The sequence below is a fragment of the Plectropomus leopardus genome, chromosome 7, assembly GCF_008729295.1.
Source record: "Plectropomus leopardus isolate mb chromosome 7, YSFRI_Pleo_2.0, whole genome shotgun sequence".
NCBI lineage: Eukaryota > Metazoa > Chordata > Actinopteri > Perciformes > Serranidae > Plectropomus > Plectropomus leopardus.
The window spans coordinates 31849187-31920783 of NC_056469.1; the positions used below are offsets into that span (position 1 = coordinate 31849187).

Below are 71597 nucleotides of genomic sequence, written 5' to 3' on the forward strand. Positions count from 1 at the left end.
AGAAGTCTGTAGAAGTCTACAGAAGTCACTTTCCACCTCTGCAAATTGGGCTGTTTCAAACACTTTGTTGCTCTGAGGAGAAGCTGCGCGACTCGGTACTCGGTACACATGACTCGGTTGTCAAACACTGAGCTTTATTTTAGAGTCACATTCGTTCACTGCATTTGGTTCACTGCAGCGTTATACTTATTATCATTGGCTGTTCATATTTTCTGTAAAAACATGGCTGGAGTGCGTTCTATCGACATTCTATTCACTACATCTCATATTTCAATCGAGGAAAACTTATATGGCGGTTGATATCGTTATTGTTTTATCGCCCAGCCCTACCTATAACCAACACCTCTTTGGGTCCCGGACTCCTTATATTATGCGGTTACCGGCTGTGTTATTGCCTGATACTGATGCCATGTTCTCGGGTGATGCCACCTGTGTACATTGCACGCGGATGTGCCCTAGCGCCTTCTGGCTGTCCGCCAGCATACAATAACAACGACATGGGTTCTGTCTGAGCGTGTTCTCATCTGACGCTGTCCAGCCGCGTTCAAGTTGAATGCGGAAGGTGGCTTTTTGCAACATGCTGGTACACCGAAAGCACTAACAGAGCGGCGCTATTTGACGAGTTCAGAGTGGGAACAGGCTGGCCAAACATGACTAACAATCACTCAGCCAGCTCTGCATCAATGCCATGTCCTATTCTGTCCCCGTCCTGTCCTCTCTTGATCCCTTATCAAACTGTAATTTGGTAAAATAAAAGGTGATCAAGCAGATTAGTGTACCTGCAGACTGTCACTTCTCATTTGCCACACTAACACCAAAAAAGCCTCTCAGACAGAATAAAAACACCTTTATTCAACATGACTAGTGACTGTAAACCATGTTTTTTCTTTATTTTGTGCATCTTAAATCACGACTTGTTTCCCATTTATTTTGCATTCAGCATACGACACAACTGTCTTTCAAAGTCAGTCTTGGGCCAAAATATCTGCAGGGCTTTTACCACTACTGTGTGATAATAAAGACCAAGTTTTAAATATGTAACCTCAAAGATTTTGTTTATAAAGTTTATTTTCCAATAATAACAAAGCAGAAGGAAGAAGAAATTGCTTTCATGAATTGGCATTACTCTGAATAATTATTTAGCTTTATCAACTAATGACAGACAGCAGAAAACAGACGTTTGTTGCTGTTTTTTTTAAGTTTATCTATTGTATCCCATTTGTTGATGGCATGGTTTGCCAAGACATCTGTCTCCTTACTTTGCCAAGGACAGTACATGGCATCCAAATTCCCTCTACTCCCATGGGTATTATGTCAGCAAGAAATTAACTTCCTTGCATGCCATAAATTCAGCTCGATTTCTAAAACAGCTCAAACTTTTGGGTGCTCATTATGAGCTTCTCCATAACCAAAGTTCATAGTGTAAATAGAAAAATTGGAGTTTAAGTTACAACATTCAGATCCTTCCAGTGGTAAGTGCAGCTGCCGATGCTCCAGAGCAAGATTAATGCGATGTACTCCGGATGATTGCCGAGGTAATTGACCTTGACCCGTGTGTAAGCCCAATTAGACCACCAGTCTACAAACCACTGAGAATCTAAGAAGACAGGAAAGTAATCTGACAGCTTCCAAATGCCCCCCAAAAACAGCTTAAAGTCAGTAAAAAATTTCTAAAACGTTTCCATGACTTTTTAAGGATCCATAAAAATATTTTCATGACCATTCTCAGCGTATATCACGAACAGAACTGCATTATTTACTCTACCCCAGGTGTTAATATATATGTTTAAGCGGGCCAAGGACATGGAACATAGAGCTCCCAGGTTTCTCATGACCATAGGAACCCCGAACATTAAATTATGGCTAGTGCACCATCAAGTCACTCTAGCTGCTAATTCACTGAGTTTCCCACACATTCATTGATTTATGACGATCCACCACGATCAAAAAATCTGCCGCACAATTTCTGGAGCTAGACTGTTCATTAGGAGCGCTGTTGAGATACACCATTCGGTTATGCATTGCACCTGTCGGACCACAGAAGGCACTCTGGGCACAGACTGAGCAGCAGAATGTCAGGCGCACTGAAAGTGAAACTTAATCATTAAGTCAGCAGCAACTTCTCTTTCATCGATCTGATCCAGCCACACGTACACTCTCATTCTTTGGGAAACACTGCATTATAATAAATCACTCTGTAATTTCTTACACTACATCATTCCACTATTAGTTTAGCCATACATCCTGACTACAGTTTTATCTTGCAGACATGAAAATATACTTGGAAACTTCATCCGTCTTCCCCGTCTTCTTCTATTATCTAACCCCTCTTTGTAAAACCCTCTGATATTATTTTTTATTTGCCAGAGTGTTCTCTTTTTTAAATAGAGCATCAGATTGGATTCCAGCTGGAGTTAATCAGAAATGCTGCATGGTGCTCAAAGATGACATGCTTTATAAGCAGGGCGGAAAATAACCATCAGCCTCTAGACAAAATGCTGGCGAATTTTAACAGAATCTGGTTCGTGCATCTACCAGCCACTTTGGCAGGCACCCAACCATTATGTGATACCATTTTTTATTATAAAAATCTCAGACAGTGAAAGTGTTGCAGCCAGTTTTACAAAAAAGATGAGTTGAGAAGTTATCTGCTTCTTGCCTATGACCTGCAAGTCACAATGTGGCCCTACCACAAAATCTGCAGTTAATACCAAGCCCAGCGGTGGGTGTAAGGAGGATGCATGTGTGTGATCTTTGCCAGAGTCGGACAGATGTGAACACCACCGGCTGAGCTGACCAGAGTTGAATCACGGGTCAGCTACACGAGACAACAACAACCAAAGGATACTGTAAACTGCCCGAGCATGGTGAATCTGCTTGGAATTATTTGACAGACTCCCTGCTGGGGTCCATCCGGTCCCTAAAGTGTCACAGCACTGCCAGAGATGAGTGTTGGTGAATTGCCTGGAAGCATACAGTAGCCCTGCTGGATCCCTTCCCCTATGATTCGTTTTTGCTGCATCTACCATACACTGTGGGTTTTCCTCCAGTCTCATGATAAAGAAAAGAGTCAGGGAAATTAGGAAACAATGACTGCTCTTGCTATAAAAGGGAAAATGAATTCCTAATTACTGATTTTTGTGTCTAGACAAAAAAGGATTTCTTCCGTTTCATGATACACAATCCCAAAACAACAAAAGCAAAAGCATCAACTGTGGCACGCTGCAGCAAGCTGAAGGCGGCAAATGTCTGTTTAAATGGAATCTCATGCAAAAAAATGTACTTTCAAGTTTTCAAATTAGCCCTGTACCCATTTCTTCACAGACGCAAACAGTCAATGTGCTCGTATTTGATGTCAATGGAAAATAAGCTGTGAAATTCCTCAAAACTCAAAAACCGAAGCCGTCCTTATCACGATTTCTGCTAATTTCATTCACTCAACAGCAAACACCCCATTATTTGCAAATTTTAAGGATTCATTTCGTTCTACATATTTAGCAGAATCATACATTATGTACGTGCATGGACAAATTTTTTGATCCTTTTCTCAACGCTTGCTTCTTTTTCTCCCTGGGTGTTAAATGTGTGGTGAGTCCTGTGCAAAGTAAATCCTTCCACTGCTGGGTCAGACCATGATGAATCGCTGTTAAGTTTTCTTCAATATGCTGTTTTTCCATGCTGCAGCTTTTCTTATGTGGTCTCTATTGACTGTGTGGCATTCTTACTGAGAATCCATTTCAGACCGGTAAGGTTTTGTGTTGGGTAATCCCACTTTATGATAATTGTCGGGATGATTCCTCTCTGGCTGCGTGCTTGAACCCAGACAAACACCCACAATGAATGAATGATATTTAAGCTGTCACTGACATACTGACTACCTTTACATGCACACTAATATTCCACTATTGTTCTGAATATAACAATATCCTGAATCTAATACAGGTCATGTAAACCGCATATTGTGAATTAGTTTGGTTTTTTTTCCAAATTAAGCGTTGTCTGATTAAGACGTGGGTTATGCCAGTATTATTTGGGTTTTGGCAGCATTCCTTGGACATTTTTACAGTGCATTCAGAATATTTGCTTAATTGTGGTTCTCTCGTCTGTTTATGGTTGGCTCTGTACATTTTCATGGATACTTTGTACACAAAACCAACTCGCCAACAGTAAGGCTGTGTGGTAGAGATGCAGGTCCAAATGAAAAGCCCATATTTCTGGTTGGAAGGAGAAACACACCTACTTTTAAGTATTATCAAAGAGTTGAATATCCACAGGTTTTTGGATATGTGCAAATATTGCAAAATCGACCTTTTCAAAAAGGTGGTTAAAGGAATGAAAGAGAGAGGCTTGGACAAACAAGTCAGCTACCTGTGAAAAAATGATGCAAGAGGCAAAGTGGCACAAACAACTCCAGCTGTTCCAATTTCCTATTTATTAACGGAATAAACAACATGTTATGGCCAAGCAGCAACCTCCGGAGCTGAAAAATGAAGCCAACACTATAGTACCAAAAACTGCAATTCCTCTAATGGCTACTTGAGCATAAGCATATTAGAGCTACGTTATGTAAACCATTAACTTACAGAAAATAAATTTCCTGTTGTGTTACATTACTTGGAATTTATCTCCCAAAGATTATTGTAGCATTCAATTTCATTATACACAGCAAAATTCCATGATTTTTCCAAAACCTTCACTGATTTTTACTAATTCCTTGACTTTTCCAGGTTTTCCATGACTGTGGGAACCCTGTGGAATATTCGTTTTCATTATCCACGTAAACAGCTCAGAGGGAATACTGTCTTTGTTGGAATAAGGACAAAAATCAGAATATTTTGCATATGTAAATGTGGTCACTGATTCTTATTTACTTATTTAAGATAATTATTATTTCATCAGCTCAGTGAATCAATCAGACTAGACTGACCATGTTATTACTGAGCAATTAAGAACAAGTAAATTGCAAATAGACTTACGAGGTTGAGTTGAAGAGGTTGAGTCACTGCTTATTTTCTGTCAGTTTATCAGCCTTCAAACAGCTTATGACTGAGACTGATAGGTGTGCGCCTCTCAACGATGCTCTGTAATTTCCCATTAAATGGAACAGCTTGGCACTATATGCTATCATATCTTTGATCATGCCTAATAACTCAAGTGGCCTTACACTGCAATGCAGTAAATTGCCGTAATACACCACAAGAGGCCTGTCAATTAAAAAATAAAGTGCATGCTTTCACTGAGCCACACTGTAGGAAGAAAACAGAAAGCTTTCAGGAGCAGAAATCCAGTGAGTCACCACTCTGAGGATTCATTTTTCTTTTTTTTTTCTTTTAGGTTAAAAACAAGTTGACACCGGACTTCAAATACTACAAACTCGGAATATCCTCCACTTCACCTCTGCAATATGGAGTTTTACACATTCCCTCTGAAGCCCTGCTTCTGGTTTGAAGTGCTGACACCTGAAGTAGGCTGACGTGTCCTCACCGCTCACTCCCTCTTATCGGGGACACACAGGCAGCTTCCTCACACAGCAGACCGGACCAGAGCTGCCACTTCTAACCTGCCTCCTCAGACTAGTGCTGAGGTGTTTTTATATGCCTCACGGTGATTCAAAATGAATTAGTCCTCTCTGTGTACTACACGGACTGCATTGGTGCTGTGATGTGCAGTGACGGTGAGGATTCTGAGATTAGGGAGGACGGACTATCCACAGCCCGCATTAGGTTTACAATGAGCATGTTGACAGCACATTCCCTGCCAAGGTTAGATTGTTTGGAAGATCAAATCTCCTCACAGTGATGCAAACCACACCAATAGGACTCATAAGGGACTGTTCTTTATGTTGCAAAGCAGGGGGGTGGCTGGGGTGTGATTTCATTTTTTTTGTGGTTGTTTAATTTAACCCTCCCCAAAACTATTTTTTTTTTCCTTGAGTTTAGTTGTTAGATTTTGAAAACTTTGATGTTTGAAAGTGAAAAGTTGAAGACGAAATCCTGGAGTTGTTTTTTCACTCCTTTCGTGCATGCTGTGCAAACTGTTTATTTTTGGCAAAAGGTTAAATGAAACGTGTAGAATAAAGTGATTTTGATGAAATATAATTATTCTGATCTTAGCCTTGGTTCTGATGGAAGCGTTCATCCTGCCCGTTCTCGTACCGAAGTCGTCAAGTACAGCCGCTTTGTCAGTGATTCTGGTGTAAGATACCAATGCCAAAAGCAACTTTTTGTGGCAGTATGATACACCGCCATGTGGTGGTACTTTGTAATGTAACCAGATGGCAGTTTCTGCCGTGTTATGACATACTGCCAGATGTCCAAATGGATTGTACCTAGCACAAAAGTATGATTCCCATTTGGGCGGCATCAGTTGATAATGCTGCCGGACAGATCCTGTCACAGCCGTGTGATATGCCGCTGGATGGTGCTAGGTGGAAATGCTGCCAGTAACGATGAAATGCAATAAGCTAGAAGGTCCCTACAGGGCAGGAGGGACTGGAGGTGGATGAGTCCAGCAAACCCCGGAGTTTCACGCAGAAGCTTGGTGTTACCTTTCCATATAAATGCAGAGCCAAACCATGATGTTTTTTTTTCTAAACTGCCCGTGTCATTGTTGCCTTATCCTTACCATTTGCTTTTGTTGACTTCCCGATGTTGGTTGCCATGTGCTCTTGTTGCCTAAATACAATCACATGTTTCGGTTGCCTAATCCTACCCATGTGTGTTTTGCGTCACATCCTGGCATTGGTTGCGTAACGTCAACAGCAGCCACAGGAGGATACCTAGAGTGTAATGTGTAGATGCAAAGTCCACTGACAAAGTGGCGATATGTGATGACTTGGGATGAAAACATGTTGGTTCATCCCACACAATGTGTTCAAGGACTGTTGGAAATTTGAAAATCCAGTGATAATTTCTCTTTTACAGTTTCTGGCTATGATAAATGGTGTAATTTTGGAGATCTGTTTTTTTAAACATCCTTCCTTCTTTAAAAAATGTTGAAAGACAGCCACCTAACGTTGTATGCCCTTCCCCTAACCCAAAATAATAATAATAAAATAAAGCATAACTCCCTCCCAAGTGCCTGACCCTTTTTGCATCAGCCCCTCCTCTCTCTGAAATCATACACAGTCCCTAATGTGATGCAAACAAACTGCAGGAAACAATCACGTTTTACGGCTTTGAAGTGAGGAATATTGGAATCTGAAAGCTTGGAAAGTGGAGTTTAACAACATGAACTGGACAACTTTTCTCACAATGTTTTACATCAGAGAGAACAAACTGCACTGATGGCCTCCTTTAGATGCAACTGGAGCTCTAAAACAATGGCTGGTTTCCTGCCAAAGTGCCTAGTGAGTTGACAAACTCACCACCACCTACTGATAGATAGCTGGTGGTAATTTCCAACCCTGTTAATGATGGAAGAGGAAGTATTCGGCTCCCAAACTCTCGCATCAGCAGCAGCAGCAGATCTGCATTATAAATCTTTTCGAGGTATTCCGGTCCTCCAGGTTCAGCAAGTTAATGTTGACATTCATTACTTAATTATTGTGAAACTCGGGGGAATTCACAGTCTGGATGCCTCAAAAAAATACTGTGAATGCACATTATTAAAAACATATTTTTCTTAAGCAGAAAATCCGTATTTAAGGGGATAATCACAGCCACAGTGTTGATGCTGAATTCTGTCATTTTGCACTGGCATTATGACAAAATTGTTGACGATGCCAAGTAGGTCATTGTTAAAGCCAACCTGTGTCAAACAGTATTTGCTATTTATTTTTAGTGTGTTTTTAATACGACTAGCAGATGGTTTCTGTGTACAGCACAGTGTGACGAATTACAAGTGTCACTGAGTTAAACAATCACCGGAAGGTGGACAAAATCTGAATGTCTGCATTGTCCTGAATCACTAAACCGGATCCATCTGGTACTCAAAACAAACACTAATTGATATTTGCAAATATCAACTTGACCCAGGTCAGTGTTCAGCACAGTTGGTGCAAAAGCATCACTCGATATTATTCAGGCCGTTTTCAAAGAGTACTTTTCCCTCAGCTTGGCAGGTTATGTATTATTCAGAGTGGTTCCTCTGAAATCAAACAGAAAGGGATTAAAATAAATCTATTATCACTGTGATTTGATGTTAGCTCACGGGCATGAATGACCATGTTGTTGTTGTTGAGAGGATTCAGCGCCTGAGTGCTGCTGAGTCATACATTCAAACATGGCAGCACACTGCCATCACCTGGCTCACAGCGAGAACATGCAAAAAGCCAGAGAGCAAATACAGTCAGTCAGGTTGTCTAATGAGCAGTTACAGAAACGCTGTATTCTGGATTTATTAGTAAGCTGAGATGTTTCATAGACTGTTCTTTGATGCGTACTGGAGGCTAAGTTTTACAGTTATTTTTTTACATAATTTTTTATAATAAAATACAATATTTGAAGATTTATTTAATACGTAATTGTGTTGTAAATATTTGAGCTTTTGGATAGTTTTAGTGAGCTGTGGTTTTAATTTTGCAGTGCCAGTTCTGCCCAAGTCGCCAAATTAAATGTTGGGATTGTACATTTCTGCAAACCACACATTAAATTTTTACATTTCATAAGTATGATGTCGCTCAGATAACAGAGACATATAATAAATATTATTACACTGGTTTTAATGCACAAATTAAAGTCAAAACTACAGGATTGCATTTCAGTGACATTACATTTACATGATTTTTTACCTTGTTTGATATTGCTTTTATTGTAAAGCACTTTGTTGTTTTGAAATGTGCAATATAAACAGTTATTAATGTTTTTGTTATTATTTATTATTATATTTACATAAGACAAATAATCTGAAAAAAAACCAAAAAAAACATTTCTCTGCCCTTCCGAATTGCTTCTATGGACTTATTGCACAGCAAATATGACAAAAAGTTATTTTCATAAACCTTAAGAAATGTACTTTTTAAAACTGTAAGGCAAAGAAAAAAATGTTAAAAAATTAAATGTTAACTACATAATAATGCAGTCATTATCAGCTGCTCTCCCTATCTGGTAAATCTTGTGAGACGCAGGCTCCAAAGGGAATACATCAGTTTTAATTACCTTAATGGAGTAATGTCATAGACTCCAGATGATTAAGAGTGACAATGACGGTGATTGTGTCAAAACCTGCTCACCAGGAACTTATTTGACATGTTTCCGTCAGCTGACAGAGTTTTCCAGGAACTGCGGCTGGCCCTCATTCAGGATCTTGTCTGCTTCATGGGACTGCAGTCTAATTTTGGACTCTACTATTTTATCAGTGCACTGAATATCAACTGTAATGCTTTTATTTAAACTCCTGCTGCTTTGAGATCAGCCCCTAAATTTGATTTCATTATAAACACAGATATTCTTATCTCAGGGACATAACTTTAAACCCTGTTTTTCTTTCTGTTGTTTGTTTTTTCAGATGGTAGTGATGGATTTTGCCACCGGTGCTAGTGCACTGGAGTTTAAGATTTTACATAACAAAAAGTATGATGCATATTCAGCTCCCACACATACAGTATCAACCTCACTGTGACCAGTTACAATATCAACTAGTAACTAGTAAAGTACATTTACACAAATACTTCCAGTGCAGTGTGTGCCATCTGCTAGCGGTTTGGTGGCAGGTACTAGTTGAAGAACTGAAACTTCTCCTGTGTGCCAAGCTTGTAGGAGAACTAGGGTGGCTGACACTAAAATGCAAGAAGCCATATCATTAATCAACATGGCAGATTCCATGTAGGGAAACCCGCTCCCTATGTAGATACAGTATTAATTGCTCATTCTAGATCAAGAAAACTCAACTACTCCTATTTTCAGGTGATTATAAAAAAGTCAAAACATAGTGCTGAATATTATATACCATTCCTGTCAACAGAAACCCCTAAATCCTACACACTGGACCTTCAGGCACAATTCTGAGGTATGCAAACATTCAAAATTTTTAAAAACATGCACAGGACTAAATCGCGCCTGCATCTTAGAAAGAAAGAGGGGGAATTTATTTGCATTTCAAGTTACTATTATAACAATACAACACATAAAATGCACTTTTTCACCCTGCCATAGAGTGACTGCAGCCCCTATCTTGTCACTGCAAGGCTATTTCTGCCTAAGAATGACTTGATTTCATTTACAGTGATCCATATGATCACTGTAAATGAAATCAAGTCATGACACCCAGTCCCTTGTAACTGTCTAAAAACCTTGAAAGGACCAAAAGTCAATGAAAAAGTCAAGCACTTGAATACAGAGAGCAAGGCATGTAATTTTAATTTATGATCTAGAAAGATGTGCATGATTTAGTGGGTCACGGGCATGTAAAAATACAACCAAAACATTAATGTCACCTCCTGGGCTCTGTAGTAAAACCCTTTGAGCTATATCTTATGTATGAAAGTTGCAGTACAAATAAAGATAATTGTTGTTGTTGTTGTTGTTGTTGTTGTTGTTATTAGAATTATTAAAGCTTTAGAAACCTTTGCTGAAAGTGAGTATATGTCCATCTGTATTGTGGTAGGGCGTACTCGGCGAAAACACATAAATCCACCAATCAGACTCCTCATGCCTTAATATAACCAATCAAAACAACAACACCAATGAGAACTAGCCAATCAGAGGGAGAGGAGGGCGGGTCATCCCTTCGCCATGCTAGTGAAAAAACAACATGGATTTGTCCAATGAGAAGAAGAGAGGGGCGTTTCTGTCGGCTTCACTCTGCTCTGTGTGTTGAGTCCTGAACCGCAGTAAACAGCAGACATACAACGAATGACAAACAAATAAACACAGTGACAGGTAAGACGGCGGCTAAAAATTAACACGTACTTAACTGCATGCTGAATATATAACGGTTATAAACAGGCATTTAAGCAGTGCGGATTGTCATACAGAGCTGCCGTGTTGGCTCGTGTTACCTAAATATAATTGAATTATGCAACGACATGAAATACTGTTTTTGTCGATCGTATTGAAATAATGATTGAAATAAGAATAATCGCTTTTGTGAATAAGAATAAAGGCGTTGTAGCGGTTTTCCTGCGGCCGGTACGCTGTGTCCTCGGCTGATGCTCGGCAGTATGGCGGCCTGTGTACAAAGGGTACGTTATGTGAGCAGACAGCAGACATGCTGCATGGTGTCTCTGAGCAACAACATACGGTTTGTCGCTGCATCTCTCATTATTTACACGGTCTCCGTGTCCTGGTCGTATTTGCTTACACGGTGTAACAGCTGCTGCGGCCTTGGAGGCAGTGACTAACCTGATTATTCTCCCCAGCCGATGACACATTTTAGGATAGACCTACTTCTGCAACAAAGGTACATTTAGTACTCAAGCGCTGTACTCAAGTAGCCTACAATTTTCTGGATCTATTACATTATTAAAGTATTTACATTTTACAGTAGTGGAGGAAGTACTTAGATTACTCGCAACACCACACTGTAAAAATAGTGTTACAAATTAAAAAGTCCTGCAGCAAAAAAAAGTACAAAAGAATTAGCATCAAAATATGCACAAAATGCCGAAAGTAAAAGTACTTATTATGTAGAATGGCCCACTTCATTTTTATGTACTTGTACATTACTTGAGTATACCCATCTCACAGTGGTGGAAGAATTATTCAGATTAGTAGCAATAATATACTGTAAAATTAATCTGTTACAGTAAAAAGCCCCACACAAAAAAATTAACATCAACATTTACTTGGTAAAAATATTCAGTATGGACCATTTTATTTAAGGTACAGTATAGTCATGGAAGACGTATACAGATTAGTTGCAATACTACACTATAAAAATAATCTGTTACAAGTAAAAAGTCCTGCATTAAAAAAAGTAAAAATACAAAAGTATTCACATCAAAATAAACTTAAAGTACTGATATTTAAAGTACACATAAATAGTACTCAGGGAGTGCTACTGTACTTAATATCAGCAAGGCAGATAAGAGTGTGACCTTGAGACCATGAGTGTGATATTGCTTTTACATTTGATGTTGACATGGCTGAGTTACTGTGTGATTACTGAAGTGTATGAGTAATGTGCACATGACTTTACTGTTGCAGCTAATAAATGTGTAGCTAGTTTCAATTACTTTATATACTTCTGGGTAATGTACCCTGTTGTTTAAAATGTCATAACATAGCTACATTTAGAAATGTACTCACTAAATAAACCCTAATAATAGTCAACATGGGAATAAGCCATTAGAGGGTTTTAAAAATCTTGTGGGAAATGTGATGGCAGATATGCAGTTATCCATTTTCAGTATTTTCTGATGGCTTAAGGACCAAGAAGTCACTTCACCGATGAGGCAGTAGCCCTGGAGAACATGCAAAGTGATAAAAAGTGTTACTGAATTAAAGTATAAAAAACTGTAGCGATGATTTCAGGATAAAACACAAGATTTAGGACAAAGTGCGTTGAGAATGAAAACAAACAAACATCAAGCAAAGGTCATAGTCTAGTTTCGTCCCAACAGAATTATTTCTGAAGTACTACAAGAGATTTTTGTTCACAGACAGCGCATCTGTTGAGGTTTGTTCTCCCGTAAAGAAGTTCCCTGGAATCCGTCCAGGTACAATTTCACATTCAAGCGGCTGTGTGGCATTTGGTTGGTCAGCACATCCTGCTGCACCCACATGGCAGTTCCTCTCTGCTCATGCTGTCTATTGTGTTGTGTACAGACAACTGCAGCAATGGGCAAGTTACATTCTCAGTTGGCCAACCCCAAAGACGAGAGTCAGGACGCGCTGACGGTGTCCGGAGAGTACAGAGACGGAGAGGAGGATGGGAAGAACGGAGACGTATCGCAGTTCCCCTACGTGGAGTTCACTGGACGGGACAGCGTCACGTGCCCGACATGTCAGGGCACCGGCAGAATACCACGAGGTAGGTTGTTATTACTCAACAAGCATTATCAGTCTAAACTTTAATTCTGTATGAAGAGCAGTCGGGCTCAGCGACATAAAGATATTTTGTCGTGTTGAGATATGAGACTGTATATCGTCTTAGATATTAGATATTTTTATATAATAATATGAAATAAATGGTGTTTTTTCCTGATTTAAAAGGTTTTATTGCAGTTATGTTGTTATTTCTCTACTTGCTTTAATAATTGCCTTCACAGACTTAGTCATTATGTTTACATTACTAATGATTGATCAAAAATGTAATTGTGTTGATATTTTTTTCAAAGTACCAAAAGTCATTCCAACAATTTTGTCACATCAAAGATGAAATTTCATTAAAAAAAAAATAGAAAAAGTAATGTTTGATTCGGTTTCCCTGTAGCATTAATAAAGTGCTTTCGATATTTAAAAATATCAATATATATAGTGTATCGAGATATACTTAAGCCCATGGAAACATAAGCAACAATCAATACAAGTTAAAAAAAAAAAACATCCAAAGGAATTGTTTCTTAAGAGTTAACAGTCAACAGTTTGTCTTATCTGCTCCTCCAGGACTGCGTGGGGGTTTATCACGTGATTGACTGTGCTGGCAAAATGAGCAAACAACCTCACAGCTGTCCTCACATTATGATTCAAATGTTGCTGATTATAGCAGAGAAAACCCCTTCAAACAAACGAGAACAGCCAGGAGAGAAACACAGAATACTGAAGTAACCAAACCTGTTCTAATATCAGCAGAAAATGCTGTTTTGTGAGTTTTCTTTCAAGCTGCCCTAGGCACTGACCTTCAAACTCAAGCATGAAGCAACATTGACAGATTTTCACTCATCAATACTCACAGATCCTGTAACGTGTTGGTAAATCCTCAAGAAACCTGTTTGCAGACGTTTGCATTTTCAGGCAGGTTGAGGTTTGAACTGCACCGGCTTAAAAGCCTCTATCGGGATTTTATTGTGGCAAAAAGGGCAATGACGTGATGGACTGACTTAACAGTCAACAGTGATAACTTTATGGCCAAAGAACTAATTTGTCACTGCCTAAAACGTTTACCCCATTATTTATTCAGTTGTTAAGGTTTGGTAGGTTAAAAATAAAACAATCATCAATAAAAGATCTATAATTTTAAGAGAGAAAAAGTCAACTTTAGAACATGTCTGAGCTTCTTCTCAGGTCGTGTACATTGATGTTGCGCAGAGCAGATCTTACACACCGTTCTCCATCAAACAGTAGTGTGACACAGCTTTTTCCCTCCTTTTCTTTGAATTATTCAACAGGCCAAGAGAATCAGCTCGTTGCTCTGATTCCGTACAGCGACCAAAGGCTGCGGCCGAGCAGGACGTAAGTCTGCACTCAGTGCTCTTTTCAAAGCATGCTCTGTGTTAGCCGTCTGCATGATGATGAAACTCAGTGAGCACACACAGTAGCATGACAGACTTTGAAGTCTTTGGCAGTTTTTAGGGTCTCACTTCTCTTTTCTCCCTCACGCAGAAAGCTGTATGTCACGATATCAGTCGCACTTTGCCTGCTGCTGTCTGGTCTCGCTGTTTTCTTCCTATTCCCTCGCTCTATTGATGTCTCTTACGTGGGAGTGAAGTCCGCCTACGTCTCCTACGACCTGGACAAACGAATCGTCTATCTCAACATTACAGTAAGACGGTTTCTGCATTTTTCACTGACTTAAAATGAAATCCAGGCTTGTGTTTAGTTTTCACTTTTTGACCAAGCCCTAAAGGACTAATGTGTAGGATTTAGGGGCATCTGATGGCAGTCATGGTATATAATATTCATAACTATGTTTTCATTAGTTGATGAGCACCTGAAAATAAGAAAAGTTGTTTTTGTTACCTTTTGTTACCTTACACTCCTACTAGGTCATAGGTGATGATTCAAAGGGATTACTTCTTTATTGTTTTTTTTAGATCCGATGCCAACATTGGTCCTCAGTAAGACTAATAACCAATATTTGGAAGCAATATGCATCTACAATAAAAATTAAAATCTTTCTGTGATATTTAGAATTTGCAATATAACAAACTCCAACACAAAACTTTATTCAAATGCCTTTAGCAAATGTTTAATGAAAACCGAAACATTCAACATCCAAATACAGCAGATTCCCAGCAACATGTTTTGGAAAGTCAGGTGAAGATTTAATTAAAAACTGAATAAATAATAATATCTCCCTGAGGTTTTACAAAGTAAAGGTTCTCTCTCTGGTTCTTTCTTTGCACTTTTTTTCATCAATATATTTTATTGGTGATCATTAAAATAAAACACAAATATAGATAATCTGCAAAATGCCAAATATTGGCCCCAGCAATAATCTGTCGACCCCTAATATATTGTTTTGTAGCAAAATCAAGCATGGAGTATCTTTAATATTAGGGCTTTTTACATCAAGTTCTCTATTGCCAGAATCTCACACTTTCATCTTCTTCCACCCAGAGCACTCTGAACATCACCAATAACAACTACTACACCATATCTGTGACCAACATCACAGCCCAAGTGCAGTTCTCCAAGACGGTGATCGGCAAGGCCAAGTTCAGCAACAGCTCAGTGATCATACCTCTGGATGAACGACAGGTAGGCTCAAATACACTATATACTGCACGTGCACACAAGCTACTGAAATTCTGATTCACTCATGACGGCAGCTTGCACAGCCCACACAACAGCTCATTGTTACACCCACCGTCACAATACAGAGGAGCCTCGTCCAGTTAAACTCACAGACTTGTCATGTGCTCAAAACTAATGTTTCTGCAAAAATCCAGACTTCAAAGATTTTAAGCACTATTTAAGTCTTATTGTCTTAAAGTCTTGTGACACGACAAATCTTGGTACCACTGCTCACTATTACACCGTCGATTTCACAGAATTAATTTCTATTAGTTTTTGTTGTGATTTGCATACACGTGTAATATGTTAATGTACAATATTGTTTCCTCCTTAAATACTTGTAAATGTTAAAATGTGTAAACTTTAAAATGTGTTCATTGCAGATTGACTACACAGTTCCCACCACCATTGCTGATGAGATGAGTTATATGTTGTAAGTATATTTCTAGAAGTCAAAATAATGACAATAATAGTCACACTTCATTTTAAATCATAAACCACTTTTTTTCTTACAGTGACTACTGCACCTTGCCGACCATTAAAGTTCACAATATAGTGGTCATGATGCAGTAAGTATGATCCTGTGTACAATATTTTAAACAAATACCCTTCTTTAATCCCACATTCTGTTATTTGTCTTTGGAAATAATCATAATAATCATCCTGAAAGCGACACACTGCCATTATCTCAATAAATCTCTCCTCCACACTCACACATTTCACCCACACACACTGAGGAGCTGCCCACAAACAACACAGTCCAACAGGAGAAACGCGGGCCTTTGGGTGCCTTGCTCATTTACACGTCAACGCTGACATTCAAACAGATTGTACATTTAACGGAACAAACGTTTCTCCGGGGCAGAAATAATCTTTATTAGCAGACTTAATCCTCTGTGGTCAAAGCCAAATAACAGCTTTCTAGCCAAGTAACAATAGACTGAATCCCAGTAAATGGGTAAAAAAAGAAGCCACTGATACTGTAACACCCACTCATGCAGTTGAGTGGTTTTATATCACGACCAGAATGCCCTAAAGACCACTTGCTTCAGTTTGATGGATTGAACTAGAGAAGATGTGTTTATCCCCGCAAAAAAAAGGAAAGCTTTTGTCTCTGTCTAGATATCTTGGGAGGACAAAGCAAACAGCTGGCTTTATGAGGAAAACAACACAACTGTAACACAAATATGTATATGCATAAACAAGAAAAATAATAATATAGTACTGCTAAAAGCAAGCTGCTGGTACAGTTGGTTGATGCATGATGAATTATGTTGGATTACTATTTCCTGATTAATGAACTATTTGGGATTTTTGGAGTAATTATATAAAAAATCAGAGCATTTAAATACTGATTTGAAAATCAATTATTATGGCAACAATCAAAGCTTTAGCTGTATACTGAAAAGGCTTCGCTCCAGCCGGTGATCAGTGCATGTTTTCGGCTCAACTGTTTCCAACATGGTGGCGAGGTCACAAATGCCTTAATTTCACAGCTAATGGGCAATATAGTCATAAATATTGATTCATTTAGGGCCGCATAGTTTGACAGTTTACAAGCATCGATCGACATGACCATCAGCCGCGTTAAGTCACAAAAGTTTCCGACTACAGTTTCAACTAGACCAAACTAGCCACATTAAGCTAACATACAACACCATGACAACGCTGTGAACAAGCCTTCTGACCTTTCAAAATTATCAATGTCACAGTCATGAATTAATATGGGAAAAAAACCTATTGCACAAAAACCCTTGAGGCTGATATTTGTCTACGTTAGTAAAACAACTTGACTTTATCTGTTGTTTTTGGGATCTACTTATTTAGATTATCATGTCATGTCAATCCAAAAGTTATTTCCCACAGAAATATTGAAAATCTACTAAAAGTCAAATCTCAACCTTAAGAACAGCAGTTTCACATCCATATTTTCCACACCGTGATGTGTCACAGTCTCTTGTCGTACCTTGTTGTCAGATGAACAGCAGTTGACTCTGCGGTTATTTTCCAGGGTGACGGTGACCACGTCTTACTTTGGCCACGCGGAGCAGGTCTCCCAGGAGATGTACCAGTACGTGGACTGTGGGGGGAACACCACCTCCTTGCACGGGCACGTGCAGGTCTACCAATAAAGGAAGAGAAAAGAGTCCATGCATTAAGTACTGCTGCGACTGAGAATCTTAGAGAAAAAACTGGGCTGGGAAGTCTTTCCGCATTGACAAAGGAATAATGGACAGGGATGTATTTTTCTTAAACCAGTCAGTGGCTCATCCGTTCGTAAATTCCCAACCACTTTCTTCTTTTAAAGTCAAATGTGACTATTAAAAGAGCTCCATTTGGTTGGTTACTTGTCGAACAGGCTGGTAAAAGCAGACAAACACAGCCAGAAATTTTGAAGGATTTGCCTCAAGATTTGACGTTATTTTCACCCTGGTGCCAACGAAATAGACATAATTTAATATTCACATTAATGGTAGACATTCCCATCATGTTTACACCATCACTCCTCAGCAGTAAAATTACTGAAAGCAATAGTTTCACATGTGATGCACTTTAACCCGATCCTTATCTACAGATATTAAGAATGTCCTCCGAGTGCTCCCAACTTCTTTATACCACTTTAACGAAAAATACAACAACTGAGGTTCAAGATTTTTTTGACAGTAAAAACCACTGAGCTGTTCCTGACCGCCTTGTTTTACCTCTTTCCTTTCTCTTTTTATTTTGTTACATGAATATAATTGATAATGTGTAGTGCAAAATAGATGACTTATTGTTTTATGTGATTTTTTTTGCAGGGTTGTTTATTTTTTCTTTGAAAATAGAAATCTTTTCTAATGTTTTGCTATCATTCACCCGAGTGACTTCATAAAAGCTAATGTGACTACTTTGAAGAGGTGACAAAATAACATTGTGAAAGGGATATTTTTTATTTCATAGCAAATGTGGCAGCAATATATTGGGCTATAAACTAAGAATTGTGTAAATGTAAAATATGTATTTGCTGGCTTGCTATATAATTTCTGCTGTGGGAGCAGCTTCCTTCCCTTTTAATGAGGTTGTCCTATTTTTGTGAGCTGTGGTGTCATTCGCAATGACGTGTTTGCTATTTTAATCCTCTCTACATTTAAAACTTGTGTCATGCTGACTGCTATTGTTTGAAATTGAAATTATTATGACATTGTCACTTTTGTTTGCCTTCATATTTTGGATAGGTTTTTCAAACACACCATGCAACGACTTTTGTCTGACAGAATATAAAAAGTATGAATACAAGTTATTTTAAAGTTTCAGATCCTAATTCATTTGTACAGGTACGATAAAATGCAATATGCAAGTTTAACAATTTCTACACAGCCATCATTAGACTGTTTAGGTCTAGATTCAGCCCCTCTTCTTATTTGATTAGACAGACCGTGTAAATGTGTCACTGCCTCTAACTCTTTGGTTTTGTGTTTCTCATGCATGAAGCTGAAAAATAAAATCATGACTTATTTTGAAAGTTTTTGTTGGGTTTGCTTGTAATATTCTCTGTACACACTGGGTGGTGCCAAGTCGTCTACCAAAGTACAGTATAGCCATTCTGGTGGTACTGATAATCTTTTGAAAACTGAGCAAATAGGCTTGATTTCCATAAAAAAAAAATGGAAGAAGGCAATGAGCAATAAAAGAAATGACCCAAAAATCAACAATAAATAAGTAAAAGTACTAGAAATTTGGTAAGAAATAAAAACTTAAAACAATAATAAATAAAAAGCCCACACAAACAAAAACTGAAGAAAAAAAAGATTAAAAAGGAAAGAGGGAAACATTTCAAATTACTGTCCAGGTAAACTACTTTGGACCAAACTGTTGTGTGAATGAACAGACTATCTCACACCCACCACTAGAGGGCATAAACATGTCTTTAAATTGTAACCGTTCATAAGGAAGAAGAGGCTTCGTGGAGTACAATGAGTACCCAGAATAAGACAAATAACTACTAAATAATGCATTTTCTTTCTTTCTTTCTTATTTTAAAAAGCATGCAGGTCAGGACTCTAACATTTTAAATTTAATTCCCAAATCATTTTCTTTTTTCTGTCCTCTGCTTTCACTGCACCTCTCTGATTGTATATATGAGTGTGACTCAGCGCAGACTCTCATTACCTCCCTGCTGCAGTCAGAAGCACAAGACGTCTCCAGTGTATGGCGGTATGTTCACATCTGTTGCGCTCATTTAAACACCAGGTCACTTCCTCTCTGAGATCCAGATCAGTGGTTTGGACCTGAGCTTCACTGCAATACATGTGGCCAAAACACACAAATACACAACCAGTAAGCAAAATCAGTTTGTAAAATTAATAATTTTCTGTATGAAAGACATGTTTTAATCAAATCACAGCCAGTATTTAAGTAAGCCAGTATTGTCTTACCATGGATTTATTGGCATTGGCATACGTTTAATTTTCAAATGTTTCTATTTTGTTATCCATCGCTGTACTCACACACTGTAACATCATTATGACTCAATACATACTGTATGTATGTATGTCATCATACCATCAGGTTTGTTTATCATATAAAAACTGAATATCGGCTAAGATAATGATTTCTTTTAGTCTGAAACAGGCCTATCATTATTGTGTGGAGCTCCTAAAGTCCGATGACATATTTCTTTATCTTGCGTGCACAAGTTAATTTACCATAAATTCATATGCATCTCTAATGCATGCACCATCTATGTATCCATTTCTGCTGTTTGTCAAAGCATTTTGGAAACTCTGTTTTTTGTTAATATTATTATTATTATTATTATTATTATTATTATTATTATTATTATTATTATTATTATTATTATAATCATCATCACCATCATCATAAATTACAATGACAAGATTTTTTTGGGTTGATCAGACACTTTATTATAGTTGAAACTTAACCATTTGTAATAAAAAGATGTGTAAAAAATGAGAAACACACATGCAGGTGAGATTATACATTTAGTTACTGACTGCTACTTTGTTTGAGCTGTTTTGACATGCCCAGTAGCTCACCTGGTAATGTAAGCCCAATGTACAAAGGCTACGTCCTTGCCACAGCAGCCGTGGGTTCGAGTCCAGCCTGGGCCCTTTGCTGGATGTCATCGTCCCTCTCGCTCCCTTTCATGCATTATCTGTCCTATCAAATAAAGGCCCAAAAAATATATTAAAAAAAGATTTCCAGTCTTTACTTGTGCTTGTGTCATATATGTTCATTTTCTCACGAAACGTCTAACATGTCTGTATAAGTTTCAATAACTTTCATTATAGTTATTAAATCAAATACAGCCAAACAAACATCCGAGCATAATCGAAAACTGCTTCCCTCTATTAGCAACACCTGTGTAATAATCCCCCTTTTACGCCATTACTCCACTGTATCTTTACAAAGCAAATACTTGTTTGCTGCTATATTAATACTGTACATGTAATACAGAATCTGTACAGATCTTTAATTCCAGTAGAAAAAGAAAGAATGTGTCATCTAGATAAGTCCTCCAATATGCTGTTTTGACACCATTTATGCTCTGTTTTACCTTCTCTTTCTTGTCTTTTGTATTTTAAAAAATTCTCTAATTTGATATTAAAATGGTTTAAAACTAAACCATATTATGATGAACCCTTGAGTACAGCTAACAATAAGTGGGTCAAGTACAGTGCATAATAAATTTATTGCAATGTGTTTTCACCGTGCAAGTAAACAAAACATGCGTAAATAGTCAAATAATTATGAGACTACAAGCTTCAAAAATCAGCCTCACCACTTGCGTGTTTAGATGCAAACAAAGTAGGGCTATTTTAGGTCATATTGTCTGGGAAATGATAATCACAGAGACTCAAAGCTTTGTCTGGGCCAAATGCTTTAGTGTCACTGCCGCTGCAATGAAAATCCAGCAGGGTGATTCAGTGTCTTGTCTGTGGGCGTCTGTTATGAGGCACAAAAAGTTGAGGGCTGATGAAAATGGCAAAGTTCATTTTCTGCAGAAGCAAATAATCACATGGAAATCTACTTTCCTGTGAGCTCTGGGTCAGTAGGTTTCACTGTACACAGGCTCAGCAGAGAGGACAGCCACATCCCCTATTGACTTGGTTGTGTTATTGCCATTACAGCAGAACCCCCTCACCCCAAACTTCATATAGACCACGAAACTCCTCTCACCAGGTAAAAGGAAATGGCTTTTCCACATGTGTTCTACATATAGTCACATCTTAAAACAAGTCTGGCTTTCTGAAAATAAGAAGCTAGTTGGCTCCAGACTGAGGATTTTTTTCTGACTGTGGTTTCCTTTGCAAAAATGAAATCTAGTACTAGACTATCTGGAAGTGAACATCATGACTAATCACGTTTGCATAATGAACAATTACAGCCATACAAAGCTGCCTTTTTATTTACCTCTACTGTTATCTAGCCATGCATAGTTTTGGAACAATTTCCAGTGTGCCTCTGAGACTTCTGCCATCTTCCCTAATGCAATAAATGTAATAAATTTAATTAATGGAGCACACAGTATAAACAAAAGGTATTTAAAACACTCAGAAGAATTTTGTGTTTCCAGAGATGGTAACCCTGTTTCTCTGGATAATAAACAAACACCCTGTCAATAGTTTTTTTTTTTTTTTAAGAAATAAGCAGTTCCAAAGAAAACCAAGGGCACCTTGACTGTTCTTTGTATTTATTTATTTATTTACATCTGCAGTATGTTGCCTAGATGAAAAAGATGGGTATCTCCAAACTGGGACAAATTTTAAAAAAGCAAAAACCAAAACAAAACAATCAGCAAGGCATGATACCATTAGAGCTAAGTTTATTATATTATGATTTATTACCTCTTTTCAACTACAAATTATGTTGGTAAAGAAAAACTTAGAAAAATCAGTTTTATCTGATAAGAGTAAGTTTGCAGTCTGTTTATCTTACTTCAGTAATTTTAATTGCAGCAAACTGTACATAATGATTGCAAAAACATTTCGATATTAACCTGTATGGATTTGTCCCCCACCTCTATTAGACACTGTATGTTACTGGTCGTTGTTGCTTTTATATATGTTCCTATCTTAACCTATTTTCACCATTTGTGTGCATAAAAGTTTAGTGTTTATTCTGATATATTTTTGTTTTGCTTGTTTTTGCTTGTTGTTTTGTTTTTAGCAGTGTGTCTATTTCCCTCTTTTCCTAGATTATTTTATAACATTTGCAAGTTTGGCAATATACAATTTATTGTAATGTTAACGAAATGTGCCCTTTTTAACAGAAAACCAAACAGCTAATGTTGGCAGCCGCTCTGACCTGGTCTAATATGGTCCTGACTCCGTTCTTGCTGGTCTTTGATGGTTTGACATGCTGGTATGATCAGCCTTACAAGCTGCATACATGCAACACAATGCACAGCACATGACAGCAGACTCAACTGATTTAGTCCTGTTTTTCATACTCCCCTTCATGAGTGTTATTTCTCCATACTCAAGGAGTTTCATTTTTAAATGAACCTCGACGGATAAACTAGCTAAAGTGACCATCACAAGCCGGTAGGACCAGCTAAACCATCAAAAATTATGCAAAAGCATACATTTAGCTGGGTCAAGCTAGCTGGTCAACAACCTTAACCACCTTATGCTAGTCAAGCGGTTTTTTTTCGGCAGGGTGTTTTAAATGTGGCTAATACATACAATCCTGATTAATATTTTAAAGCCGTGTAAGATTAACAAGACTTCTTCTTTAAGGTTTCTACAAAAAAAATACACAATTACCTTCCAAGTCGCACTGAACAGCCGTCGTGTGTCTTTGCTTCAGCACTTTGACGGATTTGTTTGTCGGCTAGTAAAAACCGTTGACGTTAGCAGCTAGCTAACCGACGCAGCTAGCTCGTTAGCTGAAAAGCTAAAGTAACCGTTGGCGGTTAAAGCTTCGAGAAAACTGATTTAAAGTCATTTGTTTGTGGTTATAACTAATTTCCAAACAACTAGCGTTCAAGTATCTGTGAGCACTTTCAAAACTCACGACGCGCACCTGAACTCTCCACATAGGCCGGCCCCCTCTTGGACTCTCCCCGCCCCGCCCCGGCTGCTCCCCCCCCGGCTCTAACCTGGTGGGGAGTCCCTGAGTCCAGCAGCCAGCGGGGCCGACGTGGGGACGTCTCGGTGCTCTCTCCTCCATCTCTATCTGCTCCTTCCTCTCCAGGAGACAACATGGGTTTCGTGGGTCTCGCCTCAACACTTCTTTTGGCCTCCGTGGTCGCTGTTTGCTCCGCGGGGTCGGACGCGCCCCGGGGAGTCCCGGTCGGGTTCGTTTTTGACCCGAAAGCGACCTGCGAGCCGCCGTGCAGACACGGAGGAGTCTGCACCCGCAACAACACATGCTTCTGCTCCAAAGGCTACGAGGGAGAGACCTGCCAGTATGGTGATGTTACAAGCCTTTTATCCACCTTTACATTTAAGTGCATTTAAAGTTTTCTTTTGTTATAAAAACGTATATTTATTTTGTTTCAACATGTCAGAAGACAGTGTGATCTATATTCCTCCTCCTGCAGAAGAATCAGTGCTGACATAAGTTTATGTATATTACAAAGATATTAAATATCTGTCATGCACTTAAATGCATTTATCCGTGGAAAGAATATAAACTACAAATACAAAGACAAACAAATCATTAAATATCTTTTTATGTTTATTAAAGCAAGTTTAAGACTGTGCAATTTCAGTATCAAAACCTGCAATTTATCGCAATGTGCAATTATCCATGTGCAATTAGTATATATATGCATCTAGTTTATGCTGCATGTATTGCTCTTTTTGTTGTATTTATCTTGAACATACGGCTGTGGGACTAATAAAGGACTATTTTATTAACTTGCACCTGAAATTATTTGCAAAAAATCCCCAGTGTTGATGGGGAAAACCTCTTGATTCTAAGATATAAAAGTTTCATTTCCAAAACACTAAAGAGAGCACATTCCTCATTCTAATCTCCTAATCTGCCATTTTTTACACCATCTGTTTACAGTACATCTTTGCACATCCTGCAAAACTGTTTCTACAACTTATTCTGAAACAGCTACATTGTATGTATGTGTTGTGTCATAGTAATTTTAAAGGTCCCTTTCCATTTTTTTTATTGTATTTTTTTCTGTTCTGTTTTTAAGTTCTTGCATGTGGCAGTACTTTGACTTATTTTTTTAATTTCACAGTGCGATATTGTTTATTTAGTAGTATTGGAGAAACATATGTGTCAGCGAAACAAACACAAATATAAAAAAGTAGACCTGTATTTGCACACAGACTTGTACATTTTACTTTACATCACACTTTTGCTTTTACATATTTAATCAAACCATAAATGTAATGTGAGAATCTTGTCTGTCGTCTCGTGTGAATGCAGCCAACTGTTACCCCAAATGTAAGAATGGAGGAACGTGTCTTCGTCCTGGAAAATGCAGATGTCCTGCGGGATATGGGGGAAGATACTGTCACAAAGGTGAGCAGGAGTTCTCAGTAGTGACTCCAAAAATGAGATATCCGGTTGCTACAGCAGTTATTGTGAAGTTGTTGACAGAGTTTTGGGACTTGGAATACTCTCGAAGGTTTCTTTTTGAGTCCTCATGCATTTATTTATCTGAATCTATCCTACAGTAACTGACTGTATCCTGTGTTTCTCTTCTTCCATGTGATTCTTTTACCAGACATACAGCAGATTCCCTCAAACCTCCAAATCACAAAGTAGAGCAGATTTTCCCCTAAAAAAAAAAAACCCTGCAGCAGTAGATCAGTAAGCACACAGTAAATATTTCTGCAGTGGCTCGACTTTTACTGTATGCTATAAATAATAAATTAGCCAAAAGCAAAGGTTATAACCATCAGGGATAAACTGTAGCTATAACTGAGAAAACTGGACACATTTCCTTCATTTTTCCTACCTGTGGAGGAGTTTCCACTCACACAGGTACAGTCATTTCACATATAATGGGTTTTTAAAAGATGGTAATGATATTATTTAAGCATTAATAGCTATAAATGTCTCTAGTTTTTGGCAAAACATTATGTTAGATCAAAATAATTTCTCTTAGTGTGGAGAAGTCTTAAGAAAAAAAAACATTCAGACCAGTGTTTCTGTACCTGGAGTCGACAGCAGATAAATAACAGGCCAGTAAAAACGTCTTCCTTTTTCTTTTATAGAGAATTATGACTGGAAAGTATTACCTCATAAAGCCTCTAAAAATACATTTAAAACCTAGAAACCTCTGGTAGAAATATAAAACTAGAGACTAAAGGGTTCAAACAGGGGCGTTTCTAGAATTTGAGAACACCGGAGGCTTCGCCCAGAGTCTGAGGGGGACTTTTTTTTGTTCTGCCTGAAAGAAATTATTACCTTCTTTTATTGAACAAACTGAACACAGAAAGGAACAAGAAAACCACCATTAAAAAAAATAAAAAATAAAAAAATGGAACAGTAATTACATGGAAAATGCTTCAAACTTATTCTCTCTTTCAACTTATTAAAACAAAATCCCTTAGTGCAATATTGGAATTTTTTACAATGTATTAATCGCACAAGTGTACATTGCAAAAGCAAATTAAAAGGTCACATGCAAAAAAGATTGGGGAGCACTGATTTAAATAAGTTTGATTTTCTGTAAATGTTATCATGCAGCACAATTAACGGTTAAAATGTCAGTTTTTTGGTGTCTCATCAAACATTTTTTCAGGAGGATTTGTGACCCAGTTATGTATTTCTAAAACTAGCGCAGCCAAAAGCACTTGTGGACGGGACAGGTGAAACTATGACCGCTGAAAGGTGTGATCTGTGTCTGTGTTTTGGCAGTGACGTGTGACGGGGGATGCTGGAACGGAGGGGAATGCACCGCCGTCAACGGAGTGGCCAAGTGTATCTGCCCCTCGAGCTGGATGGGCTCAAAATGCCAGGAGGGTCTGTTTATGGCCGTATCTAATTACCCCGTTAACACCCGAGGTCAAAGTCGCCAAATGGAGCCGGCTCTCTCAGCTGGAGCCGCTCGTCAGCAGCAGCTCACTGAAAACATTTAAAATGCTTTTCTGCTTCCAAGTTGCTGTCGAAGCGATTCATCTAACTCTGGATATGAACGACATTTAAATTTACGGCTGGTGAATGTTGATTTCTTGGCAGTAAATTGAAGCTCAAATTGGGCTCAGCAGAAATTTCTTATAGTCTTATTGGTTGAGATAAACTTTTTGTAAATTTAGAAGCAAACAAACTGTTTCTTTCCTTTTAAAGGTTTTTTCTTAAAATTTTAATTGATATGAATGAAACGGACTTCACTTAAACTGTAAATTGTGATAGTGAAAATAGTCATTTTGCTGTTGTGACGCTTGAAAAATGTATTCATGGATTCACAGACTTCTCTTTCACAATGTAAATCAATGGGAAAAAGTCAATTTGAGCCCAAAGGCGACTCATGATGAAACAGGAAGTTGTAATTTCATGTTTTGCCACTACAAAAATTGGCATCAAACCCCAGCACTGTTCCTCTGTGAAACAGCTCGCCAAAATCTGTCTACCAGCTCATCTGATGCTCACAGATTTACAAGTTATATGTTTGTTCCATCTGTACAAAACCCAAAGTGTAAAATCATCTCTGTAGCTTCATATTTAAAGTACAGATATTAGAGTCAAACTTCTCACCAAACTGCTTGTAAGAAAGCGAATAGACCACTTCCCAAAATACTCCTCTAACTCATCTAAATTTTCTGCCTCACGAGTATTTTTCAGCATCCAGTAAATGTTTGTCGCCTCAATCTAAAGTTCAAATCTCTGAGAAAGTCTTAATGTTTTGTTCCCTGTGCAGCGATCTGTCCCCAAGGCTGCAGGAACGGGGGAGTCTGTGTGGCCCCAGGAATCTGCAGCTGTCCGGAGGGATGGCTGGGAGGCGCCTGCCACACTGGTGAGTTCAAACTGGTCCCAGTGACCAAACATTTCTGTATGCATCAATGCACTTTACAAGCGCCATTTCTTTTGTCTCTGTTCTTCCTCTCCTGCTCGTTCAAACTTTTGTTCTGTTCAGTTTTGGTCGTGCTTTCCCAGGGTGCCTGTAAACTGTCTACAGCTTACTCAGAAGACGAATGTTGAACTGCCAAACAGCCGAGAATGATATAAATCGGATGTATGCGTCTGCTGAGGGAGCATTCTCAGCTCAGTGTTTTTCCAGATGTGACAAAACCCTGACGTGGAGGCACTTCTCATATCTGTTTCTGGATTTCTGTTGTTTGAAACGTCACAGTCATTTACTTGTTTCTCAGGTTTTTTACAAATTTTTAACATTTTTGTTGTTTTTTTTTGTTTTCTTTATAGCCGTGTGCGGTCAGTCCTGCCTGAATGGAGGGAAGTGTATTTCACCAAACAAATGCCGCTGTCGCCCCCCTTTCTCCGGCCCTCGCTGCGAGGAGAGGAAAAAGTCCCACTAGTGTGACCCTGCAGGGGTCAAAGGTCAATAGGGGACTCAATGCGGATGAGGACTATTATTTTTTAAGCTGAAACATTTGTAGTTTTTGCATTTTTATCATACCTGTAATTCTTTTTTAAGAAACCTTGAACCTGTTAGTTCTCATTTGACTGTATGAACATGAACTGTACTGTAAGTTGTGTCATTAAATAAATAAAAAAGTGAAATGCATTAATATTCAAATCTCATTTAACCAAAACAAACGCATAGAAATAGTACATTTCTTTATTTTGTCACTTGTACCACAATGTAATCTGGTGTTGACATTATTTATTTATTTTTTTTAGAAAACAAACCCTATATATAACTCCAACAGGTGGTCATTATCCAGTCAAACAATATATTAATGAAAGCAATAAAGAAAAATAAACACATTTTTGTTAAATGGCAGCATATTCATATCGATGTCTTCAGTCTAAAACAAGTTACTGATGTGTTCCAACTGAATTAATCATAACTCAAAAAGCAGACTCCTAAGAAACAAGCAGTGCACATCAGTTTGATAAAAAGCTATAATTTGGCTAAACTGTGAAAAATCTAAAACTAAAAGCTTGCTGGTAACAACCTTCATCTGGTCATTGACTTATTTTACATAACACTGTGCAGCAACACTCACCCATCTGTGGAAAGTCTCTCTGCTGATGCCTTTAACAGATGTGTGCCACTGTGAGCCTTGAGGTAGTGATAAACAGGGACCAACAAGTGCAATTCATCAAGTCTCCCTGTTAGCCTTCAAATGTGCACAGAGCCACACATATCCATCAGCACACTCATACACACACACGCACACACACACACACGCACACACACACCAATTTGTGATGCTCTCTTCTTGCTTTGTGCATTTTGTAGCTTCTTTCATCCAATTTCTTTCATTTCTTTTTTCCATCATGCTTGTGACGCCTGTAAAAGTAAAAATAAATGCATTAGCACTTTATATTTTAAAATATGTCTCAAGTGATGGACGCATTTTAATCAAGTGTGTTATAAAATCATTAGTGTATTTTGTAGCATTAAGTACCTAAATATATCAATAACACAAAGTGCTACATTGAATTCATGAGGAAAACTGTAAACAGGGACCACATTTAACAGCAAAATTCTGTCAAAACATCCGTTTACAAACTCTCACGCGACAAACACCTCTACATCCATTAAAACACTACAATATAAAACACTTCTGTCTATGAGCAACGTGCCTGAGCACGTGCGAGCACATGAACTCCACTTGAGTTAAACACACACCTTTGCTCGGGCACACTATTAGGCCGCTCATGAGATTGTTTGTACTCGTGTTTTAAATCATTATGTTTTAGTTTTAGTTTTAGTCCAGGTAAAGTCTGACAAATGTGTGCACATGACAGAGGAAAAACAAACAAACAAACAAAACAACCCTAAATCAGCCTTTAACCCTTTAACAGAGCTGCAAAGAGACATGTTCTGTATATGAAGTGTGACTGCAGTGCTGACCTTTAGTGCGCAGGTGAGGCCCTTGTAGCCTTTCCGACAGTGGCAGTAGTCAGGAAGGACACACCTCCCTCCGTTCAGGCACCGCTGTTTACACACCGCTGTGGAGGGAGTCAAAATCGCAGGGTTTATAAGACAAGACAATAAAGCAGGATGAAATACTGTGGTCTGTTTATCCTGACAGCACAGCAAAATGTTGAATTGTATGTTTTAGCCAGCGTCTCTACAGCCCTGTATTCTGTTTTATCGTAAATACACTCACGTATTTGACACTGGAGACCCTCCCAGCCGGCGGGACAGTGGCATGTGTTCGGTCCCAAACACTCGCCACCATTTTTACACTTTTGCAGACAGACAGCTGCAGAGAGAAAACAGAGAGTGAGGCATGAACACAGCAGTTTGCAGTCATTTTTTTAGTTTTTAGTTGGTGTTTAGGGTCTTAGAGGTGCAATGATTGATCGATTAGTCGTCTGGCGAAAAAAAAAAATCTGCATTTTTCACTATTTTATGACATTTTATAGATAAACCGCTAAATAAAGAAAACGATCAGCAGATTAATCATTATAATCATCACCTAGGATGATTTCTTAGAAGCCTGGAAGGAAGGTACGCCTGTGAGGCTGAAGTCCTCATAGCATAGAGCGAGGTCAAACACGCAAACGCAGACTCACCTGCTGAGAAGATACTCGTGCTGAATGTGGACAGTGTCTTACGTGAGGGACATGAGAAGCTAACGTCCTCACTAATGTAAGCTAGATTGCTAATACATACTGTAAAATATGATTTTATTGTTGCATGCATTTGTAATATTCCTGTCTCCCAACTCGACGCCATCTAGGTAGCTTCTAACATGTGGGGCAGTTTGCATTTATATGGACAATGGCATCAAATGTCGGTTTGTCAGACATGGCAACAATCAGTGTCTCCTCCACACTTTTCTTTGCTATTGGTAAAAGCTGCGACTGTGGTGGTCAAAGTTCACCAAAGTTGAACTTCGCACAATGGGAATATGCAAATTTGCTTTGCCACCTGAAGTGTGTCATTGGCCCCTTCACTCGCACCCTTTGATATGTTTCTGTTAAAACAGGATGTCAGGGTGGGATGCAAGACCTTTTTAAAGGTACTTTTTCTTTTTTTGCATTAAAAGAAAGTTGTGGTTTTGATGTGAGCATACAGGGACATTAAAAATGATATTTTGGCATGCACTGATACCTAGATAAACGAGCGTACATTTTTGCAAATAGTTCTCAACTTAAACCTAACAAAAGTCAGCTAAAGACATGATTCAAAAGCACACTAGCTACATGCAGACGTGACAGTTTGATCTCTATATTACCTATGATGTATTTACTGTGTATGAATAAAACATGGAGTCACTCACGTATGTTGCACCTCTTCCCTCTCCACCCTGACGCACAGGAGCACGTGTTGGGTCCCACACACTTTCCTTTGTTCATGCACATCGGCTCACACACACCTGGAACGCATTTATTTACACATTAGATTCACATATTGAGTTGTGAATGACAATGTTACTTTAAATAAGACTGTTTGAAAATGCGGTCAGTGATTTTACTCACTCTTTTGACACCTTTTTCCTGTGTAGCCTTCAGGACAGGAGCACACGTTGTTCCTCATACACTGACCTCCGTTCTTACAGGGAGGACTGCACACAGCTGAGAAACACAACGTTATTAAACCGTGAAGACATCAGGAGAATTTGTGCACACGGGTGATAGACTTGCAAACACTGACTTTTAGCCTTTAAAAAAAAGTGACCACCTAAAAGATCTTCTCCTAGCAGCTGAAACAGATACAGAAATACTATTTTCTGCACAGTCCCTCTGTGAAGTCGAACAGCCAAGCAGCAAAATGTGTCAGTGTGCTAAATATTAATCTCAGTTTTACCGATTTGACACTGAGAGCCGTAGAAGCCGCTTGGACAGGCGCAGATGTTGGGTTTGATGCAGGTTCCTCCATTCAGACAGACGGGGTTACACAGCGCTGTGGAAGACACACAGAGACACATTTACACAGATTTAATGCTCGTACATAGAGCTTTCTTTTCTATGTACAGTATATGGCAGCAAATAGCCTGTTTGTTGTAAAACGTACTGAATTGTCATGGCAACAGTAAGGAGCCCAAGTTAAAGAGTCAAATACAAGTTTTCTGTCTTAAGATCTAATTTTGTGCCACCTTGCTGTGTGCTCTACAGCTGCAACAATTAATTAATATCTTAGATTTACACGCTTCACACAGTAGAATAGTACATGTAACACAAAACGAACATGCAGCAAAAAGTAATTTTAACTTAATATAGATACATATATATACACACACACAAAATTTATAGACAAATTACTGATTGACTAATTCAGAAAATAATTGACAGATTAATTGCCAATGACAGTTATTTGCAGCCCTAATGTTTTCTATAAAAAATGTGATGTGTGTTACATGTGAGGAAAATATTTAAATAGAAACATCAGCTGTAGCTGCAGTGTTATGTGGATGCAGATGTGTTGACAGGTGTTGTGTTGTACCTGAGTTACATGTTGGTCCGTACCAGCCGGGTTTGCATTTGCAGACATCAGGAGAAACACACTCGCCTCCATTTTCACAGTGCCTGTTACACACCACTGAAACAGATGAATAAATATTATGCACAGAAACTACAGAAACTCCAACTACATGAACAGAAAATCCACAGAAAATAGCGCCACAGCATCATGCCTGCTGCTAATTTACAGACGGGACATGCAGCACAGAAACAGTGTAGACATGAGCAGTTAACCCTTACTCTGCAGTCTTAAGATCTTGGGAGAGAGACACATTTCATTGTTTTATCTACTTTGAATTAAAAATGAAATAATGACTTAAGTTTATATGCTAAAATTCAGCCTTAAGGGTGGGATTACATGTGTGAATTACAACTGGAATACATATTTTTAAAAAAGCAACTAGCAGCTAACAAAAATAAATAAATAACTGCAGCCAACAATCCTTATCCAAACTAAAATTTTTGGGAAAAATGCTTATTGACATTCTTTACAAGATGAGAGTGGTGTCAAAGTTCCCATTTAACTCTCAGCAAAACACTGACTTACTGCATGCCAAAAAATGTTGAAGTATTCCTTTAAATCCGGCACTTTTACCTCAAAATTATTGTTTAATTACAAAGTGTGTTACTGTCCTGCTACGTACAGACAGACCTGTTCAAAGTACTTAAACATCACTCACTGATTTCACATCTGGGTCCCACGTAGCCGTACGGGCAGGTACACAGGTTTCTGGCCAGACAGGTGCCTCCGTGCTGACAAGGCGGCTCGCAGCTCGCTACACAGAGTGGTAAATAACACGAGGATGCTCGTCAGTATTCTGTGTGTGTCAGCACGTTAGAGACAGGTGAGAATATAAAGCTCAGGTTACCTTCCTCACAGGTGGGCCCTCTGTAGCCCACAGAACATTCACACACGTTGGGTTTCACGCACTTGCCCTGGTTCTTGCAGTCAGGTCGACACACGGCTAAGAGGGAAGAAAAGTGGCACAAAATCAAACCAAAGATAAATGAGCATGAGAAATGATTTATGAGTAATGAGCCATGACAGCGTGCAGAGTACTCTGAGGTTTACTTTCTAAAAACTGTGTACCCTTCAAGAGTGATGTGATTTAATGAACGTGTCTCCCTCTCACCGATATGACAGCTGTATCCGGTGTAGCCTTCCCTGCAGGTGCAGGTGTTGGGCAGAGAGCACTCCATGTTCCTCCCACACTGATACCTGCACACAGCTGAAATCAAATCACACCTTTACTTCATGGGAGGACATGAAACTCCACCAATTATCTCTTTAAGTAATTTATCCTGCAATAAAAATAGCGAGCATATGGTGGCCAAAACACCTCTGGTTAAACAAAAAATAAGCGGAGTGAGGAAATAATTTGGGGCCTAGGAAACTTGACAAATGGAGCTTTGTTATTATTTTCCATATCTTAAAGCTGTAACACAGCGTGGAAGTTTTGCTCAATAGTGGCTACTGTGGCCAGAGGTGATGAAGTGTAAGGAAGTGTAATATAAGCACATCTAAAGTTTGCAAGTGAGGCTGTAGCAGCAATATCTTTTCTACCTTTTGTATATTGACCAAAATAACCCTGAACTGAGCAGTATCGAAATTTAATCAAATTGCTGCAATCATTCTTTGATTTACTGTAACATGTAACTGATCCACGACTGCAGCAGCTACAAACCCATACAGTCTGTGATGTGGTGAAAGTCCTGTATTTGATGACGTTGGAAGTTCAGCGCGCAGAGACATGGTACCTTTACATGTGACTCCGTCTCCGGTGTATCCGTATGGGCAGCGTCCACAGCTGAAGGAGCCGGTGACGGTGGGCTCACAGGGAACACCGGGGAAACAGGGAGAGTCAGCGCAGGTCATGTGATGAAATGCTGACCCCCGTCTGACCCCGATGTTGAGGTCGGGATCCAGCTCCGCCCCGCTGATCTGCCCTCTGTGGACGGTGGGGGAAAACACTCTGGTGGCAGTCTGATTCTGCGGCGTTGCTGTCGTCTTTCTGTCATGAGAAGAAACTCTTCTGATACTGGAGATGGTGGCGTCGGGTCTCCTCCTGTCGGGGGGTCGTCTGGGTGAGGTGGGAGATGAAGAGGAGGAGGAGGAGGAGGTGGGATTCATTTCCTTGCTGGAATTTGATTTGTTGATGTGAATATGGCCGTCTGCTCCACCAGCAACTGTCGCCTGACCTGTAAAATACTGGAAGTTAGAGGATATGACTTAAAAAATAACACAAATATAATCTCCGTTTGAAAACATTCAAACATACAACTCTAAGTGAACAAATGCAATAAAATCCTGCAATAACAGCAAAGAATGAATGCTTTAATTTATTTTAGATTTAAAGTAATAAAACTACGTAACCAGTTTTAAGGGATGTGTTGTTCTTTTTTTCTTATTTTCTGATGACTGGACATTTATATTAAATGTGGCCAAAGTTTTAAATAATGAGGTAAACAAATGGCTCTCCAAAACTGTAATTTTGAGTGGGAAATTTCGATGATACCCAGGTTGCTGAGCTGTGATGTTTGTGTGACGTTTCAGGGCAGCAGAAATGGTGGAAAGAGCAACAACAGTGTCAAAAATTGACGGTAAAAAAACATGTTTCGTTATTTTGTTCCTAGTAGCTAGGGCTGGGCGATAAAACGATAACAATATCAATCGCGATATAACTCTCCTTGTTTGAAATATGAGACGTAGTTGACAGACTGTCGATAGAATGTCGACAGAACACTTCCCAGCCATGTTTTGACAGACAACACGAGCAGCCAGTGATAATAAGAATAGGGCAGCGGCGAACCAAATGCAGTGAACGACTTTGACTCTAGAACAGCGAGTGTTTGACAGCCACAGCGTTTCATCATCGCGGCTCAAACAGCGGATGGTCCGACAGCAGCGCAGTGAGACAGACAAACAGAGCGCAGCTTCTCCCCAGAGCACCAAAGTGTGTGAAACAGCCACATTTGCAGAGGTGGAGCGTGACCTCTTTAGACTTCTACAGACTATTTTGTGTTAGTTTCACGTTTAATCAGACTCTGAATTATTTTTAATTATTATTATTACCAGGGGTAGATGTAATGTTTTGGGGGCCTGGGGCCACAAGTACATGATCTTTTTTTAATCTTTTCTGGAACTGGGAATGTTGGCAGCTATAGGAGAAGTAGGCCTACTCAAAAATTTTAAATCCCTGAGTAAAATGATTCATAGCACAAAAGTTTGACGGAAGTTGAAGTCAGAGTCCTGCAGTCAGGAGAGGTTGGCCTATCATCAGCACAATGTGCTTACATTAGCTGAAGTTTTGTGAAGATGGATGGATGGATTAATGTTATACATACACAGTGACAAAGATTGTCCTTTTAACAGCATCTGTTGTGAGTTACAATAAATGCTTCACTCTCACCTGTTGCTGTGCATGTTCGTCCATTTCCATGGAGACCGGGAGGACAGGGTCCACAGACGAAGCCCGCTGAGACGTGGGTGCTCTCGAAACACTGAACTCCCGGGTGACACGGCCGCCTGGAGCACAGCGACACGCTCTGCGGTTTGGGCCTCAGAGAAACCTGCGGTACTCTGGCTGGCGTGGCCACTGGTTTGACAGGAGAGTCTTGGTCTCCTTGGAAAAAAAGGGATAAAAAAACGACCTTTATCTGGACAACAAAGTCTTGTCTTATTTGTATATGAATGCATGAATCCATGAGTAAGAACTAGGCAGATGTGCATCTTTAGAAATAAGAGGATATGGAATAAAAGTGAGCCAAAAAAACAGCACTGCCTCTGATATTAAAATAGCATTAAAATGACACACTGTAGTTTATTTCAACTCCCACGTACACTGTCCTGCTGCTGTAAAGACTCACAAGAGCATCAAATCGTCGGCTGAAAATCATGCCCAACAAATGCACTATTTCTTCCGTTTTAGAAAATGAATAGGCCTTTTTAAAGATGGAACTGTGCATTTGTAACTTGTTTTTTTTAAAGGTTTACCTCTTCAGTAGGAATCAGTGGTCCTACATTATTGGTTTTGGTCCTTTTATGGGATATCTTGGTATAATAAAAACAACAACAAAAAAAAAGAGTATTGTCAACCATGAATTTGAGGTAGAAGACTTACGTGTGCAGATTTTGCCGTCACCGCTGTATCCTTGTGGACAGAGTCCACAGATGAAGGAGCCCTGTGTGTTGTTACAGCCAACACCGGGAAAACAAGGCTGAGAGACGCATTCATCAAGATCTTCTCTACATGTGCGGCCTGAAAGCACATTAAAAACACTAGCTGATAAAATGTGGACATTATATAACTAACTAAACAACTACAAACAACCAAAAGGGACCAAACTGAGTGAGATGCCTTAAAACAGACATGTATGTAATGCAAATGAAGCACAGGGTCACACGATGTCGGCAACAATCAGTGTCTCCTCCACAGATACTACCTTTACCACTGTGAACATGAATTAAAAACAAAGATGCTGATCAAAACAAACTGACAACCATTTTAAAGCTGATTAAGGAAAATCAAATTTTTCTTAACCCAATGTCTCATTTTTGGCCATCACTATTACAGGTGATGATAACAGAGATCTGGGGAGGCAGTGGCACTGACTGTGATACATCGCTCCAGTATAAACCTCATACAAGTACACTTACATTTGAAGAAGATAATGTAAGATCTAGTGGACAGTTTCTGTTTCACTTTTCATTTCTGTATCAAACAAGTAATCTGTTGAGGGTGCCCTGTGGCCTTTGTTGCATGTCTGTGTCCATCTCTCTCTCGCATTGTGATCTCTCTAATGTCTTTTGTCCAGTAAAGGCACAAAATGCCTCAAAAATTACAAGAAAAACAAAACAAATCTTTAGTTACCCCAGCTATAAAACTCCTTTTAACCTTTTGAAACCTGGAGCGACATCACTTATCTCGTGCTGCTTTCAGATGCCTTTCACAAGTAAACCTTTGAACCCTGAGCAACTTGGTTTGATGTTTTTCAAAAACATGGGAAAAAGGTTAAGAAATGTTCCACAAATTACAAGAAACTACTAGACTTAGAATACTTTCTTTGTGCTAATTGTCAGGTAATTATTTTGTACTTTTTATTAATATCTTGCTAATTTTTGGGTCATTTCTTCTAATATTGCCTTCTTCCCATGTTCTTAAAAGAAATCAAGCCAATTTACTCTGAGAGTTACAAGCAACATCTAGAAGGCACATATTTGTGTCAGCATTGCATTTAATGATTATTATAAATTAATTTAATAATAATGATGAACACAACTTCAAACATAAGATGCAGGTGGTAAAATAAAATCCTCTAAAAGTGAGGCAACTCAAACTTGCAAACTGCCAAAAAATCAATGTTTATTTAATTCCTCTGGCCATCAGTAAAGTCCAATAAGGTCACCGATCACTTGGTGCCTCCTTCAAAGTGCAGCCCTGCAGACATGAAATCCACCACTAAACCATGACACTTCTGAGTCTGTTGATCCGCAGGCTGTTCCCTACCTGTCATTCCAGGTGGGCAGATGCAGGAGAAGGAGTTGGGGCCGTCGATGCAGCGTCCCAGTCTGCAGGGGTTGGGTTTACAGTCATCGATGTCGACCTCACACCTCCCACCTTTAAATCCATCGGGACACACACACAGGTACTCGCCGCTGCCGGCAGGAAGGTTCATGTTGGTCACACAGGAAGCTCCATTCAGACACTCACAGGAACGTACAGACACCTGAAGGGAAAAAAAACAAGTTTGTCATCTAAAAACAATAGTTTGGCAATTATAGGAAAACTCTGAAGTTGTGACTCGGAGTGGCCATGAGCAGAGAACTACAGATCATTATCGACCTCTAGTGGAAGAAAGCTACATTATTTACCAAATTTTGAAAACACAAACACAATACTCACTAACAAAAGCAACTAAAACATCTTAACCATATTTAAATCCGAACTGCCTGTTTTATATGTTAATGTCTATATATTTGTTCTAACCTTGTCCATCTAATTTGTCACCTGTTTGTACTATGTCACACTGACAATCAATCAATCAATGTTTCTGTTGGACCCCTTACCTGATACTCATGGCTCCCTCAATACACACTGTGGCTGTTGAAAAAAAATGAAGGCCCTACTGTTGCAGATAAGCTGCTCAAAGGAGCCTAGATAAACTTGACAGAACACATTTCAAAATATATATATATATCTAAAAAAAAAAAAAACATAAATAAATTAAAATATGGTATCAATATTTGTGTTTCTTGTTTTAAAGTATTGCTAGAAAAATAAAAAAATCAACAAATATACCCAGAGTATAAATACTTAAGATTAAAAACCAGGCACATTAAAAAAAAAAAAGATATTAATAATGTAGAATAACAGCATCCAAATAATCCATGACACATTTAACCCAAGAAACAGAAGCTAAAAGATCAACAGATATATTTAAATAAAGAATTAGATTTAAATATTTGTTTAAGTTCTCACCCCAAACACGTAGACTACTTCAACTTCACTCACTTCATTGCAAATTCATCCAAACTGTTAGTTGTCCCAACTTACAAGCTCACTTAATTTGCACTTAGTGAGTGTGAAACTGCACTGTAATGAGTGTTCAGGTCATGACACACAAAAGAAAAGAACAGTAAACCCAGCTTCACCTGTATGGAAGAAGCGGTCTGAGCATCGCAGTCGTCCATCATAGTGAATTGGAAAGTGTGCGTGTCTGTCGTTTCAGCGGTGGCCTCCCACATCAGCAGGCCGGCCGGAGACAAAGATGCACCTTCAGGACCTGACTGCAGGGCGAAGAGCACTGCTGAGCCCTCAGGGTCCCGAGCCTGCAGCTGGTAGATGAAGTTCTCCCCCTGGAAGGAGCGGAGAGGAAATGGCAACGACTGGAGCACCGGAGGCTCATTCTCTGACAGGAAACACAAAGGAGGGAATAAGTGAGAGAGGGAATATCACCGTGAAAGAGACATTATGTCATGAGTGACAGACTAAATGAAAAAGGTTAGAATCAGTTAAAAGTTTATCATCTGTGGCCCAAATTTGTGTAACAAGCTGAAAAAAGGTACATTTTTACATGAGAATTCTGCATCATGAACCTCCTGAAAAAAGAGGAAAGAAAGACCTGTTTTTAGGTGAAACTTGTATTTTTTGTATTTCATTGTATTTATAAGGACAACATAAATTTATTTCTGTAAATGTGCCAGTGTTAGCCATCAGGCAAATTTTTATCGTTTGCCAAGATGTTTTAAAATCTATAAAAGGAAAAAACAAGCCAAGTGGAGCGACAAGAAACAGCTGAACAATAGTACAAAACAACAGCAAAGCAACAAGATAATAGCATTTTAGCCCAAAATAGCCATGCATGCAACATAAAGCAACAACATATATCTTTTTAGCTCAAATAGTCATGCACACGGCATGAAGCACGACATACAATAAGCAAAACATGCAGACATGCAATGGAAGCTGTCACTATGTGACATGTATTAATCCAGTGAGGAGCATGCTGTCTTTAGACACAATGTTTTACAGTTAATGACAGAGGACTGATAAAATGTTGTCAAACTGTGCAACGGCAACGGCAACTTTCGGTAGCGTTTTGTGGACCATAAAACTTCACACAACTTTTGATCAGTATGAGGGTGAGTAGATGATGACTTGATTTTTTATTTTGATGAGTTTTTCATTTTTAGGTGAACTACCCTTTTAATTTTTTATCTCTGAAATGCACTGTCACTCTGTCATAAACAAATTTAAGGAATGCTGATGAAAAAACTACTGGGTTTTCACTCTAAAATACCAACATCTTGCTCACAAATCCTTTATAGATCTGTCTCCATTTTATATGTAAATGGATCATTCACTAAATGCACACATAAAACAAAGTAGCTTTGTTTGTGAGTGGATAAAATCAACCTCCAGCAGTTGTTATCCTTAAGATCAGTGATTTAACTTCAGCTAAGTTGACGCTTCTTGTTCTGTCTTTCTCCTGAACTGAGCATCGTTTGACCTACTTTGAGCTGAAGAAGCAAACTTGGTCAGAAAGTGTAACAATGCGGTGAGCTGTCCTCATACCAGTGCCGAGGGGACTGAAGGAACTTCAATGGCTCCAATCTGCACAGAGCTGCTGACAAATTATCAAAAACAGCCCTGAGCTACAGCAGTGATGGCTATCCAACCCCAGCCTGACCGAGGAAGTGACACGTTAAAAACTTTTCCAATCTGACATCGTCTACAGTATCTTCTAGACTTTTCTCAGAGCTGTTTATGATCTCATGAACGAGCTGTGAGACAAACCAGAGGAGGAATGATGACATTTCAAAGTACATACTCTCCGCTATGGACCATGTGTGTTTGGACGAGTCCGGGCGACATGTGAGGCAGGGGCTGCTGGGATTGGACTCCCCCTCACTGTAACACAGGCCGTCAATGCTGCAGGTTTTCTCCTGGGAAGCAAAGATGATAAATACCAAAAATAATTATGTTCAGTGTTTATTTCTCTTTGAAACAAACTGCCTTTCATAACTTAAAACATGCTGCTCAACCCTGACCTACCCCAGTAAACTGCGTATGTTTATGTAAAACACGGCAGCAGGAGAACAAGGACAGTTTTGATTAAACATTCCACCAAAATTAACTCATACAAATCTAACTGTTTCCTGTCTTTGAGGAACACACACATTCAGCAACACATAAATTACAGATCCGATCAATGTTTGTACTGTTAGAATTAACAGCTGCACAATGAATGTTTAGTCCCCTGCAGAAAACATGGTTTGTATTATAAATGATATTTGTTTTAGAAAAAGTATAAATAAACAGCGGTGACTGATTCTTATCAACATCACAACTGCTGTATAAAGCTTTTTTGTATGAAGCAGAATTTGGGTCTGAGAGTTTGGGGCAAAGATGTGACACTGAAAGGATAAAGGAAAGCAGGCTGGGAGTAAAATTTATCTTTGTATATATTTCTACATTTCGACCCATGTACCAAAACAATATCAGTCTAAAGAAAGCTGTCTTACCCTCAGGGTGCAGAGGACTTCAGTGTTGAGGCTGCAGATCTGACACGCTCCGTCATACAGGGTCAGTATCTTGGCGTTACTGTAGCTGTAGCCATCGTTGGATACCTGCCATCAGCAGAAGCCTGATTACTGAGGAGCACTGAGAAAATGCCTTAAATAAAGAAACTGGACCAAAGTCACTCACATTTGGTCATTTTCAGGTTCCAAATATTTCAATAACAAGAATATGTCTGGAAACAGTTCTGGGGAGGCCCTCCTCAGTGCCAAATCTTGTTATGTATACCAAATCTGACCGCCGTGATTGAGTATTCCCACACTTTGTTTCACGCTTTTGGCAGTTGAGTAAATCAATCCACTGTTTCAAAAGACTGATCTGAAGCTGCAGTAAACCTACAGCTGCACTCTGTGGATGCTTTCCACAACCGCAGCCAGCAAAAAAAAGAAAAAGCAAATCTTTTGTCTGCTTTTAATTACTACAATGCAGATTGACTGTATAATCTCGTATTGGGAAATGAAATGTTTTACAAAATATTTACAGAAGTTTTATGTTAATCTGTAGTTTTGAGAAAAACTTAAGGCAGAGAAAAGAGGAATACAAGCTGAAGAGGAGACCAGAATCAGCGAGAAAGGACAGAGGTATTTTTTGCTGCTGTTTCACCAGTGTGCATTGTAGAAATGTTTGGAGACGTGACTAACTTTGATCTGCCAGCGGGCCAGTGGTCTGTTTGTCACCGTCTCCAGGTCCAGACCTGCAGGAGTCCGGCTGTCCTCCAGGGGGAGCTGGCACTCCAGAGCTGTCACATCCAGGAAGGTGGCTGGGACAAACTGGGGCTCGTCCAAAACCCACTCCCCGTCCTCAAACTTTACAAGAGTCACAGAGGGAGAGAGGGAGGAAACCATGAGGGGTAGGAGGTGCGAGAGAGAGAGCAAGAGAGAGAGAGAGAACAGGGAAGGACAGAGAGAAAGGATGAAGTGGTAAGAAAAAGAATAACAAAGGGGGAAAAAATGATGAAAAAGTGAAATACAGCAATAATGCTGGTCCAAAAATCATGCATCTACCTGTATCAACCACAAGGCGATAGCTTCAACTTCATGAAACTTTATTTGCAACATGTAGGTAACATTTTGGTCTCTTGTGTGATGTTCAGGTGCACTAAGAGATGATGTAAGGAGTTACAATTTCACTTTTTTTGGGAAGTACATTTTTTTTCAGCTTGTTTTTTTTTTTTGCAAGCCAAAACAAGCCTCCAATTAATATCATAGTTACCGTGATTTACAGATGCACTTGCTAACCACCCTGTTCTTTCCTAACTCCACCCTTTTGCCCAAAAAACTAAGATAGTGACAGTCAAAATGCTAAAACTGAGGCTTCAAAATGGTGATTCACAAACCTGTGGGTGACGTGACAGTGGCTATGTCTTTTATAGTCTATGGTTAAGCACTTAAGTACTTAAACTGGAGTTACATCCCAGTACCCTCTATTTTGCCTCGTCTTGTCCCAGAAAAGGAAACTATTGCCCTGCTATGACCTCGTTTAGGTCTTTGTCATTTACTGTGTCATAAACTACAATTTCAGTGAGCAGAATGTTTGCAGTGGCATCAAAACCATGAAGGAAAAACCGCAGTCGAAGCTGACCAATTGCAGTTCCTGTAGTCTCTGCATGGTATCTGAGCCAATGTGGCCCCAGTTTTGTTGTTACTTTTTGGGGGAACACTTAAGCTTACATCAGCAAAGTTCATAAAAAAACAGCTTTTACATTTTGTCAGTGCTGCTTGCTTTAAATGTATGAAATGCATAAATTAAGTTGTAAAAAAATGTTTTTACATGACATTAATGTTGAACATTAATCAGAATCATGACAATACTGACAAACTCTGACTCTTGGTATTACCTACAATATCACAATCTGTGGTTTGTAGTTCTGTGGCCAAAAAACTGAAGAATAATTGACAATTCTGAGTTAAAAAAAAAGTTTCATTTTAGGAAAACTGATGTTTGCACAGCAACGCCATTGTAAAAAAAAACAATTGAAAAACAAAGTACCTTTTCCTTAACAAACTCACACTTGAGCTCGTAGGAGTCCTTGAAGCCTTGACCGAAGACCTGGACGGTGGAGCAGTCTCCCTGTCGGACGTCACACAGACCCTGCTTCTCCAGCTCGGTGATCTCTGGGATCTGGTCTTCACAACAAACAAAAAGTGCAGACGAGCACAGACTATCAGACCAGAGAGAATTTCTCAGATTCTAAATTTTGTCACACATATTTGGCATTTCTACCAATATATCCGCAAGAAGATAATACTCGCTGATAAATAAGCTTTGTTTAACCTCTGTTTGACTTGTGATTCTGAGTCAGTGTATGTGTGATATGTTACCAGACAGAGCACTGCAGTCATAGGACCCAAATCCAGGGAAGCAGACACAACCCCACTCTGAGCACTGGCCGTTCCCGCTGCACAGATTTGGACACTTGAGGACAGCCACAACATCCTGGTATTCCCTCTCTCTCCTCTTCTCCTCCATCAGCCTCCTCTCACACTCGTTCTCCAGCAGCGGTAAAGTTGCATTCAGCCATGACTGCTCATCCTTCAACTGCATGTCTGTAACACACATTGCCTCTGTGTGGTTTATTACGGACTCTTCTAACAGGCGCCTGCAGCCTATCGCTACACTGGAGCCCGCCACGGTCTGCTGACACTGAGTCCTGGCCTGCTGCTCCGTCAGGCCCGAAGGTGTGGGCCATGTTAGGGAAGAGCCTGCTTGAACTGGTGTTTCATGGTCTTCTGGGAAAAAGTAGGTGAAGCCCTCCAGATCAGATTGGCTGAGGCTCTGGTGTGGAGAGTTAGAGATGTAACGGTGCGTCTGCCGCCTGTTTCTGTGAGCTGAGGCTGAAGCTCCATCCCTGGAGGTTCTTAAGGAGAAGTTTCTTTCATGCAGCTGATCATCACTACCTCGATCCTGGCTGTTGAATCTGGAGTGACCCGGAGGCAGCGTCTGTCGGTCGTTTCCATCACCTTTGAGTAACTCCACCGAGCTGATGTACTCAGCCGTGACGTCCAGAGTTGGGATGACACTGGGGAGGTGCACGTTGCCATGATGAGAGCAAGTGGAGTCGGAGGGGGTGACTGGTTGAGGTCGTGCTCTGGGGGACGTGAGGCGGGGCTCTGCCTGACAGTTACAGTACTTGCGGGCGCTCAGTGTATTCAGGTGAGATGGCACGGTGTCAAACAGGCTGTTGCCCGGAGGGAGTCTGAGAGAGGAGAGGAGGAGAGGTCAGCGAAGATGAAACAGGGTTTGACAAGAGGGTCCTGATAGGCAGCCCTTGGCTCCCAAAGTTAATATTGTGATTTTTAAGTTCAATTTCTTGCAATTCAAATACATCTATACAACTGTCACCAAACAAAAACCTTTCGGGGTGAAAATGAAGCTGAGACAGAAGTGCAAAACTGCGCAGCTCCTCTAATGGCCATTTGAGGCTGCTGCAGTGAGGACATGGCCTCTGTACACGGGGGGCCCACTCTACCAGATGAGGCACTGGGCGCCCCACAGGGCGTTCATTTTTTACATAACTCAACTGATTAAATTTTATTAAGACTTAAAGTTACACATGATAAAGGGCATGGCCATTTTGAGTGACACACAAAGGTGGTAAGGAAACTGAAACATGACGTAAGTCTGGGTTCACAGAGTTGGGCATAGTCATAGCTGTTGCTATTTTAGTGTGTTTTCAGCATTTGGTTTGACTAAAAGACCTTAAGAACTTGGATGTTCAGTTTTTCCGGTAAGTGCATTGTTTTAAGCTTGTTTTTCGCTCGCAAAAATTTGCATAAGCACTAGAATTATCACAATTAACCATAAATGCACCATTTTAACCAAGATAGCATCTCACTTTAAGGTCTCTAAAACAAACATCAGTTCACCAAGAAAATACTGCACACAAACAAGTCCAAATAATATATAATCCAAACACATGTCAAATTGCACTGACATCTATATGATCTTTTGTTTTCTATTCCCCAAAAGGGATGCAGCCTTAACATTTTGTGAAGTACCCATAGATGCTGGTCTGGTAGCTGCCTGACTGCAGTCATAAAAAACAACTTGTGACAGGCATGGATAAGACAGACACTGACACTGACCTCCACTCAGAGATAAAAGCATGCAGATTGTCCAGTGTGGAGCCTCCTGCTGAGTGGAAGTCGTTGTCTGACTGTCCGTCGTAGGTCCCACACAGGCCCTCAGTGTGTCTCCGGTCTGAACTGGGAGCTCTCAGTGTCAGACTCATTCCCCAGTCAGAGACATCCGCACGGACAAACGCTCCAGATGAGAAGGTCATCTACAAACCGTCAGAGATTCAAGACCATGCATGAACACAGTGAGTAACGTTATCCCCAACAAGCAGAAAGCCAAATCTGACATGAGTTTGTCACATTTTGAAAACAGGGCATCTCTTTGTGTGCAGATTTCTACACCATTAATCGAAATTACAGACAGGTTTGGCAAAGCATAAATCATACACCTCTCCTGGTGTCTTTCTCAAACTTCTCAGTGATGTCATAGTTTTTTGTCTTAGTAATGGAAGAGTGGAGCTCAAAGTGCCCTAGCACTACGTTAGTTCAAATGAAGTGTTTATTGTTTTAGAAATCAACAGACAGATTTTAGAATTGTGACTTACTCACCGTGACTTTGCGTCCCTGGTAGGACTCGGTGATGCGGATGCCACTCATTGCCAAGTCTCTGTTCTTTACGGACAGGTGAGGTTTGGTTTCGCCCATCTCTCCGTTGCACATGTCAAAAGCGATGACATCACCTCCATCCCTCACCACGAAGCCGCACACACACGAGGCGGCGTGCACAACGCTGCCGCACTCCCACTGACGAACGTGGACCTCAAACGGCCTTAAAACACTCTTATAGAGAATAAATGTGCCAACTTGGTAGTTGTCATAGCGCCTGTAAACAAAGAAAAAGTTGTTCACCCTCCAATCTGTATTTCATAGACCATTAGATATGATATTACAGTGCATAAACAGAGAAAAAAAACCATCATTCACTGTGGACAATTTATTAATTCATCATATAATTAAATAAGTTAAATTTCAGTAAAATAAAGTTTGGTTAATGACACATATAAAGTATGTTTCCTGGAGAACTAAACAAGAGACTTAAGTACCTGCCATCAAATGTGATGACGTGAGGATCAGTAAAGGCGTAGCAGTAGGCTGAGGGGACGTCCCGCACTGTTATCTGAAATTAGGTTATTTCCATTGTAAAATAAAACACTTGGGGTACAGCATATTTTAAAAATCCAACATGGTCACAACAAAAAGCAGTTTGAAACAGGCAAAGACCATCAGAAAAAAATTTAACAGGAATACAACAGTGTGCAAAGAGATAAATATATACATATATTTATGTATATACAAAGGATACAAAGATCCAAACCTCTTGAAATATTAAACCATTCACAAAACCTCAAAATATCAGTTTTCCAACTTCCTCCAGTATTACTTCATCTGTTTACCTCGACGGGTTCTGGTGAGTACCCGTTCCAGAGAAAATTTGGTGTGACGATGGATTTCACGGAGATCTGAGTTGTCCTGTTTCCATCTTTGACAAAGTCAGTGACGGGGCTGAAGTGGATCAGAGCGCGGCTACAAACCCCGTCTCTGCAGGGGCCCTGGGACAGATTCACCACACAGGAGGACAGGGACAGATCAGCTCCCAATAAACCGTCATCTGGAACACAACAAATAAAGAGGTGCAGCTTATTTGCATGATGATAAAACAGAAAAATAACAAAATGGTGCAGGTAAGATTAACTTTAAATCTCCATTTACAGCCGTCCTTTTACTGGGGGGAATTGTGTCGTTTTCTTGCTCTTGCTCATGTCCTCACCGTTATTGCTTGTGCTTAGCTGCAGAGACAGAGCGCATTGCTGTGCAGATGAGGAGGAATCTTCTATACATGGTACAGGAACTGTGCTCTCAATTTCCAGCTCATACAGCTGCCCGTCCTCAGATATACTGCTCACCTCTGGTCTTAGCTGCAAAAAAGAATTACAGTAAGAAGATTTTATTTATACTTATTCATATAGATTATTTTATAGGGACAATGCAAATTAACATCATACAATTTTAGTAGGTTAGAAACAAGCTACAGTGACTGATGGTTCACATATAGAGATTATAGCTATTGCTAGTTTCTAACTCCTAAACCTAGTTAGGCTTTTAGTAAAAGAAAGAGAAAAAAAAAAAAAACGCTGACATGTCAGACAGTTCCCAGCACGGACATGTCCGACAGTCCTCTCCAGCGTGGACATGTCCAAAATCTCGCTCAGCGTGGACGTGTCCAACAGTCCGCTCCAGTGCGGACATGTCCGACAGCCGGTTCCAGCATGGAAATGTCCAACATCTCGCTCCAGCACGTGGACATTTTCAACAGACCCCAGCGCCGACATGTCCGACAGTCCCCAGCACCGACATGTCCGACAGACCCTAGCTAGGAAATGTGTCACAGCCTGCTATAGCGCGCGGATATGTCCCACAGCCTGCTCCAGTGCGGACATGACCGACATCCCGCTCCAGCAAGCGGACATTTCCGACAGTCCCCAGCGCGGACATGTCTGACATCTTGCTCAACGTGGACAAATAAAACCACTGTGGCATACCATAATCCCAGGTAAGAACTCCTGACTTTCCACTGAGGCACATTCCAACATTCTGCTGCAGCGCGGACATGTCCAACAGCCGGTTCCAGCATGTAACTGTCCAACATCTCGCTCCAGCATATGGACATGTCCGACTGTCCCCAGCGTGGACATGTTCAACATCCTGCTCCAGCACGCAGACATGTCCAACATCCTGCTCCAGCGCGCAGATATGGCCGACAGAACCCAGCGGGGACATGTCTGACAGTCCCCAGCGCGAGCATGTCCAAAAGACCCCATCACGGACATGTCTAACAGTCCCCAGTGGGGACATGTCTGACAGTCCCCAGTGGGGACATGTCTGACAGTCCCCAGCGCGAGCATGTCCAAAAGACCCCAGCGCGGACATGTCTGACAGTCCCCAGCGTGGACATGTCCGACATCTCGCTCAGTGCGGACAAAAAAACCACTGTGACATACCACAATCCCAGCAAAGAACTCTTGACTTTCCACTAAGGCACCACGGACGTCGGGAGAGTCCAAGAAGAAACTGGAGCTGGAGCAGTAAATCTGTGCAGGGGAGAGAGAACTTTGTTGGGTTTTCTTTTTCATTCTGAATTATTATGCCGACATTGTAAAGAGAGAGAGAAAGAACAGAAGGAACCATGCAGTAACTAAAGGGGAAAAAAACCCGCCTGTATAAAAGGTTTAATAGTGAAGGTCGGGTCACATACATGACCAGCACGCAGTAAAACAAAACGACATGCTGACAGGTTTCAGTAATAGATTCAGTCACAGGATCTTTGATTTACACGGTCAGACCTTGTCCCCTAGACGGAGGTTGAAGCCATCCAGCTCGATGAGGGCGGAGGTCTGGATGGTGGTCTCCTGTTTGAGCTCCTCCTTCATGCCGTCAGGTGAGAGGCGGGACCAGGCCACAACGTAACCCAGGGAGCTGTTGGAGCTGCTGCCAAAGCTGCACTTCAGGTAGACAGAGTTTCCTGTCACCTCTGGGAGGATCACTGGTGTAGACGGAGTGGGCGGCTGCTTTGCTGACAAGAGGGAAGCAGAATGAGATGAGAAAGGCCCAACATGTGTTTTAGATTAGATAATACCAAATGTTCTGTGCACATTGACAGTGTAAAAACCACAACCAAGGTGCATCCAATACAGATGTTTAGCTTTTATGAAAGCGAAAATTTGCAACCTTTTTCTGTGGATGTCCAATCAGTGTTGATGGTGAATGCAGTTAATTGAAGCAATACATTCCTCAGTGTGACCTGTCGAGAAAGCTGAGTTTGCAGCTTCAGAATCTGTTCTTCTGGCATCTATTGCTGTCATTTGATGTGACAGTGACATAGATGGAGGGAGGAAGAACTTCAGGCTGTTGCCCCTCCCAGTAGCCACCAAGCCCCCAGGAGGTCAACAGGCTCTGGTGCAAATTTTACATGGTGGCAAAAAGTGGAATTACATTGTCCAGGTCTGTCATATGATGCCAACTGGCCCAGAGACGATTCCCCATTGACTTACATCAGGAAAGAGACATCTCTAAATAAGTGATAATTTTTTGTGCGCATCAAAACCCCCTACATAAAGACTTATTTCACTATCAAGATTTAAGCCATCCAGTCCGATAACATTAGGAGAGCCTAAAAGAGCCGCAAGATTACATTTTTAAAACTAGCAAAGCGCTGAACAGGAAGTCAGTTGCTCCGTCAGCAGAAGTTACCCGCTTGGGGACACTCGGCCCCCATAAGTCTCGAGTGCGCATAAATCCACGTATTTTATACCCAGAAAAAGAGCGATACCAACAATCTAATTCACTATTCACTATTGATTAGTCAGGCCAGAAAATATGGGGCGGTTCACACCAGACAGGTCAAAAAGTGACAAAGCAGCATTCAGAGTAAGTTATTAATATCTTACAGACATATTGCATGAAATTGTCTCCCTTCACCTTTCTTAACCTCTTAGTCTCCTTCTGAATACACAAATGTACTCCTTAGGCAGCCCTGCAGCATTCACCTCTGTCCGTAGTCCTGCCAGTTCTGCTACTGTAATGGATAAAGTTTGCAGTTTGCGGGGTCTGGCCACTCCTGAAGCTACTTATTATCTTGTTTGGTGTTAACTTTCTTCAGAAGCACCTCCACTGAAAAACAAATGTTTTGTTTTGTGTTTTCATTTCGGACTTCAGTCCTCCAAACAAATGCAGTAAATGGTTAAACAGAGGAATGTACTTTAAGCAGGGAAACATGAATTCATGAATACAAGCAGCTCTAAATATTCAGCTGGGCACGCTCTCTGAATTTAAAGCAGAAAAGTGAGTTTGGGAATCACAGAAAACTGGAATCTATTATATAAAACAACTTAATGAACATGTTCAATGATATTTCATCATCTCTAATTAAATCTCCCTCCCTCGTTCCTGGCTGAGGGCCGTCGCCATGGAGACGAAGCCCAGCGGACTCTGAGACACATGCTCAGCTCATTAAGAGGAGCGGTGAGGGGGCTGATGGTGCATTCCTGGCCGCATGGCAACTCCCTGACCTACCGATTGTTGTGGTGTTTGACCTAACATGAGGAGACAAGCGTAAGCCGTAAACACAGCAGCAGGATCCTCACTTTTACATGTTCCATCGATGTTCACCTCGTCAGGGCCACAGCTCAGGGACACTGTGGGTGACATGTCTGACATCTCTGTTAAGACAGACAGGAGAAGAACAACAGCACTCAATTTTAAATTAACATTAATGAACATTATAGATCACACCACACTGCAGAGAGGAGACTCAGTTGTTTTCTAAGATCATCTCTGAAAAAACCTGAGTGTGGTGTTGAAAATAGTTTCCTAGGAAAGGAGGGAATCCCTCACAGTCTTGTACTAAAGGTCAACATGTTGCCATATTCAGGATAATGCTGTATCCTGCCTGTGTCTCTGAATAGTTACATGATAGTTTCACATCCTTATATTTACATGAAGCAGATGTTTCTCAAAGACATTGGCAAGCAAAAATCACACCCTTCATTGGTTAGTTAATACTTATAATAAATATATAACATGGCCAAGGAAAATTGGCATTTCTGATTGGCTGGCTTGAGGGTGTCTGCTGGAAATGTATCAATAATGTAAGCCATTGGCCATCATTTGATGGCGATTAAAGCCTCTGGGGGCAAGGGCCAGTATTTTTGGCAGATCCATTGTAGCCAGCAGATATCTGAGCAAAGACTTCCTCTAGCAAAGAGTTTTTTTTAACTAAAGTACAAATAGTGATTTGTACACTGTAACAGTAGCTGGTCAAAGTTTATCAACCTGTTAACAGAATTTTGATAAGAAAACATTTTCAAACACAAGCTTAAAACTCAAGCTGCTTCTCTTATTTTCAGTTTGCATGATATAAATACATGAGGATTTTTACAGATATGGATCTCTCTGTTCTGACTTACCCTGAGCGCAGTATGCCATGCACCCCTGCGTAGGCTGGAGCAGGTAAACAAAGAAGTCTCCACAGTTGCGGACGGTGACAGGGATGCGGAACATGCAGCAGTCTTTGCTGACACTGGGGAAGAGCTGCCAGGCAGCGCAGGCCGTCAGCTTCCTGGCCTCCAGGGGCCCCGGCAGGGACTCACCCTCAGCCAGGGACAGCCACACAGGAGCCTGAGTCCCACAGTGGTTCACCTGGACGATTGAGAAGAGACAGAGGGGAGACCATGAGGGCAGATGTTTTCACTGTTGTTACTTTGTAGTACACAGCTAGTTTGTATCACTTATTGTCACAATTTTTCCGCTTAAAAAAACGTAATTGGCCTGAAAAATCTGGCCATTTATTCACCATCACTGTGAAGACATTGCCTTATTATGTAACACATGTTCACAGCGATTCCCTCTTCCTTCCTCCGCCCACTCCTGTGGATATCCATCACCCAGGGGGAGCAACGATGCCCTGGGAAGGCAGAGGGAGGCTGACACTTCAGATGGATCCTGCAGGCTCCCCACAGCAAGACGCCCGCAGGAAATGAGACACATTCCAGCTCTCCTTTCACTCTCCTTCATAAATATGTACTCACACACACACATACTTTTAACTGTGTGTGTCCGTAAGTGCACGTGTATTCATGCTCTCACACATGCACGTTATTTTTTGACACAAAGACAAACACTCAGGTGAGGACAGTTTCTCTACGTGGGGTGAGAGACAGGCTCTAGAGACATTTCAAAGACTGATGTTTGTAATTTAAAAAAACTAAACATTAGAAATACATCAACACATCCTCAACACATGCTCCCAAAAAAAGAGAATACAAAATTGATTGATATGATAAAATGAAAATTCGGGGGGGTCATGAGAATCTCACCACCTTCGCTGAGGTGAGGAAACACCGGAATACCTGAAGTCTGTCGTGACTGACTTGGAATTTTTGTCAATCAGGTGCATAATTTTGTTACTGTGATTTTCAAAGTAAGGATTTGTGCCGAACTGAAAATGTAGGTTCAAATATGATATTTTTTACGCTGGTAAAGAGGGATTATCTGATTTTTTTTTTTTTTTGCAAGTTAGAAAAAGCTCACTCCAAACCATCAGTAACAGAATTGTTGGCAGCATCTTAAAGAGGCAATTAAACCCCAAATCAGAAATAACTCTAACCTGTTGTGCTTTTTATCTGTCTCGATTGTTTTGGTGTGAGTTGCAGAGTGTTGGAAATATCGGCTGAAGAAATGTCTGCCTTCTCGGGGGGTGCGCAGGGGGGTTAACAGCCAAACCATGATAATACATTGCTCTATCACCACGGTGACAAAAAACCCATACCATCACAGCCCAAGATGACATGCAGCAAAGGGCAGGTTGGAATCTAACCCACGGACACAGCCTCAGTACATGGGTTGCCCACTCTACCATGTCAGCTACTGAGCGCCCCTAACAACCACTCCTGATTTTCATGACATGCTCCAATGCTCAAATTAATGGAAGAAAATGGTTGTCTGGGAAGACATAAAAACACTAAGATTGTCCTTTAGGGTACTGATATCACTAACTATTTCTTTATACAATGAATGACAAAGACACACAACACATGCAGATCATTTACCTCCACACACTGGGTGGGCATGCTGGCCGGCTTGTCAAAGATCTGAAACTGGTACCAGCCCGGAGTGAGGGAGTGGTCGCAGATGAAGTCCTGCAGGGCCGACTGCTGCAGCCAGCTGGAGCTGAAGGCGGTGCTGCGGTAGGGGTCCTGGAGGACAGAGTGGCCGCCCGGCGTACACTCCGGAGGGAGTACTGCAAGTCCAGCCAGAGAGACAACATAAGCACTGGATGTACACCAAGACTGTCAATACTAATGATCAAATATATGGAAGGCTTTCTGCAGGACATAAAGTGAATTGTGGAGATCCTCGGTCCAGCTGGTCTGTATTCAAGACTTAAAATTGATTTCAAAGCTGATAAAAAGGTCTGGTGCTGCTCAGTGCTGACATTTGTACAGAGATGCAGACAGATGAAATGCACTGACATGAGAGAGAGAGTATGATTTTATCATTTAGGCTATGAATACACTTACTGAGTAAGACTAAATTTATTTTGCAAAGAAAAATATGAGTGGTTGCAGCAAAGAAAAATAATACAAAAGTAGAGCCAAACACAACCACAACCAGCAGTTACAGTACTAGCATACTTTAATTAGACAAAACTAATTTTCAGTTTTATTAAGGAAGAGTACTTTTCATGCTCTTTTTTTTTTTAGAATTGTACCTCTGCGCTCTACTCAAGTATATTTTTGAGCCAGTAATCTACTTTTTACTCATCAACATTTGCCATACATACCTTTGTTACAACTGCTGGGCTAGATAAATTCATCGGTACGTTCGTAAATCCAATCTGACTATCTATACTAAAAGGAGAGTGCTTGGGTTAAATGAAAGAGAGCTTTCTATTTCTATGTGAACTAGTAAATAGTTAGATTCATTCATTGCACTCTGCGACCCAAAGACAGTGGTGCTTTGAATATCCAAGATCACCAAATTTTCGAATGGTCCATTTCATGCTCATGATGTTAATAGTAGCAAACTTTGTACCGCAAAAACGAATATTTTTCCACAAATAAGATATGTGCTAAAATATGAATGGCCGCCAGATGAGGATGAATAGAAGGAAAGATGCCTGGATACTGAATACTGCAAAAAAAAAAAGTTGTGATGATGTTCCTCTGTCATCATATTTTACCACAAGTCACCTCGAGATTCAACTGAAGGAACACTCAATACGACAAATCAAGTCCTATCTAAATAAAGACCCAAATCTCTCCAATATTTTTTATAATGGAAAACTTTGAGCAGGTCCAGGAAAGGTCAGTTTGGCTCTCCACACTGACAATGGGTGATAACTGATAGAGAGACAATTCTTATACAATTCTTAAAAGATAAAATAATGGCCGTGCAAAATCAAACTGAAGTAGGCTGATTAAAGTGAAATAAAAGCATAATTAGCTGAAGAAGCAAAGCCAGAGAATTTCTGGCTTTTTAAGAGATGGTGGGGCCAAAAGTGACACACTGGCTTGTTTCCAGACTGCAAAAAAATGAAGGCAATTCAGTCTATGAAGCACACCGAACGGCTACAAGAATTCATAGGGAAGGATGGTATTTAAAAAAGATGAAGACAGGTGACTAAGGGGGTCAAAAACAAAGAGAAACTCAAGATTTAGAGTGGCCATAAAAGCACATGGCCACCAAAGTGAGAGCACAGAGGAAGCAAAAGATCCAAGCTGTAACCAAGAATTACCGGCCGGCTTCAGAGCACTGCAGCACAGTTTTCTGGCCGTGACCTGAGAGGTCAAGTGAAAGGTGATAGGAGTCTGCCGCAGTGGTGACAGGCAGACGAGCCGCTGATGGAGACGACCGAAGCTGTCAAAGCTGCCAACAGACATCCTTCAATCTGGACACCTGGTTGCTTCAGTTCTGACATTGGTGATAACTCATGAATTACCCTGGCACACATCTACTATACGGTATGAGATATCACAGACAGGGATCTTCAGTTTACAGGTTTCAGATACAACTTATGTTTCACCTCTTCCTCTCTCTTGCCTTTATAAGCTATCCCCATGACCAGACCCTTAAGCAGCCACACGAAAAAAATGTAATAATGGAGAAGACCTGAGCTGGAGCCAAACCTAACAGTATTATTATTAATGGCTTTTCCCAGCAGGAAGTGACTGCTGATGTGTGAGATATGGTTTCTCAAGAGCTGTAACATAAAGGAAGTACTTGGTATTCATCAGCTTGCGGTAAAGAGCTCCTTTGCTCACGATAAGCATGTTAATATAATCTGTACACGTAAGTTTGAGGTTGAATGTGAATTTAAAGATCAAGAGCAACTTTTTTTGAAATTCTGACAGTATTTCACAGAATGAAATCTAATTGAACGACGTCCTCTTTTAAGCTTTGCTGGGTTGGAATGAAGTCCTAAAACAGCTACAGAGAAAGGAGAGGTCAGCAGGTTAAAGGTCAAAGGAGGACTCCTAAACAAACTGTTTGAGTGCCTTGGGATCACTAGAACAGCCAATAAACTAAAAATAAAACTTTCAAACTACTGCATAGGAAGACGTCAAGGCAACCTCTGGACATCCCAGAAGTGACAAGGATCAGTAAGACCGGATAAAGACTTAATGATAAGATCTCACTGACTAAATTTATATGCTGGGGGGCCGCGGATGTTGGAATTCAGACGTCATCTTCCTACACAACTAGCTGCCGAGCTACAATCATGAAAACTAGCTACAGAAGAATAGCGACAAGTGCATAATAGATAAGATCAATGCAGCTGAACACGTTAAGAGTCAACTTAGGCAAAATCAACATATTAATGTGGAATAAAAGAAAAAGATTTCTGCTTGTAGTGAACACTACTGCAGCCTCTGCATCAACCGAAAATGTAAACAGGACACAAAAATCAATTACTATTGATTGGTTGAAGCAAAACAAAACAAAACAACCCTCTACCAAGAAGAAATCTACTAACATGGACACAATGTCAGGCAGTATGAATGAAGTGAAACAAGATAATACCCTGAAGACGCAAAGGCAGATGATTTCAGGCTGTGGTTAAAATGTAGTGAGGTTAAGGTGCAAAAACCATTCCATTTGGTTTGGTTAGGAAACAATAATTGAGGAGGGTGAAATTAAGAAAGGACAATATTTTCAACTTCGATCAGGAAGTGAAGACAAGTGATAAAAGAGGTTAAAAAACAACAAGAAACTCAAGGTTTATAGTGTGTGACCATAGAAGATAAAACATGGCCAAGTGAGAGCAAGGAGGAAGAAAAAGATCCAAGCTGTAACCAAGAATTACCGGCCAGCTTCTGAGCACCGCAGCAAAGTTTTCTGCCCGTGACCTGAGAGGTCAAGTGAAAGGTGATAGGAGTCAGACAGGCAGACGAGCTGCTGATGGAGACGACAGAAGCTGTCAAAGCTGCCGACAGACATCCTTCAATCTGGACACCTGGACACCTCAGTCCTGATCATAAATTGTATAAGGTCTCTATCAGCTGGACAGGAACTCTGAGAGTCCACTTCCAACAATCCAGGTAGGTGAAGAGATGCAGAACCTCTTCCTCTCTGTTTCCATGACAGCACAATACATTACATTGTGACCATGAGACAGGGAGGCATGTGGCCTTGGATGACAGTTACATGATGGATGAGATGGTGGAGGGACAAAAAAGCTACCACAGTAAGCGAAGAAACTCTAAACAGGTAAACAGTGGTGAAATATGGTTTTTAATCCCCTTATTATGATTAATAGTTATTTTTCTCACTCAAGAAAACGACAGAGAACCTTTTTTCAATGTGTTTAACCATCAAATTTGGGAAAACAGCTCGTGCGCCACTCCTGTCGCGCATTGAAACAGTCAGACTCAGAATCACTCAGCGGGGTGAGCTTACCTGTTTGAGCGTGCATTGCGTTAGAAAGTAAAAACACAACGCAAGGAAGAAGTTTCAAAACTGTTTCAAGTCTCATCGTCCTGCAGCGTCCAGCGCGCGACTTTGCAACCAAACGAGCCCGAGCACTGTCACCGTTTTACCGAAAGTCCTCCCTGTTTGCTCGGAGCAACAGGAGCGCAACCGTCGTTTCCGTTATCCGTCCCAAAACAACTGCAGCAGGAGGAGCTCCGGAGGTGCTTCAGGCTGTCGGCTGATCCGAGACGCCGGACTGCAGCGGCTGACCACAGACTGCTGCTGCACGCTGCAGCATCACAGGCTGTTAGGAGGAGCATCAGCGGTACACCTTCCCATGACCCAAACCTCCACACCTCTGCACGCAGCTGACACTGAGCTGCACGAGGACCGCCACGACAAATATTCATCTCTTGTTCTGAAACATCAAAATGTTTAATTAGGAAAAGACTGCAAGTTATTCATATAGTCGCGTAATCGTTTGATCGTTTGAGAGAAAAAACGATCATATGTGAACTGCTTGAGGATGTAACTACAGTAACTCAAATAGTGTAACGAAATACAATTTTAAATACTTGTTGACTGATGGTTTTCATTTTATGATATTTATACTTTACTCCACTACATTTAAGAGGTTAATATGGTAATTTTTACTCCACTACATGTTTTTAATACTTATATTCAGGGGCGAAGCACCAAATTCTGGGCCCTGTGCCTGAGCATCCTTTATGGGCCCCCCACCCTTCCTCTCTTGATCCATGTCTCACTATGCATCTTTTTACAGAGTCAGTTACCTTTCTTTCCCTTACCTTTCCTTTTTTTAACCTGGCAGCATTTTGTGTGTAATGCTGCCTGCCTGTGAAGCAAATCCTAACACAGGGGTGGACTCAAGCATTTTGTGCCTGTATAGGGAAGGAGAAGCCGCTAAAGATGATGATTATTTATTTATTTATTTTTAATAAAAAGTTTAGTCATACCACAGATTTCATTCCGTCACTTTTTAATAAGTTTTGGCAGTAATCATTTATGAAAATTAAAAAAAAAAAAAAAAAAAACTGAAAACAAAACCAATATTGGCTTTGAAATGACCTATCGGACTGAGCCAACATGTTGATAATATCGGCACGTCACCGCTATCAGCCAAAATCGGCCAGTAAATGAACTGTTGGAATCAGCCAACATGCCTTTTCCTCTTTTGCACAGTGAATGAATATTACATACATTGGTAGATTATTGTATTTCATGCCTTCATCTGCTGGTGGACCACAATATGATGCTAAATCCACTTCAGAAGAGACATGATAATCACTTAAATTAGGTGAAGGAAAAAATGGACATTTCGATCAGTATCTGTTATCAGCCAAATGAGTTTTTATAGATTGGCATATTGGGGAAAAAAAACCTAATATTGCAGATACAGAGAAATTAACCACGGTAAAGCATCATGAACCTAAATAACTTTAGACTTATATCTCCTGTATCACCGTTAATATCCAATAATAAAGACTTAACACAACTTCATTAATCTGTTATTAAGAGCAAATTCAAATCAATTATCTGAAGCCTGTTAAACTATCTGCATGTTGTTCAAATATTTTCTCAATTTCAGAAGGAGGAGAAGCAGACTAATGGTCTAATCATGGAAGTTCGCCACCGGCCAGCCTGTTATATTTTATAAGTCAACACTCCAAACCACTAAAACAGATGGCCCACATGCTACATTTTTCGGGGAAACAGCCTCAGCCAAAGAGTGGGATTTTGGAGAAGCCAGATATTGCAGTCAGGTCCTTTCCAAACTGCTCGTTTCCATTCTCACGCTTTAACTGCAGCCGTGCTACTCGGATATAGAGTTTCACTGGCAGGAGCTGAGGAGCTGTGGCTGATTGTTCTGTCAAACACCAGAAACTGATCTCTTTAGTGATGGCTCAATCTGAATTGTAAATTGTAGATGTATTTTTTCTGGGGAAAAAAGCTCTTTTTTAAAGTGGCTGGTTCATTTGGGGACGTTAGATGAAACATAAAAGAAGCAGAGAATATTATGTGTTTTTTTGGTCAGTTATGTGCCACTACAGTAAGAGCTACAGTAGATGAGATGGTGCAAGTCTTCACTTAGTCTTCAAAATATAACCTATAAACAGTCAATTAAGTATAGGAATCCAGATTTTTTTTTATTTCTAATGTGTTGCTTTACAATGTAGCAAAATTTACAATTTAAATTTGACTTTTTTATATTATTTAAATTATTTTATTAATTGCTTTGTCTACAAAATATAAGACAGTAATGAAAAATGTCCCATCACAGTTCCCTAGAGCCCAAGTTGAATTCTTTACATGTTTATTTTTGTCTGAAACCCAAATATATTTATTTTTGTGATATAAAACTGGAAAAAGTAACAGTTAAAAATATATCTAGAAAATATAAATACATGAGTATATACTTGATCATTGTCAAAGTTTGATCACATTTTGGTCCTGAAATCCACCCAAAATCCAGCCTTCTCTGCTGGCATCAGGGTAATCCTGATTTTTTTTTTTTTTTTTTTTTTTTTAATCAAACGTATCCCAATCCTACTAAAAGGTTCTGACCAACACATACTGAAGCTTTGGTCTAGATCATAACAATGACTGGATTACACGATCCAATCCGATTACAGAATCCTTTATCTTTTGAACGACCCATTTTCAAGATTTGATCCAATCTGATAGCTGATACCCCTTGAGACTACCTCCGAAAAGCTGGGCTCACGACCATTTGTTTTTGTTTTTACAGAGGAGGAGACCTCTATGGATGATTCAGATTTCGATAAAAACCACCTGACACTGAACATTGCAGGAATACTATCCAGGGGAAGTTTCAACTGGTAACGACCTGCAATCCTCACCACTAGATGCCACTAATTCCACCTTAATCTTACACACTGGACCTTTACAATGGCTGACGTTTGGTTTTCTGTCGATTAACTAATTTTCTGATTTTCCAAAGAGCATTTTGAGCTAATTTAGCTTATTCTAAAGGGGAAAATAACTCTGAAGTAGCAGTAGAGACTTTTTTGTTTTTTCTTCTTTTTTGTTTTTCAAACTGATGATTTTTCTATGTTTCAGCAGGAGGACTATTTTTAAAACTGTAAAATATCAATAAAGTCAGTAAGACAATATTCTGTGATTGACGATGAATAACCCTTCCAACAATTATTTCTGCAGGTCTAGAGAGAACCAATGGAAATCTGACAGCTGTACAGGTCGTAGACGGTCTTCTCCCAGTGCAACACGGAGGTGCCTGACTGTCTTGGTGAGACGCTCGTCTGTTCAACTCCCAGGCAGAGGAGGGATATAACCCCTCCCTCATAAATCTCCTGGACCATCAACCTGCTCAGAGCCTGGAATAGCCATCAGGTAAAAAAAAAAAAAAACACTCTCTTCCCGTCTGCTCATGCCTCCTCTGACAAAACCAGTAATTAAATCTCAATCTGCCTCTTGGATGGAAAACATCTATGTCAAGTGACCATATAAACAGTACATGACATGTATGAGTTTGTAGCTTTCAAGTTCCATCCAGGGAGTGACAAAAAAGTGGTAAATAAATGGGGATAATTGCCTTGTTTGATGCTTTAATCTACACACAAGGTCATTTTCTGCAATTTTCTCTCATTATAATCAGTTATGCAGACGTGGGAGAAATAGCAGCACTGCAGTGTCCCCTGGGAAATGTGATATCAGCTAAATGATGCAGAAAATGCAAACTGTATATAATTACTTAACCTCCACTGCTGACAGAAAAACTGATTGTTCAACTCAAAAAATAAATTTGAGTGCACATTAGGAGCAGAAAGGCACAGGGAAATAATTCAATAAAAAGTACAAACCCTAAACAAAAAAAACATTTCCAATACCTTTTTGTCTTCCTCGCTGATGTTTCCCACTTCATCACCTGCATGGAAAAAAAAGCTTAAATGAACAATTCAACAAATCAGCGCTCTGATTTGCAGTCCACATGAGGCTGCTTGTATCCATTACACTGTGAAAGTGCATTTAAGGTGATGGGCTTCCCTACTGTCTTTGTTAGGCCCCTCTGGAGAAGATTTGGACAAAATGTAATACTTCCTCCGTTTGTGTCTTGGGTTCCACATGCATGATGTTTTGGCAACAACAAAAGTGGAGGAAGTGCTAAAAAAATCTCCTAAATCACCCAGCTGGTACAACAATGAGTGCCTAAATCCCAGACATATGTAAAAGTGGGAACAACAGTGGGAAAGCAGTCCATTACAAGTTAAGTCCTGCACTCTCCCAAATAAAGTGCATTAAAATCACATTCTGTAGGCGTCCAAACCAAAAAGCCCATCGACGCCCCTTGCCCCAATGAAGATTCAGTCAATCAGTTCAGTCAAAGCATGCATTCAGTCAACTGGGCAAAATCAAACGTCATAGTCACACATACACATCAGTATTCATAATCCATTGGCGATCTTCTGACAACAATAAACCCATAAATTTGGTTACAAGACTGCATTTCAACCAGTGTGTTCCACCTCTTCACAACGGCTATTTACCTGCTGTTCAAACTTGATTGGTGAATGTAACGAACAAACTCAGACCACTAATGGAAACCAGAACCCTTCTTGATGTCCTGATTCAAGTCTTTTTCCCCCAATCCCAGTTTGACTCATTTAATATTGAGTATCTGCCAATTTACTTCTTCTGGCAGTACATCCCTGACTTCTACTTAGAAAAAACAATTTTACATTTTCAGCTTTGAAATCAGTTGACTGTGGTAGAAAATCAAAAGCAAAAAAGGAGGAAAAGAATAAATACTTGAAACAAAAACGGCATGAATCAGTGAAATAAAGCTAAGACATGAAGACACAAAGATGATATGAGCAAAATTTCAGAGCTAATTTTTAACTGCAAAATCTGAATCTGTAAACTGACAAATTACTGAGCTGTAAGCCCTAAAATCTAGAGATGGGTTAATAAAAATACCTAACTTGAGTAACAGTACTTCAGAATTGTGTCTATAAATTCAGTATTTTAGTACCAAAAGGGGAAAGAAAATAAAATGTCAGAACTGCTGAGTGTGTGTTTTGTAACTGGTCCACGCTGCAGAGGGACCTGCTTTGTGTTCAGTTACTGTAGAGGACAAATGTGACCTTAAAGCAGCTGGGTCATGACACGAGCTATTCCTGCCTCCACCCCCGACATCCAGCCTCCCATCGCATACCCCGACCCAGACTGACCACTCAACACCATCCACCAGCAATGCAAGCAATGTGTAGTCCCTGATCTGAGAGTTTTAAAAGTTCTAAAAACTAAAACAGTGATTGTGATCTAATGCGTCTTTACAGATGTGTTATGAGTTGCATTATAAAGATCTCCCATAATATGTTCCAACAAGCCCTACACAACTAACACTTTACACTGAAGAAGCCTCTTTTTTGCAACTTAAAGTCCCTGGAAACTATTTCTATATGAATATTCATATACTTAAAAAAAAGCAACAATCAAAATTAAAAAGCAACCAACATCACATTTTGATTAGTAAACGGATATGTCTTTTCCAAATCTATCACACACATTAAACGTGAGAAAAGTAAAGACAAACACAAAATATATTTGTGAAATTACTAAAACTGTTTAAAGGCTGACTGAGAAAACATGTTTTCAGTGCCTTAAAATTCTGTCAAAAGTTGTGTTTTCAACATATTGTACAGTATTTCACCTTTAAATTTCAACCCAACATTACAGTTACATTGATTTTTTGTTTGTTTGTTCCAGTTGTGAGGACTTTGTTTTCCTACTGCCTTGAAATAGGGAATTGCTTTTAAAATCTAAAGTGGATGTGGAAGTTCATGGAAAAGGTGCACTGTAAAACTGAAAATAATGGCGCTCCATCACAACATGATATATCAAAGTAACAAATGTAGGAGTTTTTCACATTTATGATATTTCACTGATTTACAGTTTACAGTTTGCTCTGTCTGATCTGAGATGAAAGTAAAAAGGAAAGGAAGAGAAGAGCGTTTGATCTGATGGGATGGGCAGTGATGGCAGAACCCGGATATCCGCTCTTGCTTCAGAGACGGCGCTCAAACAACAGTAAAAACAGATGGTGGTCCTGATACACACTCTGACATTAGGAAAAAGGATCACCTCCTCAGCTCATTCTTGGAAAATCAGCTTGTTTCTATGTCCTTCAGCAGCCGTCCTTTACAAGCTTCTGTGTGGCATGATTTACGGTGGTACGTTTTCTCTTAATGTTCAAACAACAACGAAATTAGCCTCCATCAAGATGTCAGAGTGACATGGAGACGTCTCTGATGCCACTGAGGCTGTCACATCTGACAAAAGGCTCCTGTAATTGTTTCAGCTGAGCCGCTGACTGCACAGTGGCTGTAAATGTCACTGGATACAATGGAAGGAGTTTTTCAGACACAGAGCTGAGGGGCCACAGGTCGAGAGGAGCCTCTGAAGGTGGCAGCTCCTGCTTTAACAGGGGCGCTGAGGTCAGCTCCTTCACAGGGTCTCGGCTCAGGTTTCCTGTTGCCTTTGCTCCCTTGTGTCAGCTGTCCGAGTCGGTACAAACAAAGCGACTGCTGCAACAACTGTCTTGAAAAAACCTGCATCTTACAGATCAGTGTTGACACAAGGGGAGCTCCTCTGCTCACTGTCTGACTCCTTTAAATCACAGCTATGACCTCTGCTGGAGCTGCTTTTCTCCTATAATCACCTCTTAAAACACATTTAGCCAAATACAATGACTAACGCTGCCTACCATAAATGACTTTGAAAAGACTTAAGTCTCAGATCTAAAGACAGCGTGAGTTTTATAAAATTTTGCAGGGTCACTATTTGTAAATCTACAACTAGATTCCTTTTTGAGATTATATCTCATCCTGCTCCTATGGTTGAAAAAATACACCAAACTCCCTTTAAAAAAATTTAGACAAATTAACATTTCTTTACATGTCTGCAAAAACACATAAGAAACACAAGATAAAATGCATCATATGTTGAAAGTATTCCTGTTAATTTTGCATCAACACAATTAATAATGATAAACTGTATCTGTGTACAAGCTTTACATTTTGGATTTTGTCACCTCAACTGGCTACCAGCCTCTGTTAGTATGTAAAACTGTGTTTATAATACTGTGTGTAATACTCAGTAACAGCTTTCTGTTCAGTGAATCTGGAAGAAGCATCATCATCTCTTCATGCCAGATCGTGGCCTGAATCTGTGAATACTGTAAACATTCATGATGTTTGTAAAGTCCAATGAGTGAGGGACGCTCTCGATTCACTGAAAGTCATGTGTCCTTAAGGTGTAAATGACTTTTAATTTACCTGACTTTGAATTTTACCATCAATGTATGATTTGTCCTCTGACTATGACCACCTGAACAATATGCTGCCATCTAGTGGGATTATCCTGACATTACAAATTAATCAAGGACCGTATTTATACTTTCTGTTTAGTATTTCCATTTTATGCTATCTTAAGCTCTACGGTGCTGTATTAAAAGCGGAGCACCACCTAAATTACAAATTCTTATGTTATTTCTGTGGCCTAGGGAACTTCAATCAATATTTGTGTACATGTACTACTCTCTCTCAAAGCCAGAAAACAGATAAGTGAGTCTCAAACTCTTGATGTCAGAGTATAAACTCTGGTTCATAAAATATAAACATTCAGTTTTTATGTACCACATATTTTAATTTATCTATTTTAGTTTGTCTTTTAATTTATTCTTTTATTCTGCTCTTATTGGTAGGGGTTGTTTCTTATTATTTTTGTTTTGCAATTGTTTCTCTCTCTTTTAATTCTACATTACATTTTTTTATAAAGTGTGACTCGTTTGAAATTAAGGCTCAAGACTTTTCTGTTTCTCACAGATTTTTGTTAAATTCAATTTGGTGATGATTTATTTATATGTTGCACTGGAGTGCACTCACCGTATTGCAGTTTTTATTTTGCTGTTTAGTTTCTCTCATTCCACCTTATTTCATTATTATCCTCTATTTCATTTAACTATCTTAAAAGCCTATTTATGGGTCTTATACTGTCCTGTTTTTTCTTTTACATATTTTCTTAATGCCTTTTGTGACTCACGTAGAGCACTTTGAATTGCAAGGTTTTAGACTGGTACTTCACAAATAAACTTGCCTTGCCTACTTGTAATTGTGTTATTATTTTATTATTGTTGTGATATTGTAACAGTGTAAACGGGGAACCAGCAATTTTCTTTCTATAGCAAGACCTTCAAAAATGTTTTGACACATCAGAAAGTATTACTAATATTACCAATATTATCTCCAAAATGCCAGTTTTGTAAATGTGAAACTACATTTTAAGATTATTTCAAGACAGAGAGAAAGATAAATACACATAATGAACTGTATTTATAAATGAATATTCTATCTGTAACAGTACGCAGACAGCAGTGTGTTTGCACTGTTGCTAAGTTCCCGTTTTTGTTAAATGTCCTGCTGAGCTCAGCCCACTTTAGTTAATTCTTTTTGTTAAGAGGACTAAAGGCGCTTGTTACCAAGCAGCACTTTTTATGTGTTGTGTCTGTAATTAACCCTTGTGCCACTGTCTGCTACTTTCTCCTGTGAGTACTGCTGTGTTACTGACTGATTCAAACAAACAGAAAGACAAACTCAACTCTGTGGATTTAAACTTACATCTGTAGAAGCGACAAGACGGTAAGACGACTTTATCTGTCCACGAAAAAATCATAATGGTTCCATGCACTTGGTTGCATCCACTGTCCTCAGTCTGCTTTAATGATAAAATCCAATTCTCTGCAAGTCAGCATCTCTCTTTTGCAAGAAGCAAATGGTTCGTGCTCCCGGAGAGTGAGAGCATCACCGACGTGTGGAGCATCAAGCCTCCTGATTTCTCTCTTAAGCTGTACAGATCTCTGTCAGTTCCCCAGCAGAAAGAAAACAAGAAACATGCAAAACTATCTTTACCCCAGCTTAACAAGACAAAGAATAAAGCTGGAATAGTTCTACCAAATGTTTTACACGAGAGTTACCAGAAGGAAGACCCTCCGAAGTTCATCACATCACACAGGCCTCCTGGCGCTCTGGAAACTGAACTGATGTTTGTCAAGACTGGGAAGTTCCCCTCTGGGCCTTACAAGAACCACAAACCACACAACTTCAGGCCGGTAAGTGCCTACAGACACAAAATACACTTTATACCATCTCCCGTATGTTTGCAGACTGACTGCAAGAAAGGAAAGTGGGGTCATGATCAATTTATTTCAAGAGCACTATTACTTGTTGCACATCCATCTTCACCTTTAGCAGACTGATTTGCAATTTTTTTCTTTTTTTATTGCTCTTTTTAATCTTTTTGGCTTTTTTGTTTGTATGTTCTCTGTACATACTGTACATATCTTTATTATTTTTATTGTAATTTTATTCTATGTTAAGTGCCTTCCTTTGTATATATATTTGCATTATTTTGCCTTTTTAACAAATACTTTATTCAGTTGCTGCTCTCTTATTTGCGGCTGTAACAAAACAATTTCCTTCACAGATTAATAAAGTATTTCTATTCTATTCTACTCCGAGCTTTCTGAGGTTTGCAATGTTTGGTTTGAACACAAGATGGCGACAAACACAAAAGTAAAGCTTTAACTTTGTGGTTTTTATCACTGATTTCAGCTCAATGAGGACCTTCCAGACATAGTTACTACATATGAGAGAGATCCTGGAAACCTGAATTTAAAATTAAAGCACTTGGACATTAGTAAGTCTTAAAATTTGATACTCTGAATGTTATGAAGGCTTGCCCTGCTTATTTATAGAGGGCGGAACATGTCTTATTCAGTCAAGGACTTGTTTCTCTAAATTTTCAAATCAACATGGTTGACACAACTGACTAAATGAATAAATATTTTTTTCCAGTTCGCACCACTAGATCCGAGTCAGACTTTATTTTGAGGAACACCAAGACAACGATGGACACCTATAAACCTGCAGAGCCCAGATGGGATGCAAAACTAATTCTCCCTCAGCCACTCTGGCCTCCAAAATCAGCTTCCTATACTGTGAGTGGTGTTTTGGCCTCATAAAGAACCACTTATATGTTAAATTCTGTCAGTCCTGTTGTATTTTACAGTACTTAGTCTATCAAACACAAAGGGGTAATAATCATAATGTAGATATTTTAAAGTTACACCTATGAATATCTGTTTCACAGAGACACAGGCGAAGAAGAGGAGCGTACAGCGCATTCTTAGACCGCGTGGAGGAGAAACTCTCAAGATCGTGGAAAAATAGATCATGACTCTCAAAAGCAAAAAAGTCAATAAAAAAATGAAGCTTTAAGAAAAATGGAGGGACTTCTTCAAAAGCTTGTGTCAATAATTATGCATGTTTTAGGATTTTTTTACGCCCATGTCAATAACATGGATGTTCTAGGATTTTTTTAAAGGCTTTGTCAATAATAATAATGCATGTTGTAGGACTTTTTTAAAGCATGCATCAATAATTATGCATGTTTTAAGACTTTTTTTAAATCATGTGTTATGACTTTTTTTCATGTCAGTAATGATGCATGTTTTAGTCCATCTACTTCAATTAAAATCTACTTAATATCAAAGTGCTCTTTACTTTCAGTCATTCCCCCATATAATATGTACTGCAGAAATTACAGTGTATTGTGTTGATTTGTAATAAAGCTGAGAGCACAAAATGAACTGAAAAGGACTGAATACAAATGACATATTTGGAGATTCCTGTGGCAGGAGACGTGCAGTGACTGTGGTGTCATTGAGGTCATTGCACCGCATTACGAAGCCCACTGGCCCACTGACAGCTGCTCATTCAGCACCCCAAGAATCATAAACACGCAAAGCCTGCACATGTTCAACACATATCTGAAATAGCTGCACATATGTGTTCAAGAGTCATCTGTGACTTGGGCACTAAATATAAAATGAAAAGAATATCAGTCACTGCATTTAACCACTTGACCCACAGGATACCATGTGTTTTGATTCCTCTGATCCCCTGTTATCCTTTCCAATACTTAACAAATTAATGAAATCAATGAAATCTCATACATGGATAATAAATATATACTTACTTGTGTTGTTATTCTTTACAGGAGTGTGCAAAAGTGTGATGGCTGCTGGAAAGAATCTATACAGGATACACAAAATGTACCAAAAGTCAATCCACAATAAAGCATGCTATAAGAATTTAATACAGGACAACATACAAACAACACGCAAACAACTATATAAATAAAACTGTAAGAAAACTGCAAAATTTTGAAAAAGCTAGTGTATAGATAATGTCTAGAGAAGAAAAAGCATGGAAAAAACTATATTTTCACTAATCATAATTACATATTTATTCATTTTTCCAAATATTATTTATTTATTGATTTAACTACTTTTCAGGACTTTTTATTTTGGGGTTATTTCTTCTTTCATTGCTCATTGCCCTAATGAGACTTAAGTACTGTTTTTCATTCTTTTCATGTATTTGCATGGCTGAAAGGACAACAAAGATTCCTCGATCCCTTGATCCTTATTGGTAATACATAATAGCCAACAAATCAATTATGATGTATTATTTTTGCATTATTTTTCACCCAGCAGTAATGTAAGTCCCACCTTTACCAACTGCAACATTCAAGTAATTAACATATTATGTAAAACCCCCAAAATACATTATTCTGGAGCCCTTCTGCATAATGAGCTTTTTTTTGTTTTACTTAAGCATATTTTGATGCAAATACTGATACTTCTGAGTCTGAAGTTTAGTGCAAGGCTTTTACTTGGAACAGAGTATATCTCCACTGTGGTATTGCTACTTTTACTTAGATCTGAGCACTTCTGCAATCACTGGCCTGTGTTTTGAGTCATATTTCCTGTCTCTGTGTGAAAATAAACAAAAAAATCAAACAAAAGGTTGTGCCCTACAAGACATTAGAAACAGAGACGGGTTATATAACCTAATAGCTGGAGGACCAGTTTAGTGTTTATCCTTCATGCATGATGGGCTGCAGTGAGCGTGGTGCCTTTCCTGCCTCTCTGACCAATCATTTTAAACAAAAACACAAGGATGAATGGGGCGGCGCTGTTTCTGCGCGCGTGCGTATGTACACACACACACACACACACACACGTAGACAGAGAGAGTGCCCCTCTCTCTGCAGTCCTCACACACACACACAGAGGCGAAAGAAAAGGGAAAACACGCGGAGCAAAATCAACGGTAAGTTTGAATATTTCTGCCAACGGTCACTAATGTTTATGTCTCGTGCGGCTACTAGCTTGAGCGTTAGCATCCCGGGGTGTTTTTATGCTATTTTAACGTCCATTTATGGTTTAAAATGGACTACAACGCAACGCGAATGATAGTGAAGCCTCACAGACTAACGTTAACTGCCATTTAAAGGTTTATTTTGTGTTTTTCTGCAATTCAGTTCTGCAATAAATGTCTTATTGTTGTCAACAAACCGTAAATAGTGCATTTTCTGGACATTTTAAAGCACACACACATAACTTTAAAATGAAATGTACCTGCATGGCCGCTCCAGTCGTTTTTTACAAATAAAACTCATGTCAAACATATCGGCTAACTTACAGTCTGCTTGCGGATCGATTACGAATAATTATTGATTGATGTAAAAAGTAAAAAAAAAATGGGGTGACGGACACACGGAGCAACAGGTGATCCTGGTTCCCGGGCAAGACGCTTGATTGACAGCCCTTTTAGCCAATCAGCTGTCAGAGAACGGAGCGCACTGACCAATCGCGTTCGCCCGCAGTGTTCGTGTGGGCGTTGTTCCAGCAGGCTGACAGCAGTGTCATCAGCGGGGGAGCCACACTGGGACACCGAGGACAGACAGGGAGGGTGTCTCTCCGCTGCCGAGGGAGGATTTTTTTTTCTGTCGTCGTTGATAACACACGAGGTGGAAATATATCGTGAGTTTTATCTTAAGGCTGTTCAGACGCCGGAGAGGACCGCGTTTTTGTTCAGAGTTGATTCTTTTCCCCACAGATGGCTCAGACTGGTAGGTAGCCAAATTTTGGACTGGACATAAAAAATGCATTTGCTCACCTGTCGTGCAAATACTGCCCTGTCAGTTCGCTGTGGATGAAATGTTGTTGTTGTTTCTATAAAATACGTAGTTATTGGGAACTAAATTCTATTTTAGGGTGTAGTATTGTACCAAAATTACAGTTAAATACTGCCAAACTAGCAACAGGCCCCTATAGGAATGTTACAGTGATACCATATGAGATGAATCCATTAAACTCTGTTCAATATGATGACTGGACGCTCACTATTTTGGACTTTTACTGTAAATTCAACACCATAACGTGGCTGTGTTACCTGAAATGAAGTCATTTTCAGTCATGGTACTTTGGATTATCCTTTAACTCTGTTACAGCTGGGTAATACATCAACATAAAGACACTGTGATATGGGAGTAGATATAGTATATTGCTCAACAGTATTTTCCTGGTCATAAAAGGTGTTTTATAGTAAGTGAGGCAGTAATGTGGACTTTGACATGTTTCGTTATCATCCACATAAATACCCATTCCTCAAAATAAACTGTTGCATCATGTGAAAATTGTTGATAGTACTAGAGACAATCCACAACACTCACATCGCCACATTTTCAATATAAACATATTGAGTTAAATACTATATATGTATATTTATATATATGTTTTGCTTGCTGATATAATGCTTACTTGTCAAAGAGCACCCTAGAGATGATGTTTTTCTTTAGGCCAACGTGGAAATTAGCATCGTCCTGGTTCCCTCATCAGAAAGTAGGCAGGATTTTTCCATTGGATTGAGGATTGTTGTAGAAAATAAGGTCTTTGGCGAACAAATGTTTATAGCACTTACACATTTTGTTCCGCAAGATAATCTTCACAAATGAACACAACTGTCAGGATTTTAAAGCCTAAATGCAATCGCTAGAAGTAGAAAGTCACAGTTGTGTTGCCACCACAACAAGGCTATAAAGTCATCGTATTTTTAAGAAACATGAAAGCTTAAAAGTTGATGAGTGGGGTATTTACTGACATATTTTTCTGTCGTACAACAAAACTTGAAAGTCTCTTAAGCTTTTGTTAATCACTGACCTTATTTCAGGCCTTTAACAAAAACTAATTCAAAAAACCCATTGAATGTAAGACAAGGGAACCAGAGGTGCTGAAATGCAAACTGATTTCCAGGTTTTAGGGTTCTCTGTTGCCGAGTATGTCATAGAAAATCATGGTGATTATTGTTGTTAGCACAAAATATTGACAAGTGCAGCTTCAAAGTGAGAGGATGCAACTTTTAAAAGACAACCTAATACTTCCTCCTCTTGTAAATGAAAAGTTGGAAGCAATAAAATTCACCTTTGCTCAAATCAATAAATTTTTGCTGCCTTACTTGGTCTGGTTTGACCAGTAGATTAAGGTGGCTTAGCAAACTTTAGATGGATATTGTTGTGTAACTTGCATAACTCAGTTTGTTGACTTAGTGACTCATCTGTACTTGAGTTACTGTTCACCCAATTCCCATGTCCTTAAAGCAACAGATTCAAGAGAATGCAGAGAAAATAAAGGTGCCATTATCCTGTAATTGCTTGTTGTGGTCACCGTGGCCATTCAGTCAACTTCACATCATCTTGTCTTTAGTGCGACTCCCTCTGTAAGTCTGTGTTTTACCCACAGTAACATTTGCACTTTGCTTGCAGGTAATTGCTGTCATCGTTTTGGAATATCAGCAACACTGAGGATTATTGCTGGACTGGAATTGGATTAAATCTCCCAAATCACCAATCCTTCCTCATGAGGAAAGATGGGGAATGGATTATCAGAACAACCCAGCTTCCTTTCAAACGTCCCGTTCTTCCAGTCGTTTCAC

General features: G+C 39.7%; 5 protein-coding genes across 6 annotated transcripts in view; 4 read left to right on the forward strand and 1 right to left on the reverse strand.

The window, feature by feature from the left end:
- The first annotated feature begins 10727 nt into the window (after positions 1-10727).
- Positions 10728-19059, forward strand: tmem106ba (transmembrane protein 106Ba). The gene is made up of 8 exons (XM_042489962.1): positions 10728-10820; positions 12708-12912; positions 14210-14273; positions 14424-14583; positions 15381-15521; positions 15941-15990; positions 16073-16126; positions 17569-19059. Exons 2-8 carry the CDS (start codon positions 12720-12722, stop codon positions 17687-17689), a joined length of 783 nt encoding a protein of 260 aa, XP_042345896.1. The 5' UTR covers positions 10728-10820; positions 12708-12719; the 3' UTR covers positions 17690-19059.
- A 4705-nt stretch (positions 19060-23764) lies between these two features.
- On the forward strand, positions 23765-28087 carry vwde (von Willebrand factor D and EGF domains). Its single transcript, XM_042489200.1, has 5 exons — positions 23765-23975; positions 24954-25049; positions 26394-26498; positions 27394-27489; positions 27897-28087. The coding sequence occupies exons 1-5, from the start codon at positions 23765-23767 to the stop codon at positions 28007-28009; spliced, it is 621 nt and encodes a 206-aa protein (XP_042345134.1). The 3' UTR covers positions 28010-28087.
- Positions 28088-28314: 227 nt separating this feature from the next.
- vwdel (von Willebrand factor D and EGF domains-like) lies at positions 28315-56761 on the reverse strand. Its single transcript, XM_042489787.1, has 31 exons — positions 56686-56761; positions 52836-53026; positions 51195-51426; positions 50373-50447; positions 48573-48802; positions 48231-48320; positions 47000-47147; positions 46626-46840; positions 46275-46348; positions 45781-46054; positions 45241-45437; positions 43477-44351; positions 43145-43281; positions 41797-41961; positions 41101-41205; positions 40407-40521; positions 38728-38984; positions 37583-37802; positions 36197-36334; positions 35486-35698; positions 33834-34274; positions 33209-33304; positions 32945-33040; positions 32756-32851; positions 32059-32154; positions 31423-31518; positions 31095-31190; positions 30896-30991; positions 29777-29872; positions 29518-29615; positions 28315-28950 (listed from the first exon to the last, which is right to left on the reverse strand). Exons 1-31 carry the CDS (start codon positions 56759-56761, stop codon positions 28936-28938), a joined length of 5349 nt encoding a protein of 1782 aa, XP_042345721.1. The 3' UTR covers positions 28315-28935.
- Positions 56762-65410: 8649 nt separating this feature from the next.
- Positions 65411-66993, forward strand: si:dkey-30e9.6 (uncharacterized protein LOC564083 homolog). The gene is made up of 4 exons (XM_042489978.1): positions 65411-65866; positions 66369-66453; positions 66612-66754; positions 66907-66993. The coding sequence occupies exons 1-4, from the start codon at positions 65432-65434 to the stop codon at positions 66991-66993; spliced, it is 750 nt and encodes a 249-aa protein (XP_042345912.1). The 5' UTR covers positions 65411-65431.
- Positions 66994-68836: 1843 nt separating this feature from the next.
- arl4aa (ADP-ribosylation factor-like 4aa) overlaps positions 68837-71597 on the forward strand; it is a 4014-nt gene continuing 1253 nt past the window's right edge. The window contains exons 1-3 of one of the 2 annotated variants that reach the window (XM_042489785.1): positions 68862-68933; positions 69490-69735; positions 71428-71597. The exon at positions 71428-71597 is cut by the window's right edge and continues 1253 nt beyond it. In XM_042489785.1, coding sequence (XP_042345719.1) covers positions 71532-71597 — 66 coding nt within the window. In that variant the 5' untranslated portion in view covers positions 68862-68933; positions 69490-69735; positions 71428-71531. Of the gene's footprint in view, positions 68934-69489; positions 69736-71427 lie in introns of both variants that reach the window. The other variant, XM_042489786.1, reaches the window with a different exon arrangement.

Bases quoted from the DNA above. Each gene is read 5' to 3' on its own strand.
- si:dkey-30e9.6 (XM_042489978.1), top strand. From the start codon at position 65,432: ATGGTTCCATGCACTTGGTTGCATCCACTGTCCTCAGTCTGCTTTAAT. The intron at 65,867-66,368 runs GTAAGTGCCTAC...CACTGATTTCAG, and splicing joins AACCACACAACTTCAGGCCG to CTCAATGAGGACCTTCCAGA. The intron at 66,755-66,906 runs GTGAGTGGTGTT...TCTGTTTCACAG, and splicing joins CAAAATCAGCTTCCTATACT to AGACACAGGCGAAGAAGAGG.
- vwdel (XM_042489787.1), bottom strand. From the start codon at position 56,761: ATGAGACTTGAAACAGTTTTGAAACTTCTTCCTTGCGTTGTGTTTTTA. The intron at 46,841-46,999 runs GTGAGGACATGA...GTTGTGTTCCAG, and splicing joins GCTAAGCACAAGCAATAACG to ATGACGGTTTATTGGGAGCT. The intron at 40,522-41,100 runs GTAAGACAGCTT...TTTGCTTCCCAG, and splicing joins AAGTCCTCTGCACCCTGAGG to GAGAAAACCTGCAGCATTGA.
- tmem106ba (XM_042489962.1), top strand. From the start codon at position 12,720: ATGGGCAAGTTACATTCTCAGTTGGCCAACCCCAAAGACGAGAGTCAG. The intron at 14,274-14,423 runs GTAAGTCTGCAC...TCCCTCACGCAG, and splicing joins AGGCTGCGGCCGAGCAGGAC to AAAGCTGTATGTCACGATAT. The intron at 15,522-15,940 runs GTAGGCTCAAAT...TGTTCATTGCAG, and splicing joins TACCTCTGGATGAACGACAG to ATTGACTACACAGTTCCCAC.
- vwde (XM_042489200.1), top strand. From the start codon at position 23,765: ATGGGTTTCGTGGGTCTCGCCTCAACACTTCTTTTGGCCTCCGTGGTC. The intron at 26,499-27,393 runs GTCTGTTTATGG...TTCCCTGTGCAG, and splicing joins GGGCTCAAAATGCCAGGAGG to CGATCTGTCCCCAAGGCTGC. The intron at 27,490-27,896 runs GTGAGTTCAAAC...TTTTCTTTATAG, and splicing joins GGGAGGCGCCTGCCACACTG to CCGTGTGCGGTCAGTCCTGC.